At 42.7% G+C, this 72,089-nt stretch overlaps 1 protein-coding gene and 1 long non-coding RNA gene across 2 annotated transcripts; both read left to right on the forward strand.

Moving 5' to 3' along the window:
* The first annotated feature begins 2,397 nt into the window (after nt 1-2,397).
* On the forward strand, nt 2,398-43,375 carry HTRA3 (HtrA serine peptidase 3). Its single transcript, XM_037898141.2, has 9 exons — nt 2,398-3,553; nt 20,460-20,559; nt 22,737-22,959; nt 24,495-24,689; nt 27,360-27,392; nt 28,055-28,169; nt 36,588-36,636; nt 40,485-40,580; nt 42,063-43,375. Exons 1-9 carry the CDS (start codon nt 3,130-3,132, stop codon nt 42,226-42,228), a joined length of 1,401 nt encoding a protein of 466 aa, XP_037754069.1. The 5' UTR covers nt 2,398-3,129; the 3' UTR covers nt 42,229-43,375.
* Nucleotides 43,376-44,591: 1,216 nt separating this feature from the next.
* LOC114018663 lies at nt 44,592-52,766 on the forward strand. The gene is made up of 3 exons (XR_005225007.2): nt 44,592-44,796; nt 48,468-48,595; nt 49,798-52,766. It is a non-coding gene; the product is annotated as an uncharacterized LOC114018663 (long non-coding RNA).
* The last annotated feature ends 19,323 nt before the right edge of the window (nt 52,767-72,089 follow it).

Below are 72,089 nucleotides of genomic sequence, written 5' to 3' on the forward strand. Positions count from 1 at the left end.
CGAGTCTTGGGGAAGAAGGGAAGCACCGATTCAGCTCCTGCACACAGGGATTCCTGCAGGGAAGGAGGAAGTACTGTGGTGTCTGGGCTCTGCAGCATTCACCCTTTCTGCCTGGCAGGGCAGCGTACTGAAGGACGATTAGGGAAAGGATTAGGGCTTTTCTGGGATGTCCCACTTTCCTCTCTGCGTCACCCAGGCTTTCCCTCAATGTCATGCTCTCCTACGAGGTCTACTTAGAGATCTGTGGCTGAAGAAACCATCTCACGCCCCATTCTCAGACTGGAAACAACATGCAGTGCCAACTCGAAGGTCTGCTTGCATTCAGGGGAGGAATCCCACTCTTGTGGCCCAGGGTGTGACACCACGACTGATCTCTCGACTCTCCTCTGCTACAGCAGCTCTTGCACTCCTGGACAAGAGCACTACTGGCCCTTTACCATGCACAGATGATCAGCGCTGCCAGGGAGCTAAAAAGACATTTTTATAGAGCAGAAGCATTGGTGGGAAATTCTAACACACTAAGCAAATTCAGGAGCCCATCACTTGTCCACTGGACCAGGCTCAACAGGCTACTCTCTGGTTCATCCAGAGTTGCCTCAGCTACGTGCTGCACTGGCTTTAGATTCTTCTCCATGTTGTGACTGTAGGGCAGCGGTGCAGAAAATAGCTCATGTGGTGGAAGAGTGTCCAACTGAACATCTGGAGGGCACTTTGCAATACCTAGCCTCCCTTGATACAGAGACCATGCTCTAGTTACAGAATCGGGACGTTGAGCTCTGATGTCCGCATACGAAAAGAAGGAATTTCTCCTGCCCAGAGCTTGCGTGAGATTTCAACTTGTGTGCCTGAGAGAGTTAACAAGGAGGGAAAATATACTGGCTCCACAGGATGGAGAAGGAAACAAAGTTAACAAAGATCAAAGACTATAAAAGTGACACAGGATATGTCTACACTTCAAAATGTAAATAAATAAAACCATCTGTGGCAGAGTCTCAGAGCCGAAGTCAACTCACTCGGTCTCGTGGGGCTCATACTATGGGGCAAAAATAGCCTTGTAGACTTTCCTGCTCAGGCTGGAGCCTGGGCTCTGACACCCTCCCTCCTCGCCTGGTTTCGGAGACCAGGCTCCAGCCCCCGCAGGAACATCTACACGGCTATTTTTAGCTCCATAGCAAAAGCCCCACAAGCCCATCAGCTGACGGGCTCTGAGACTATAGGTTCTGGAACTAGGGATGCTGCTGCACCTCCTGGCTTGAAGTGGTTTCCACCATATACAGGGTTTACAGTTTGGTTCAATGGCTCTCAGCACCCCCACTATACAAATTGTTCCAGCCTCTTTCTGAAACTCGCAGCCGTAGGTTTCTTTTTGCAGGGTAGACGTACCCATAGAGAGAGAAGTGCAGTCTGAACAGATGACTGGAAACTAGAAATTCCTGATGACTAATGCTGGCTGTGACAGTGTCCTCTCGTGCCCCTGGTCAAATCATTCACGACCTAAAGTCAATGGGTGCAAGCTGGACCTCAATCCATGCTGTAATTGCCCTCTCTGTAAAATGGGAATATAATATTACATCCCTACCTCACAGCACTATGAGGATTAATTAATGTGTGCAAAGTACTATGTAAGTATTACCTCCTACTGAAGTATTTTATAAGAATGAGAATGTAAAAAATAAGCTTTGAAGTCATTTTCAGCGAGTGGTGATTTGGAGGATTCCAGGCAAAGGGCCAGATCCTCAGCTGGTGCACATAGGCATGATGATTTCAGTGGATCTATGCAGATTTACATCAGTTGGGACTCTTACTCAGAGCTGGGACTCAGGAATTCCTCAGCTGTAATCTAGCTGTGCCACTGAGCCTTTCTGGGGGGTCGGGCAAATCGCCTAATCTCTCCATTCCTCAATTTGCTCATCTTCTAAAAAGAGGATCATAATACTCACTGCCCTGGTACCAGTGTTGTGGGAATTCACGGGACAGTGGGGTCCTGATCTCGGTTGCTCGCTAGGCCTCACAACAATTAACACAATTAATAATGTTTGTGAGGTGGTTTGAACATATATAATTTGCTTTATTTAAAGGCTATTTAATTAAGGGCAAAGGTGAGAGGGAAAGAGGAAGAAAATGAGCGTAGATGATGCCCTAAGCCACTTCCCTCTCCGATTTCCAGGCATGCCACGACTGACTTGTTCACAGCTATTTTGGACCATCTGCTTGTGAGTTAATCCCTCATTTTCACACAGCTCTGTAGCTCTGGCCCTCTGCCCACGGGCCCCTGGAACGCCGGGCTCGCCGCTGCTTTTCATCCTCGCTCTGTTTAACCAGCAGTTACTGCGGTGAGGCAAACATGAAAACCCGAGCCTCTGCCCCCACATAAACTCAGTCACTTCCCTTTGCACGGAGCCCAGCCAGCTTGCTGAGCCCGGACACGGTGCAGCCCTGTGCGTGTCCGCAGGGAAGGGAGGAGGCTTCCCCACGCGGGAGGTGGGGCCTGAGCGCCGGCTGAAGCGGCGGTCTCTGCAGCTGGTCCTGCCAGTGCTGCCGCTGACAGGGACGCCGGAGGGGCAGCTGCCGCCGCAGCCGCCTCCCGCATAGAACTGCCCGGCGTCACTGGCTTCTGTCTCCGCTGCCTCTTGCGACTCTTCCCGCCGCCGCGCTCCCGATAGCTCCTGCACCGCCTCGGCGGCTCTGGGCAGCTGGAGGCCGGGGGTGGAGGCTTTGTGAGGATTAAAGGAGCGCGCAGAAGCCCAGCCCGGCAAGCTAGTCCCGAAGAGCCGCTGCGCTGTTGCAAGTTTACTCCACGCGGATGGACTGACCCAGCCTTTACTTCGGGGCTTCGTGGTTTAACCTCTTCCCAGCCTCTCTTTTCTTTCTGCCTGCCGCTCCCTCCTGTATTGTGGAGAGCCCCATAACTTTAACAGGAGTGTGCCAGTCACAGGCTGGGGGGCTGTTTAAGGAAGATTAACTCTTTCCTTTTCTTGTGTGTGTGCAAAGCCTGACTTCCCCTTTTCTGTTATTCCCTCACTGCATTTTAATTGCACATTTTGCCTGTTTTTGCCCCCCCCCCCCGCCCTTCTTATTCCCCTGGATTTGCACATTTTCCTCTCCCCAATTAAAAAGGTGTCACAGGTGATGATGGTTTTTCTGTTGCGAGTTTTGCTCCTGCTGGTGCTAAGTTCTAGCCGGACCTTTGCAGAGCCCTTTGTGGCCAATGGCAAATGTCCAGCTCGTTGCGATGTCTCCAAGTGCCCGAGCCCCAGCTGCCCAAGCGGCTATGTCCCCGATCGTTGCAACTGCTGCCTTATCTGTGCTGCGGGAGAAGGTGATTCCTGTGGCCGCAAGGAAGACCCACCATGCGGGGACAGCCTGGATTGCAAGCACCCCATGGGCAAGCGCTTCGGCAAAGGGGTATGCCAGTGCAAGCTCAGCTACCAGGTGTGCGGCAGCGATGGCAGGACCTATGACAATGTGTGTCAGCTGAAGGCGGTGAGCCGTAAGGCTTTGCAACAGGGGTTGCCAGCTGTCATCCAGATCCAGAAAGGCGCCTGTGAATCGGGTAAGACCATTCAGGGCACCGCCACCCCCGTCATTACCACTGGTAACATTGAGCTGCTGCACTTTCAGCAGGGCCATCTTGGGTGCTCGGGACTGCTTAACGTGTTCCACCCAGGAGATAGGATGGAATGGGTGGGGGAAGGGAGGCGTTTTGTGGGTGAACATGAACCCCTTAGCTGTTGTGCACATCACACATCAGTTTCCAAGTTAATGAAACATTTAAATTTCAAGTGATCTTGGAGGATGGGATGGCTCAGGGGACTGGAATGAGATACAGAGCTGTTGTCAGTTAGACTCCTTACTCAATCTGGCAACCAAAGAAGATCTAAGCTGTTTGTGAAATAAGCCAGGGTGTTCAGGCCTTGTCCATATCAGATCAATCACATTCACTAATGGGCACTGTGGTCTTGTGGTTATAGCCCTGGATTCAGGAGTACTGTGTTCTAATCCTGGCTCTGCTATTGATCTGCTTTATGACCTTGGGTAACTCACTCTCTGTGCTTCAGTTTACACCAGTTTAAAATGGAATAATGAAACTTACATTCCTTTGTAAAGGTACTTTGATATCTTTGAATGAAAAGTGATATAAAGGAATGAGCATAACATTTTATTAGCAGTAAGAAAGCAGCAATAGAAAGGCCACGACTGCATGGTCAGCATTATCCTTTCACCCTTAAAAGTGGTCCTTCCAAGTCAAAATCAGGGCACTGAAATCTTACAGTCTGGGGCATTTCACAATGCCTACATTTACACAATGAAATGTTTTGACCTGCCATACATCGATAAAAAAAGCACCTGTGATATCTGATGTATAAGGCAGAGCAAGAAGAGACATAACAACAATGAGCCCAGCAGGTGCAAGCTAAAGTATCACTTATTTTTTGTTTTACTGTAACAATGTACTGTAGTCCATCATCCATACAGTACTCCCCTGCTTATCAGAGTGCTTTTGTGTATTTTGAAATGGCAAAGATACCAGGATGCTATTGTCTGTTCAACTTGTACACTAAATCATTTGAATGTTTTAGAGTGCAATTTGGTATTACCGTTTTTGTCTGACCTAGGATATTGTACTATTCCCAGCTCACGTCCAACTGGATTTACTAACTTCAAAAGATTTTGGTGATCAGTTGTTGATTTTTAGGTATTAAAATGAATGACTTTTCTGAAAGTGTCGATTTGACTTATATTTGCAAAAGTTCACAAATTTTCTAGTAAATTATTTAATGGCTGAGTTTTACATTGTTTCCATCAACATCCCTGAAAACAACAGTGGATAGGTGTTCTGGCATTTTAAGTGACACATCAATGCTTCAGTAAAGTCAGATGAAATATATTAGCAAGGGTTGTAAAAACCATTAGAACTATGGGCAAACAATTCATTGGAAGGGATGTAGGTAGGGAAAGGGGACTTGCCTCTTGTTAGACTCTTATAGCACTTTTCATCTGTAGCTCTCAAACTGCTTGAGAAAGGAGCTAAATATTGTTATCCCCATTTTATAGATGGGGAAACTGCGACAGAGAGGTGGAGTGATTTGTCCTAGGTTATCTAGCAGGCCCCAGTCCACTGTACTTTCTACTGAGCCTCTTTGCCTCCCTAAAATTTTGAAGTTGTAACGTTCTCTTATCTAGACATCTCAACATATAAAATCATTAACTCTGACACTTTCAATACTTAGTTTGAACTCATTCATTCAGAACATTTAGAATGTTTAACCATAAAAATTAGTATTTGATATTGTACCTAGGGACTTAAGGAATGTTTTGTTTTTAGTTTCAGAGTAGCAGCCGTGTTAGTCTGTATTTGCAAAAAGAAAAGGAGTACTTGTGGCACCTTAGAGACTAACAAATCTATTTGAGCATAAGCTTTCGTGAGCTACAGCTAACTTCATCGGATGTATTCAGTGGAAAATACAGTGGGGAGATTTATATACGTAGAGAACATGAAACAATGGGTGTTACCATACACACTGTAATGAGAGTGATCACTTAAGGTGAGGTATTAACAGCAGGAGAGCGGGTTGGGGGGGTGGTAGAGGGGAAAGCCTTTTGTAGTGATAATCAAGGTGGGCCATTTCCAGCAGTTGACAAGAACCTCTGAGAAACAGTGGAGGGTGGAGGGGGGGAGGAATAAACATGGGGAAATAGTTTACTTTGTGTAATGACCCATCCACTCCCAGTCTCTATTCAAGCCTAAGTTAATTGTATCCAGTTTGCATATTAATTCCAATTCATCAGTCTCTCGTTGGAGTCTGTTTTTGAAGTTTTTTTGTTGAAGAATTGCAACTTTTAGGTCTGTAATCGAGTGACCACAGAGATTGAAGTGTTCTCCAACTGGTTTTTGAATGTTATAATTCTTGATGTCTGATTTGTGTCCATTTATTCTTTTACATAGAGACTGTCCAGTTTGACCAATGTACATGGCAGAGGGGCATGGCTGGCACATGATGTCATATATCACATTGGTAGATGTGCAGGTGAACGAGCCTCTGATAGTGTGGCTGATGTGATTAGGCCCTATGGTGGTGTCCCCTGAATAGATATGTGGACGCAGTTGGCAACGGGCTTTGTTGCAAGGATAGGTTCCTGGGTTAGTGGTTCTGTTGTGTGGTGTGTGGTTGCTGGTGAGTATTTGCTTCAGGTTGTGGGGCTGTCTATAAGCAAGGACTGGCCTGTCCCCCAAGATCTGTGAGACTGATGGGTCGTCCTTCAGGATAGGTTGTAGATCCTTGATGATGCGCTGGAGAGGTTTTAGTTGGGGGCTGAAGGTGATGGCTAGTGGCATTCTGTTATTTTCTTTGTTGGGCCTTTGCTGTAGTAGGTGACTTCTGGGTACTGTCCTGGCTCTGTCAATCTGTTTCTTCACTTCAGCGGGTGGGTATTGTAGTTCGTAAGAATGCTTGATAGAGATCTTGTAGGTGTTTGTCTCTGTCTGAGGGGTTGGAGCAAATGCGGTTGTATCGTAGAGCTTGGCTGTAGACAATGGATCGATATCCCCGATAATGTCACGGCAAACCTGGTGGCTGAACTTTGTGACTTTGTCCTCACCCATAACTATTTCAGATTTGGGGACAAAAACCTACAAGATCTCTATCAAGCATTCTTACAACTACAATATCCACCCGCTGAAGTGAAGAAACAGATTGACAGAGCCAGAAGAGTACCCAGAAGTCACCTACTACAGGAAAGGCCCAACAAAGAAAATAACAGAACGCCACTAGCCGTCACCTTCAGCCCCCAACTAAAACCTCTCCAACGCATCATCAAGGATCTATAACCTATCCTGAAGGACGAACCGTCAGTCTCACAGATCTTGGGGGACAAGCCAGTCCTTGCTTACAGACAGCCCCGCAACCTGAAGCAAATACTCACCAGCAACCACACACCACACAACAGAACCACTAACCCAGGAACCTATCCTTGCAACAAAGCCCGTTGCCAACTGTGCCCACATATCTATTTAGGGGACACCACCATAGGGCCTAATCACAACAGCCACGCTATCAGAGGCTTGTTCATCTGCACATCTACCAATGTGATATATGCCATCATGTGCCAGCAATGCCCCTCTGCCATGTACATTGGTCAAACTGGACAGTCTCTACGTAAAAGAATAAATGGACACAAATCAGACATCAAGAATTATAACATTCAAAAACCAGTTGGAGAACACTTCAATCTCTGTGGTCATTCGAATACAGACCTAAAAGTTGCAATTCTTCAACAAAAAAACTTCAAAAACAGACTCCAACGAGAGACTGATGAATTGGAATTAATATGCAAACTGGATACAATTAACTTAGGCTTGAATAGAGACTGGGAGTGGATGGGTCATTACACAAAGTAGACTATTTCCCCATGTTTATTCCCCCCCCCTCCCCGCACTGTTCCTCAGATGTTCTTGTCAACTGCTGGAAATGGCCCACCTTGATTATCACTACAAAAGGTCCCCCCCCCCCCCCCCCCCGGCTCTCCTGCTGTTAATAGCTCACCCTAAGTGATCACTCTCATTGCAGTGTGTATGGTAATACCCATTGTTTCATGTTCTCTATGTATATAAATCTCCCCACTGTATTTTCCACTGAATGCATCCGATGAAGTGAGCTGTAGCTCACGAAAGGTTATGCTCAAATAAATTTGTTAGTCTCTAAGATGCGACAAGTACTTCTTTTCTTTGTGTTTCTAGTGCATGTGGCATTTCTTCCTGGCATCCTCCTGTGTTCACTGTAATAACTTAGGAATTCGGAGCAGTGGGGTAGAGGTTACATTTTTTTTCCAAGTAACTGTTTTTGTGTTCCCGTTATTTGGCAATTTGTTTCTGACCTGGGAAAACGTCAACTCCAATGTAACATCTGGTTTAGAGTGAAGTTCTGATTTTTTTTTTTTTTTTTTTAAATTCTACAGCTGTGCTAACTGAAGCTCAAAGTGACCAAGTTTCTCGCCCAAGGTCAGACAGAATCAATGGATGAGCTAGGCGTAGAACTCAGTTATGGTTCTTTTAAAAACAGTAACGTGCTGTCATAAAATATTTTAAAAGACAGTAACTGTTCAAAGTTAAAGTCGTGTTTCTACATTTTCTCTGTTTGTGCAGGGAATCTGGCTGCAGATTGCTCAGAATTTGGAGACACTGACATACTTATAAAGTTGATCCAATTTCACTCCACCAGTTGTATATAAATTAATATCCAGACTAACGATAGCTTTACCAAGTGGTTTAGGCTATACCTTACAGAGTATACCATGAGGAGTAACCTTGGAACTTCTGCTGCTTTGCTTGTCAGAAGTTTGACATATGTACGCGAAGTTAGGTAGTCACTATAGTTAGCTAAGATAGGGAGATGCAACACTGGCTGTACTTTCTAATGACATACATCTGTGATAAGTGTGGTTGGATAAAAATAGGGCTGGTGGAAGACAGAGGGAGGAAAAATACATGTCAAAAACAGAGGCCCAGAATGACTGAGTGGATGAAGAGTGCTCATTTTTCTGATCACCTCTGCTCCTTCAGAACGTTCTTTGGTTGAGAAAGGAGCATGAAGGACCGCACAGACTCCTATACCTGGGCATGCCGAATCCAAAGAACTGAGTATCATAGATCATTTGTATATACAAACACAGCTATAAGCACCAGATCATGCTGTCACTATTGTTACTGTATAATGGCTTGAGCCTCCAAACATGAACAGCCTTACTCAGGTGAGTAGCTCAAGTGACCATGGGACTACTTGCAGAACTTGGGCTCAGGCCATAGATGAGCAAGTAATTTGTTACTGATTTAATACAGTGCAAATTTATTTCTTTTCTTAGCAAATCAGCATTTTGCTACAGTTCTTAGTTTTTAAATGAATGTCTTCTATTGTGTTTTCTATCCCAAATGTAAAAAGACAAGCCATCCAAAAATTAAAGAGGCTATGACTTTTCAGCTTGGAAAAGAGAAGACTAAGGGGGTATATGATAGAGGTATATAAAATTGTGAGTGGTGTGGAGAAAGTGAATAAGGAAAAGTTATTTACTTGTTCCCATAACATAAGAACTAGGGGCCACGAAATGAAATTAATGAGCAGCAGGTTTAAAACAAATAAAAGTAAATTCTTCTTCACACAGTGCACAGTCAACCTGTGGAACTCCTTGCCTGAGGAGGTTGTGAAGGCTAGGACTATAACAGGGTTTAAAAGAGAACTAGATAAATTCATGGAGGTTAATTCATTAATGGCTATTAGCCAAGATGGGTAAGGAATGGTGTCCCTAGCCTCTATTTGTCAGAGGGTGGAGATGGATGGCAGGAGAGAGAGATCACTTGATCATTACCTGTTAGGTTCACTCCCTCTGGGGCACCTGGCATTGGCCACTGTTGGCAGACAGGATACTGGGCTGACCCAGTGTGGCCATTCTTATGTTCTTATGTTTTCCTCATTGTTTTAATAGCAGCTTAAACCTGCCTGGAAAACAAATGCTTTGCAATCAAAGATGCAAACCCTTACCTTCCATTAAAGTAAAAATAATTAAGTTGTAATTATATTACTTATGCTCCCAATAAAGTCAATCAAAGTATTCAAATGACTAAAGAATTGAAAGATCAGGCTCAAATTTTGCAGGTGTATCACATATGTTTTCTATTTCTCTTGCTGATTTCTTAACTATTAAAGATATTTGCATGCAACAGGTTCTTTAGAGCTCCTTAGAATTCATGTGCTGTTAATAAAGTATCCCCTGCATGAAATCATAATTCTCTGCAACATCAGAGGTGGTTTCTGTGTGAACAACCCTGATACATATGTAAATTTATATATAAATAGATTTCTATGATCTGGAGAACAGTAGAAAGGAACAGGTGAAGTCTTGGAAATCTTCTCGTCATATAAATACATTTAGCAATAAAAATCCAGGTACAAAAATCAGAAAAAATAACTAATACACTGTGCAAGTGGAATTACTATTCCTAAATCTGTTATATTTCAGAATAGTGTATGTGCTCAGTGTACTGCATATCCATGCACACACACATTTATCATATATATTTAATTATAATATGTAATATTTCAAAAGTTACTTATGGGGGTAAGTAGCTCTTCAGGGGCTTGATCTAAAGACTATTGAAGTTGATGGAAAGAGTCCCTTTGACTTCAGTCAGCTATGGATCAGGCTCTATGGCATTAATCCTGCAAAGATTTATGCACAGAGGAACTTTATGCCATGAATAGTCCTGCTGAAGTCAAAGACTACACATGGCATGAAGTTAACCGTGTGATTCAGTCTTTGCAGGATCAGACCCTAAAAGATGAGTTGACCACAATGTTTAAATTCTTGAAAAGAGAATCAGAAAATATGTGACTACAAATCTGTCCAGCACAGCTCTGCCTGCGACATTGAGGTTTACCAACTGTTTGTACATGTGAGAAATCTTGAGGCTACAACTTGGTATATAATTACTTTAAATTTTTGAGGAATAAGGCTAAGTGAGAGAAATACTGGAGTCTTTTATTTGTATTGCTGTCATAAGAGCCCCTAAGCAGCCTATGACTGTATATTTTAGTTAGGGCAGCCCATTGCAAGGTATCAACTGGAAACACAAACTCTAAGTCTAGGACACATTTTTTTTTTTCGGACTGGTTTTGTTTAGTCTGGGACTGTTTTAAAACATTTTCTTTGAGCTCTTGTGGGTGAGAAGGGAAAATATTATTTAGTGACCAAAAGGACATTTAGAATTTGATACTTTCTTGTTCTGGTACAGAACATCTAAGAGGAAAGGGACATTTTGATGATTTCTTATTGCTTTTATTGCTTGCGAAAAAAGATCAGGCAGAAAGGCAAAGTGAAGCTCTCTCCTTCTGAATCTAGCTAGGCAGCAAACTGTCCTCAACTGGAAGGTATCTTTCAATCCATCTCCATCCTGCCTTTGTTACCTCAGCTAAAGACTGAGAAAGTCCATTTCAGTGTTTGTTATAAGAACATAAGAATGGCCATATTGGGTCAGACTAATGGTTCACATAGCCCAGTAGTCTTTTGACACTGGCTGGTGCCAGATGTTTCAGAGGGAATGAACAGAACAGGGAAACTACTGAGTGATCGATCCCCTGTTTTCCAATCCCAGCTTTTGGCAGTCAGAGGTTTAGGGACACCCAGAACATGGGGTTGTGTCCCTGACATCTCAGCTAATAGCCATTGCTGGACCTATCCTCCATGAACGTATTTAACTCTTTTTTGAACCTACTTATACTCCTGGCCTTCACAACATGCTCTGGCAAGGAGTTCCACAGGTTGGCTGTGTATTGTGTGTAGAAGTACTTCCTTGTGTTTGTTTTAAACCTGCTCCCTATTTATTTCATTGGGTGACTCCTGGTTCTTGTGTTATGTGAAGCGGTAAATTACACTTCCTTATTCACTTTTCTCCACACCACTCATCATTTTAAAGACTTCTATCGTATCGCCCCTTAGTCATCTCTTTTCTAAGATGAACAATCCAAGTGTTTTTAATCTCTTCTCATATGGATGCTGTTCCATACCCCAAATCATTTTTGTTGCCCTCCTCTGTACTTTTTCCAATTCTTTTCTAATATATCTTTTTTGAGATGGGTCGACCAGAACTGCATGCAGTATTCAAGATGTGGGTGTACCATGGCTTTATTTAGTGGCATTATGATAGTTGCTGTTCATCAGGCCGTTTTCATCTGTGCCTGTTAGACATCCATTATAATAATATGTTGCCTGAAACATGACATAGTCTTCTGTTGACCAAGACGTTATGGTCAATGCACAGCTATGCAACTTAATCTTAATTCATCAGAAAAGCTGCTGGGGATCCTATGGTTCCAGCAGATGTTTCTGTTTTTTAAGCAGACACATAATCTTTTTATTTCTTTTTCATTTCTTTCCATGAGCAAATCCAAGCACAACAGGGACAATGCTTTCCTCCAGTGATCACTTCTGTCAGTTTGCAGTCCTCCATAAGCCTTAATAATACAGCTAAACGCACAAATCTCTTCAATTTTAGACTTTAAATAAATTCTGAACCTGAATTTAAGAAAAAATTTGAAGACCACTGTAACGGGTTGGATCACAGAAACCCCCTGGGAGCTGCCACCTGATGTGCCAAGACTACTTCTGTTCCTGCTTTCCTGCCCAGTCAGCTTAGGACTTCAGTGTCTTGCCTGGTTTGAGCCAGACCTGCTAGCTTGCTGCAAACCCAGACCCAGGTCTGAACCATGTCCCCTAACAGCTGTAGGCTTAACTGAAAGCAGTTTACAGAAGTCTGCCTGTCTTTAACACTCAGATGCTCAACTCCTAATGGGTTCTACACCCTAAATAAATCCATTTTACCCTGGAAAAAGCTTATACAGGGTAAACTCATAAATTGTTCGCCTTCTATAACACTGATAGAGAGAGATGCACATCTGTCCCCCCCCCCGTATTAATACATATTCTGAATTAATTAATAAGTAAAAAGTGATTTTATTAAATAGAAAAAGTAGGATTTAAGTGGTTCTAAGTAGTAACAGACAGAACAAAGTGAATCACCAAGCAAAATAAAATAAAACACGCAAGTCTAAGTCTAGTGCAGTAATAAAAACTGAATACAGGTAAAATCTCACCCTTGCAGATGTTTCAATAAGTTTCTTTCACAGACCGAACACCTTTCTAGTCTGGGCACAATCCTTTCCCCTGGTACAGCCTTTGTTCCAGCTCAGGTTGTAGCTAGGGGATTTCGCATGATGGCTGCCCTCTTTGTTCTGTTCCACTCCCTTATATGGCTTTGACACAAGGTGGGAATCCTTTGTCTCTCTGGGCCCTCCCCTCCGCCCCAAAATGGAAAAGCACCAGATTTAAGATGGATTTAAGTACCAGGTGACATGGTCACATTTCCTGTGAGACTCCAAGCCTTCATTCCTCGCAGCCTGACCTACAGCAGCCATCCACAGTCAATTGTCCTGGCTGATGGGAGCCATCAAGGTTCCCAACCACCATTAGTGGCCCACACTTTGCATAATTACAATAGGCCCTCAGAGTTATATTTCATATTTCTAGTTTCAGATACAAGAATCATACATTTATACAAATAGGATGACCACACTCAGTAGATTTTAAGCTTTGTAATGATATCTTACAAGAGACCTTTTGAATGAAGCATATTCCAGTTACATTATATTCACACTCATTAGCATATTTTTATAAAATCATATAGAGTGCGTCACAACCACAAATTCTTACTAAGCACAAAATGGCCTATTTTAATATAACGTATTACCTCCAGAAAGGTAATGAGCCTCATTTTGCTCTCACTCTTACTAATAGGCTAGATCCTCTGCTGGTATAAATTTCCATTGACTTCTCAGGGGGTATGACCATTTACTTTAAAATGAACTAAGTCTATTTATTCTGTATCCTGTACCCTCTTTTACTCTAGATTTCGCCTTCCTCCATTTTAGACTTAATGGCTATGTCTACACTGCAATTAAACCCCCGTGGCTGGCCCGCGTCAGCCGACTTGGCTCATGGGGCTGGTGCTGCGGAACTGTAAAACTGTGGTGTAGACATTTCGGCATGGGGCTGGAGCCTGGGCTCTGGAACTCTTCCCTCTTGTGGGGTCCCAGAGCTTGGGCTCCCGTCTGAGCCCAAATGTCTACACTGCAATTTTATAGCCCCACAGTCTGAGCCCCGTGAACCCAAGTCAGCTGACACAGGCCATCCGTGGGTGTTTAATTACAGCGTAGAAATACCCAATATCTCACTCCCCATTTCCACTTATTTCTGCCACACACACTCTCTCTCTCTCCCCCACTTTATTTTACTGAAGGAAGAGAAAAAAGTATAAACTCACCATCAGTTGTTGAAGGCTCACCATCAGTTGTTTGTAACTAATGTTAATAAGTTACATTTTGGAATCTGTCATTCCAGCTGGTCCAGATCAAGCTCTCTCAGTACGTGATCCTGCGTACATGCACTATGTTCCCGGCATCCAGGGCCTGGACGCAGTCTTCTGCTGCTAATTAGTATAAAACATTTCTACAAAGTTATACATTTTGCTTCTCCAGCCAGTCACAAGGGAGTCACTAGAGTCAGGCTCTGAATCATCCTCATGGCTGAGTATACTGTCTGCAGTGCTTCTAATATCTGCTGGCCCAGGGAAAGAGGGGAAAAGTTGTTTCCAGGCTAGGTGGTGCTCATTGGTACAGGACTGGCCCACCTAATTTTGTCAGTCCCCTCTCTGTTTGTGTGACTTTCCCTTTATTACCCCCAGCTTTGTCTCCTTCCCTTCCTCTCCTACCATATGTTCCTTCCTCCTCTTCAGTTTTTCTTTCCCTCTTCCCCTAGATCAGTGGTGTACAAACTTTTCCAGTCGTGCCCCCACTTACCATGCATGGAATTTGTCATACCCCTCCCCCCCCAGTATTTTTAATCTGAAACTGTTGAGTTTTTTGCAAGTTGGCAGAAGGAATGAAAAAATAATTTTTATTACTAAATTTATAAGACCAGCTAAAAGTTATTAGGAAGTAGTAAACACAGAGGATTACAAACTGCAAATGTAGATTAAAAAAAAAAATCAAATGAAAACAAATTAACCACTTGTATGGCAATGTGAAAAGTGGTATTTGTTAATAGCACTTTTCACAGCAGACTTACTAGCACCCCATTGCCACCCTTACCTCTGCGCTGCTGCTGGCAGCACCACGGCCTTCAGAGCTGGGTGTCTCTGAAGGCCGCGCCGCCACCAGAAGCAGCACAGAAGCAAGGGTGGCAATGGGGTGCTAGTAAGTCTGCTGTGAAAAGTGAAATTAATAAAGTGTCTTCATGCCCCCAAAGTGATTAGGCCCTATGATGGTGTCTCCTGAATAGATATGTGGACACAGTTGGCAACGGGCTTTGTTGCAAGGATAGGTTCCTGGGTTAGTGGTTCTGTTGTGTGGTGTGTGGTTGCTGGTGAATATTTGCTTCAGTTTGGGGGGCTGTCTGTAAGCAAGGACTGGCCTGTCTCCCAAGATCTGTGAGAGTGATGGGTCGTCCTTCAGGATAGGTCGTAGATCCGTGATGATGCGCTGGAGAGGTTTTAGTTGGGGGCTGAAGGTGATGGCTAGTGGCATTCTGTTATTTTCTTTGTTGGGCCTGTCCTGTAGTAGGTAACTTCTGCGTACTTTTCTGGCTCTGTCAATCTGTTTCTTCACTTCAGCAGGTGGGTATTGTAGTTGTAAGAATGCTTGATAGAGATCTTGTAGGTGTTTGTCTCTGTCTGAGGGGTTGGAGCAAATGCGGTTGTATCGTAGAGCTTGGCTGTAGACAATGGATCGTGTGATGTGGTCTGGATGAAAGCTGGAGGCATGGAGGTCGGCAAAGCGATCAGTAGGTTTCGGGTATAGGGTGGTGTTTATGTGACCATCGCTTATTAGCACCATAGTGTCCAGGAAGTGGATCTCTTGTGTGGACTGGTCCAGGCTGAGGTTGATGGTGGGATGGAAATTGTTGAAATCATGGTGGAATTCCTCAAGGGCTTCTTTTCCATGGGTCCAGATGATGAAGATGTCATCAATGTAGCGCAAGTAGAGTAGGGGCATTAGGGCACGAGAGCTGAGGAAGCATTGTTCTAAGTCAGCCATAAAAATGTTGGCATGCTGTGGGGCCATGCGGGTACCGTCAACTGCTGGAAATGGCCCACCTTGATTATCACTACAAAAGGTTTTTTCCCCCCGGCTCTCCTGCTGGTAATAGCTCACCTTACCTGATCACTCTCATTACAGTGTGTATGGTAACACCCATTGTTTCATGTTCTCTGTGTATATAAATCTCCCCACTGTATTTTCCACTGAATGCATTCGATGAAGTGAGCTGTAGCTCACGAAAGCTTATGCTCAAATAAATTTGTTAGTCTCTAAGGTGCCACAAGTACTCCTTTTCTTTTTGCGGATACAGACTAACACAGCTGCTGCTCTGAAACCTCCCCAGTTTGAGCATCACTGCCGTAAATCACACCTGGAAAGCTGCTGCCACCCATAACGTTTCCTTAGTGGTCCAACAGGAGCAGCCATGTGTAACTGATCCATTGTTTGCGAGATTCACTCTGCTGCTGTGGCTGCTGATTCTGGTGGACTAGGGAAATGCTGCACACAGGATCCTATGCACAGACACAAAGGGTGAATTGGTGCAGTTCTATGGTTTTAAATGGAGCCATGCTGATTTTCATCAGTAGAGATATGGCCTACAGGGACACATTTATCATTAGATTACTATAGTTTTGTGGCATTTTACACCAGCTGAGGATCTGGCCCTCAGCCTTTCAAAGAACCTATAGGAAGATGTGATAATAGTATTATGTCATGTCAGGGCATGTATTCATAGATTCATAGATACTAAGGTCAGAAGGGACCATTATGATCATCTAGTCTGACCTCCTGCACAACGCAGGCCACAGAATTTCACCCACCCACTCCTGCGAAAAACCTCTTAGCTATGTCTGAGCTACTGAAGTCCTCAAATCGTGGTTTAAAGACTTCAAGGAGCAGAGAATCCTCCAGCAAGTGACCCGTGCCTCATGCTACAGAGGAGGGCGAAAAACCTCCAGGGCCTCTTCCAATCTGCCCTGGAGGAAAATTCCTTCCCAACCCCAAATATTGAACTTGCATGTAAGTATTTAAACTCTTATAAGGAGATTTCATTAGAACAAAATGAAATGTACTACAGAGTCAAGCAAATTGCCTGCGATTTGAAAGTCAAATGAATCCCATGTAGCAGTACATAAAATAAACAGCAGTATACACTGCTTATAGCTGACTGACCTATTTGATCCCTGTTTGCAGTATCCCCTTCAAACAAGGTACTGGAGCAAGTGTATACGGTCAGTTAGAGAGATTGTTCAGAGTGCGTGAGAATGAACATAAAAATAAAAGGCTGCATCTAACTCTGCCAAGTCATTCCATCTATTTACACAATCATATAAATTTAGCTTGCTGAATGTAAGTGTGGTTTCCACTAAAAAGCAAATCCTGCTCGAACAAAAGAAAAACCACAGCTGATTGTTACTACTATGGGAGTTCTATGGAGAAATGCCCAATTGTCTTTCAGTTGGCTGATATCTGTGAGAGGTTTCTTTCCTTGGAACACTTCGCTGGTATTCGTGTTACGGGGGGGTTGTATCCACTCCATACAAAACTCACCCTTGCACTAAAAATCCAAGTCATTTTACCCAAGCCATCAGGAGTGAGCTGAGTTGGAGTATGTAGCCTAATGAGGGCTCCTTGTTCTTGTGTCACAAGACAAAAAGAACAGAAGCTCCTGATCTACCAGCTCTCTACCATTAATTATTTTATCATGTTATCTCTTCTTTGTCTCCTTTCTAAGGTAAACAGTCTCAGCCCACTTAGTCTCTCTTCAAATTAAAGCTTTTCCATGTCCCTCATCTTTTCCGTCACTCTTTTCTGAACCCCCTTTAATTCTGCCCTAGACTTTTTGAGGAGGGGTGACCAGCCCTGCACACAGACATTCAGGCGCGAATGCCACCAATTTATATAATGGCACTATAACAGCTTCCATTTTATTTTCCATCCCCTTCCCTATATATCCTGTTTGTTTTTTTGGCTGCAGGCTGCACAGTGAGTCAAGGCCTTCATTGAGCTGGCAACAGGAACTCCCCTTCCTGAGTTGTTACAGTTAATTTAAAACCCTGTGAGGTGTATGAATGGTTTCATTTTTTCCTCCAGTGGTGCATTATTTTGCATTTGTCAACAATGAACTTCATTAGCCATTGTGTTGCCCATTCACCTACCTTGTTTAGATCCCCACGATGCCGCCTAGTCTTCTCTTTGGACTTCAGTAAATAACTTGGTGTCATCTGCAAATTTTGCTACTTCACTAATCAGCTGCCTTTCCAGTTCATTAACACAAATATTAAACAGCACTAGACCTGATAACTGAGGTACCCCATTGTTCACATTTTGCCAGGATGAAAATTGACCCTTGAGTCCTCTCTTTGTTTCCGGTCTCTTAGACATTTTTTGATCTACAACAATACTTCGACTCTCACCCCATGACTACTTAGCTTCTTTAGTTCCTTCTAGTGAGAGACCTTGTCAAAGGCCTTTTGGAAGTCTAAATAAATTATGTCAACTGGTTCTCCTTTATCTACTAGTTTATTGACACGTTCAAAGACTTCTAATAGATTAGTGAGACATGATGTCCTTTTGCAAAATCCTTACTGGTTAGACCATATCATACCGTGATCTTCCAGTTGTCTTATTATTCTGTTTCTAAAGATTATTTCAATCAATTTATCAGGCACAGATATAAGGCTAACTGGGCTGTAATTCTCTGGATCACCTCTAGAGCTCACCATTAAACTTTGGTGCCCACGATAATCTTTGAACTAATAACCAGATAGAATATCAAAATATAGGAAAATGTTTTAAATTATTACTGATTCCTTCTCCTATCCCTCTTCCCCCAGCCCCGTGTCTCTCCTTCTTCTTCCTCCTCTGTGTCAGCCTCTCTCTCTATTTTTCCTTTGTTTCTGACTCCCTTCCCCCCCAACCTCTTAGTCTCTCTACTCTGATTCTTACTCTCCTTCTGGGTCTGTCTCTCTCTCCTTCTTTAAAAGTTAGGTAAGCAGCTGCAGAAGGAAAACAATGTAGAATATGCAGAGAAGTGCTTTATCTGTGCCTCTTGCTTGTTACATTGGCTAGGCTAAGAAAAGTCTAATACATTTCAGTAGTCTCTTCCATTCATATAGCATTTTTTCCCTGAAGCATTACATAAACTGAACATATTATGGAGCCAATTCAACCTTGAGCCTGAGCTGAGCTCAGTGCAGGGACTGAGGAGGAGGCATAAAAGATCAGACCTAAACCGAATGGGCCTTACTTCGGTTCTAACAGTGAGAGAATAGGCTGTGTTCCATTCTCATTCAATCCACATCCTGCAAGAGTCCCTTAGGTACCAGCTGTGATGGAGTAAGTTTTATGATGTGTACTGAGCCCACCAGCTCCTTTCCATAAGGCATGGAACTGCAGCCATTGCACCAGATCTGAACTAACCTAGAGATGAAAAGAGCTGTGTCTCATTACAAATCCTCTGAGCAATCCGGTACTCTCAGAGTTTATTTTAAATCACTACACTGTGTACATATGACTACAATTGGGGTAGCTGAAGATGTAAAAGAAAGCTGCGTTTGATTTTCTGACAGTGTTACAAACAAGATTAACTCTTTATCGGTTTAAGTACAAAGTTTACATTTACCCTGAAATGACTATACTGTGTTCCAGTGGGGAATGCCTTATTGTATTGATTTCTATTACCTGTTTAGACTCCACCATGGTTTTGCTGGGTGGGAAACTAGTCACAATTTTGGTTACAGGTGTGACGTGTGATCTCCTCCTGCTGTTCTGTGAAGAAAATCAGCTCAAACTTTATTCCTATTCTTGTGCATATTCCTGCTGACTTAGATCCTGAACCTCCAATGAGATTCATTCGCGTGGAATGCCATTGAAGTCATTGGTACTCCCCGCCAGCATAAGGCTCTGCATAAACACTTCCCTTTGCAGGACTGGAGTCTTAGTCGTTATGGGAGTGTACAATTAAAGTTGTTTACAAACAGCTTCTACTATGCTAGGAAATTTGAGAAATGTACTATTTGCCATTGCAAAACATTTGCAACAGAGTTTATTATAAAAGTGCTGAGAAACAATTGTCCATGTCTTTTAAGCTTCCTGTAATTTCTTTGGGGCAAGACTATCTTCTACTATTATGTTTGTACAGTGCTTAGCACAATGGAGCCCCGTTCTCCCTAGACACTCATAATAAACATGATTAATTAAACTGTAGCAGTACAGATGTTCCCAAACTTCAGTGTCAGTAATAACACTGAAAGCCTGGTGGCTGTTGTGTTTATCTCAGAGCTATTCTTCCTTTTACAGAATTTCATATTTTATTCATGTTTCTTTTCATAATACTGTCAAACTTATTACTGAATTATAATAACAGATCATAAGGATTCTGGTAGATCTGCTTTCAGTTGATATTTTCACAGTGAGTTCACACACAAGCTTTTGGGGCAAGGACTGTCATTTGCGGTACTTTAGTATAGTGCCTAGCATAGTGGGGTCCTGACTTGGTTAAGATCTCTAGGTGCTACTGCAGTAGAAATTTTAAATAACAATTATGACTAGTTCTGAAAAAAAAACAGCCAGACAAGGCCATCACTACATCTTCTGAGTTCCAATTAATCTAGGAAGTTCTTTGCCAAATGGCCTTGCCGTTTTCTCAGGACAAAACAAAACACAAGCAATTTTTAAAAGTCTCTTAATGGCTTATATGTCTTTCCCCTGTCTGGCTGGAAAATGTCCCCATGTGAACTATAGACAAATTTAACTCATGTGATTGGTACAAAGGGTATTTTCTTATTAACATACCCAATTTTTCTGCTAGTATAGGTCACCAACAGCCCAACAGCCCAAGATACAAGTTTAACTTCATTGCAGATGTGGTGGAAAAGATTGCACCTGCAGTTGTTCATATTGAACTTTTCCTGAGGTAACTTTTTTTGACTGTCTGTGTGTGTGTGTGTGTGTGTGTGTGTGTTCTAACTGCATTGTTTAGAAGCATGCCAACACATGATTGTGCTGCCAGTAGTGACTAGTGCTCTAGCAGAAGCCTGTAACTGGTAAAGTTTTCTTAGAAACCAGCAATTTCCCATGGCCAGACAAAGATAAACAAATCCAAAGTCTTGCAGGCGTGTTTTTTCAAATGATATCTCAACCACCCTGGAGCAGGATCTGTCCAGTGTTAATTCAGCTACGCTTGCATGTAGGAAGGAATCCTGGTTTTAAGTGGTACTGCAAGTGGATAATAAATGATAGTATTAATAGTACCTAGCTACTTATACTTCTTAATATCTTCACAGTACTGTACAAACATTAACTATCCTCACAACCTTTGGATTATATGGAATAAGATGAAGCTATCATATTTGTTTTTGAGATTCATTCAATCTTGATTTGGACAGAACGTAAAATATGAACCATTCCAGTGAAAAAAAACGTACACAAAAAGCTAAGCTGGAAAAAGGCTGCTTACAGTGAGAGCCTAAAGAACCTCACTATATTTACTTTATCCAAGAGAAGGTTAAGAGGCAAGTTGATCAGGCACTATAAGTACCTAAGTGGGGAAAAGATATCTGATAGGAGAGGACTCTTGAATCTATTTGACAAAGGCATGATAAGAGCCAATGGATGGAAGCTGAAGCTTGATAAATGCAGATGAGAAGCAACGTGCATTTTTAACAGGTAAGGTAATGAACCATTGGAACAATTTACCTAAGGGTCTGGGGGTTTCTCCATCACTTGAAGACTTAAATTAAGTTTGGATGTCTTTCCACAAGATCTGCTGCAGCTCAAAGAGAAGTTACAGGCTTGATGCAGGAATCACTTGGTGAACTTCTATGATCTGTGGTATGCAGGAGGTCTGACTAAATTATGCTGCCTGTAAAATCTATGAATCCATTAATAGTTTACAGTGTTCGGTCATTTGAAAAACTCTAAAACCCAAGACCTGTTTGCTCTCTCTGTGTATATATTATAAATCCTTTCACCTTTCCAGAAAAGAAAACATTTGCCCCCCGAGTCCTTGTAAAAACTCAAATCTGATTAACTCCTCATCCCTCAGTGATGTGCGATGTATTAGGCACTGATTGAGCCCAGGGCTGGCTGCACTTCAGTGTTGCTGTATGTACCATGGGCTTCAAATAATTTCACAGTCTGGACTGCATCTTATCAGAGAGACAGATTCCTGGACCAGCTCCCCTCCCATTTGCTATCACTGGAACCATCTCCATTCCTATTTGCATAAAACACCTGAAGCAATGGCAGCAATTGCTTACCAGGAAGAGTCATACTTAGAAAAATCTTTAATGTATCTGTAACTGTCTTCAGTGCAGTAAGTGTTTCTTCAGTTTTCTAAATCACACCATTTGCTTGTTCTCTTAATTTTGTCTCCCTTTTCTATCTCTTTTTTCCCCTTCTCAATCCCTGCCTTCCCCCGAACAGGCTTTCGTGCCCCCTGCTCCAGTCTCCTATCCATGAGTACCTGCTGCCATTTCCTCCTCTTTTTTGCACAAGCTGCCTTGCTGCCTGGGCCTTTCCCCCTTGTTCCCTGGTTCCCCACTCCTACCAGAAGTGCCAGTCCCACTCTTAGCTCCCTCTGGTGGTGGAAGCTCTTGTTTCCTGCCTTCATTTTCCTCTCACATAGCAGCAGTGATGAGTGGAGTCAGATGGGCTGATTCCTTTCCCTGTATTCCAGCTACTTTTACTGGCATCCAGGCGCCTTCTTTGCAATGAAAACTCAGATACCTGTAAAAGTAGCTGAAAACAAAGATGCAAAAGGACCATGTGACCTTCCAGCTCTTTGCAAACCGCTAGGAAAGTACTCCACAATCCCACATTTGAGAATCCCTGGCATGACATTCATTCGAGCTGGTCTAACAATGGATCCATGTTTTTGTGCAAATTTTGTCTTTTTTTGTCAACGTTTTAAAATTCAGTATTTTTTTTACCAGATCTAACATGAGTGATAAAGTGCTTTGGGATTCTTCAGAGTGAAAGGTGATCTATATGTATGAGCTGCTACAAACTGTAATAAGCCTTGTTAAATAATATTATTATTCCCCACAAGCTGTTTAATGTATGAGATATTGTTGTTTGTTTCTGATACAGACATCCACTCTTTGGCCGAAATGTCCCCTTGTCCAGTGGATCTGGGTTTATAATGTCAGACTCGGGTTTAATTGTAACCAATGCCCACGTGGTGTCAAGCAGCAATTCTATATCAGGGCGACAACAGTTAAAAGTGCAGCTGCAGACTGGAAATACCTATGAAGCAACAATCAAAGACATTGACAAGAAGTCTGATATAGCAACAATAAAGATTCATCCTAAAGTAAGTAATCTAAGAGGTTAAACGAATCAGACTGGTAGCCTCAGCTCAGTTGTGTTTTAGGCACAGCCTTGTTTGCTGGAACATGTTCTTAAGAATCTCTTTCGAAACATGTGTGGAATTGTTCATTATTAATGTAATGCAAATTTCACAGTGCAAATGAACCTAATATATTTTTAAGAGCAAGTCATCGTGTTCACATTTCTTTGCTCCAATCAGGAATTAACAGCCAGAGAGACTGCAAAATAAGCAAACAGCTTTCCAAGGAATTGTTTATTAGCAGATCTTGTTAATATGATACAGGTCAGATAAAAAAGGGAAAAAAAGAAGGTTCCCATTTCAATGACTAAATATATAGTCTAATCAAAGGCCCAGAACCAGTGATTTCAACGCAGTGCTCTGAGTTATATCACTGAAGATCTGGCTCAAAATGTGGAATATTACTATTAGTGGAGCATCACAGTTTCATTAACAAAAGTATGGTTCTTCCAGTATTTAGACCAGAAATGGTTCTATCGTTGGGCAGAAATTGACCAAATTGCCTCATGGAAACTTATTTTGATTGTTGCCTGGGAATACTATATATCTCATTCACTAGTATTTGCTAGTCAATGTGAAGCCTAATATAAATTGTAGATGAAATGTAAGGAATGGACTGCAGCTGTAGGCCTGGGAAATTTCACGTCTTGTTCATAAATTATTTCACTGTTTCTGGTATGGAAGCACTGATTAAAAGAAAGATGCAGATTCTGCATATTGGAAAACATAACTGAAGACGTGAGTGTGACTGTGTTTGAAGAAAAAAGTCCTTTTGATGTTGGGAGAGTATGGGGATATCTGAAGTGAACATCCTCTCTCTCAAAAATCATCTGCTTTATTGGGACAATTTAATACTTGTAGTTAAAGGCTCCATCCTGCATGAGGGTGGGGTGTACAAGAGGGGAACATTGGTCAAAGGGGAAGAGCCAGCCTGCTGAGAGCAGACTATATGATGTGGTTGTACAGAGGGGAACCTGCCATAGTACACAAGAGTCCCCCAGTAGTTACTCATCGCTTACATGCAGCCAGGCTCTCCCACCTTTACTCACACTAGGTGATACCGTACTCCGCAAATAATCCCGTTGATTTCAGTGGTGCTACGTAGGCAGTAAGATACTGCACAATGTAAGTAAGGATGGCAGAATCCGGCTTGTGGTGGGTTGCACATCATGACAAGGGTCATCCCGTGGAAAATGCATGAGTTTGTCCCAGAATCCTGTTGGGGCTGATTCTGCCATCTACAATGATTGCAAGGCAGCTCCATGAGGACTGAGCCCTTTTCTTCTGAAGACAGTAGCAGGAAGCAGCGACCTGCAGCGCATTGAGCTGGCCTGAGCTGTGATATCCTGACTTCCGATGGCAGAATTGCTCTTCTGCTGGACATAGGTGGCAGCATATCCTTCTGGTCTGTAGCTAGGGTTTGGGCCTTACATTTCATTTTGAGTAACCAGCCATAAACTGACAGTAATTCTGTTTTCTTCCTGTTTTTATTTTAAAAGAAAAAACTACCCGTATTATTACTGGGCCACTCGGCCGATCTGCGTCCTGGGGAGTTCGTTGTGGCTATTGGGAGCCCTTTTGCCTTGCAGAACACTGTGACAACAGGTATTGTCAGCACTGCTCAGCGAGATGGAAAGGAGCTAGGCCTGAGGGACTCGGATATGGATTACATTCAGACAGATGCCATTATCAACGTAAGTATTGGGTAGGTGAGGAGTTCAGAAACTCACCAGATTTATAGTCCTGGAACCTTGAAATTCCACTGGTGCTGCAGGGAATAACTGCCCTGTTAGATGAATTCCACTGAATAAAAGGGACTTCCTATAAAATAAATTATGCCCTCTTCATGCATGATTATTCTGTGTCTGTGGGTTAGACTCTGACCTGAGGAAGAGAAGGTGCATAAGATGCCCCACCCTAGCAATAGTCCTGGGAGGTATTATGAATGAGAAGCACCCCTTGAGGTTGCAATCCCCCCCCCCCCCCGCCAATTTCTGCCTTATTCCAGGGAGCATATGTGCAATGACATACGTCTGGTATAGATCAGCAGTGAATTATCATGCTCCTGTCTGCACTGGCTTGGCTACTACTGTGCCAAAGCTCCATTTTTTTCTCTACCCAGGGAAAGAATAAATGGGTGAGTAGATCTACTTACCTGTATGTGCCCAGTTTTAAGGTTCAGGGATCCCACAGGGACTTCAGGAGAAGTTCTTACTCTCTTGGTCTGCCATATAGTCCGAATGAGAATCTAATCCTAAATCACTGTAACAGCCTGAGACTCCAATCAGGATTGAGGCCCCATTGTGTTACGTGCTGTCCAGACATAGGAGGGGCTACAAGGGATGACGGAAAAAGACTAAATTATGCCCTGAGATACTTGCATGCAACTTCTAGTGAATTTAAGGGGAGATGACAGCTAAAGTCTGCCAAAACTTTAAAACAAAAATATTCTCAGAAATATGTATTCACTACATTCAGACAATGTACTCAGCAGAGTAAATTAATAGTATTTAGCTGTTTACATGTGCAAAGCCCTTTGTAAATATTCATTATTTCTCACAACAACCTTTTGAGGTGGTTGTATCAAAGAATCTGGTTTATACACTGGGAAGAGGGTTCAGGGTGAAATTTAGCAGCCTAAGTCCCATTAACTTCTAAATCACTGAGGCACTTTAAAGATTTTATTTGAAGGGGCAAACAGCAAGTTGGTGGCAGAGCCACGATTAGAACAGGATTTTCTTGACTTCATCTCTGCCCCCAAAAGCTTCTGATCCAGTTCCGACACAGGTAGCTTCTGATCCAGTTCAACACATAATACAAGGGCAAAGGTGATATTATAGTAGGCAGGGCTTAAATTCTCATAGAATATTTCCCAGAGCCCCCCACTGCCACCCCCCCCCCAAGCATGCTATGAAAACTCCAGGGGGTTTTAAATATTTACTGGAGCTCTGCTCTCGACAGCTGTGGCTGAATTTAAGCCCGAGAGTAGGGAAGGAAGGAAAAGACAGGAAAAAGCGACATTTTGAGTTGTTCTTCCAACAGACAACATGGGGTATGAAGATGATCTCTGGCCTGGGGAAGCAGTAAGCTTAGTTAACTCACTCATTCCTCCTGAGCATAGGCAGAGTCTGATAGTTGCTCTATTCAAAAGCATTCCTGTTGCTCAGCCAAGACACTTCAGCAAGAATGCGTAGCTGCCTTGTGAGAGGAGAGACAAAAGAGGGAATGGGAAATACTGTAATAAACTGAACTATATTGTATATGTATATACGGGTTTTTTACCATTAAATTATTCTAGCATAGGACAGCAAGTGAAAGGTGTCTCTGGTTCTCTGTTATTGTGAAAGCTTTTGCATGATTCAGGGTATTGTATCTGAAAAAGCTGCTTTCATGGCTCAGTTTTCCACAGTCAGAAATAATTCAGATCTGTTACAAATGATTACTTGAAAAAGAGATACCATGAAATTAATAAAAATCAAAGTAGATTTTATGTTTTATTTTTCTGAGAATAAACAGCGCTTTGCCCAGTGCAATCAACAGGTAAACTCTTAGATGGCTCGTATTGCTATTATTCATCCATTGCTTGTTTATTTTGACTGGTAGCTTGCTGCTCTTGGCTCTTTGATAAACTGGCCCAAAAACTTGGCCCAACTCAAAAACAAATTTGTGCAGCCAACAAGTAGATAGGCAAGTGACCTCTACACCTCCCACTTCCTGCAGCTCTCTGCTTTTGGGGTTTTTTCCTTGAAAGTCTTCAGATGCTGGGAAAACTCAAAACTGCTTAGTTAAACAGTTGCCACATTTCCCCCCAGAGCTAGCTGCATATCTATGATTAGTAAAGCAACCCCTGTGTCTCCTTACCTACCTCACAAGGAGATGCAGTGAGGTTTGTTTAATGTTGGCCACGTTCTTTTTGCTCCTTGGGGAAAGTAGCTGACAGTATCACAACCAATCTGCTGATCGACAGGTCTAGGTTTTATTAAAAAATATTGGTTTATTAACATTGTACTGAGATGTAATTGGCTAAACATGGATTAAATGTTTTCCAACTCTTTTGTAACAATACCTGGGAGAATAAAAATATGGTTTTACACTTTAGAGACTTTCTTTAACATTTCCCCTAATATTAACCCCAGTTTAGAACCTGATCCTGCAAAGAAGCAAATATAATCCTAAGGATTCATCACTTGGATTCCTTTGCAGGATCAGGCCCTTTGATTCTCAGTTCTTTATGGTAGGGATTGTGTCCTTCAGTGCAGTGCCTAGCTCACTCTCAGGTGCTAATAAATAACACGATCTGAAGCGCGATTTTCCTTTCCTGCCGTAAAATAACAATTTAACATATTCTGCCATTATATTTACAGTATGGAAACTCAGGAGGACCTCTGGTTAATTTGGTAAGAACGGATTGATTTTTTTTTTTCCTTTACAGAACTGGCGTACTTATCTCTTATGTTCTCAGTGAAGATGGAATGTCCAATATATTATACACATACACAAATCTTACATCATTAAAGTGACAGGTCTTCAAGAAAAAATCACTAATGGCTAAATTGTCAGATAATGGCATATAAGTTATGACTGTGAAAAACATCTATATGTGTCCAATGTGGCTGCAAACTCTCCCTTTGCTAATGCAAATCTGGAAATTGCACGCCTAACTCTATGTGCAGAAAGACATGTATCTGACGAGCGTACAAATGCCCATTTTCTGCTTGGAAAATGGGCAAGTGCACATTTTTTGCACATAGAACTTACATGTGAAGGTCTGAAAATGTGTCCCTAGAAGACAAGTAAAGAAAAACAATTTGATTCAAAGTGAAGAATAATTTTATCATTATTTATTGTATCACCACTACCATCTTTTGGGTACCTTTCTCAAAACCCATGAAAACAATGATAATAGGAAAGAATAGCTTCCCCAGTAAATCATTGCTCTACTTCTCCAGATTGTGAGTAACTGACCTCAATTTACTTTTTTGAAAAGTAAGGCCTTAGGCAGTGGGATTAACCTTGTAGTCTTTTACAGACAATTTCATTGGCTGTCTTCTTTCCACAGGATGGTGAAGTGATTGGAATAAACACTTTAAAGGTTACTGCTGGAATTTCCTTTGCTATTCCTTCTGATCGCATCTCTCAGTTCCTCACAGAGTCACATGACAAACAAAATAAAGGTAAATTCTTCGAGCAAAGCTGGCTAGAAAAAATACCGTTCTAAATGATACTGCGAACTCGTATTTCAGTATTTTGGTCTGTGTTAACCAAAAAAGAAATACAGTGACTGACTGCAATATGTAGCATATCTATTGTATTTTTGTGGCTCCATTTCTATAATACCTCACAATATCTAATGCATTCATCCTCACTAGTCCCCTGTGGGGTAGATATTATCCCCTTTTTATGTATGGTGAACTGAGCAAAGAGAAACTAAGCAACTTGCAAAAGGTCATTCAGGCCACATGTGGTAGAGCAGAGAACTGAACCTGCATCTCCTGGGTCCCACGCAAGTGCCTACTCATTGCATCATTCTTCCTTTCTGTTAGGCTACTCTACTGTACTCTGTATTATAGAATAGCACCATGCCAGCAGTAATGTTGAACGACAATAAAATTAGCTCATAGAAAACCTTTCATCCTGAAGGGATAAATTATATCCCTATGGAAACACATAATAACGTTATAATAACTAAAAGAATTAAACATTATTTTACATTTTCCTTAATTAGTACCCAGTTCTAAGAGGCAACTAACAAGCCTCACAACAGTAGGAAGAGAAATTTTGACTAAGAAACGCTGCTATATTCCCATTAAAAGTGCCATAACATCTATAATAGCCACATAGGGTTGACAGGACAAAAGTGTGTCTCAGATCGCTATATAAATAACTTACAAAACACATTTAATTAATAGGGAGGTGCTCTGCAATGCATTTATTTTAAGAGACCATCCTGTTTTTATAAATACGTTATTCAAAAATACTGTCTGGATTTTAGTTGTAAATTATCTGTTCAAGAACTGCGTAATTTGCACAGATTCAGCTGGCAGTGTGACAGAATGGACAGCTACAGCTCTGGGACACTCTCAGGTATGGACTTGGGAGGTGGGGGCTGTCAGTGAAAGGCCACCAGGATGCAAGTCTTGGTTTCTGTTGGTGTTTAAACTGATAAGGACAAATGCCACCTACCTGCCCCAATGGGTGGGGGAACTTGATACGGACGGCAGTGAAGGGGAACGGGCCCAGCAGCGAGGGAGGGAGACACTCATTTAGGGACAGTAGGTAGCTCCTCCTCCTGGGCGTCTCTGACACCCGTTGGCCAGCTGGTAGGGAGGGCTGCTGATTGGCTAGCATTCACCAGCATTCAACCTGGAGTGGGGGCATGTGGAGCCTCTTTTTGCTCCTGGAACCAATTAAATGCCTGGTACAGGAGAGTATGGGTGATGGGCAGGTAGCACCTCTCCCTTGTGTTAAAGTTTAATAAAAGTTGGGGCCTCCTGCTTAATTCCATGCATGTGCCTGTCCTCATTTTGCTGCTGTGTCCACATAAAATCAGAGGAAGGCTGCACACAGCTGAGGGAAGGAGTGTTGGCTTACAGCCTGAGAGAGGTTGTGGCGTCATTGTATGTGGAGATTTGGGATTTGAAGACAGCTTCTTGGAAGAAAAAGTGATATTTCGTTATTCCTAAACCTAGAGACCCAAAGAATAGACAGTATCTCATATATAAGACTCAGAGGGAAAGTCGTCAGAAAGGGTGAGAGTTGTAGATGAACCAGCTTAACTTGAGGTACACTTAGGAACAGCTTGTAACTTGACTTTAATCAAGGAGGATTTCCCTCCTCTTCTGTGTCTTTTGCAAGGGACAGGGACAACCCCCACCCCCGCAGATTATCCTAAGGAGGCAGGGAGCAGGCAGGGTGGGGAATAAGATCCAAACACCGAGGACTTACTGGGTAGCTTTGGGAGGGATAATGCCGCTATACTTTATTCATAAATGACTTCTATTTGCATGGTCTCCACTACTGCAGTGATGATGATCATGGTGATGACGATTATTATTATTGGTATGGGGTAGCAGGCAGGCACCCCAGTCATGGGCCACAAACCCATTGCGCTTGGTGCTGTACAAACACAGAACAAAAAGATTATCCCTGCCCCCAAAAGCTTACAGTGTAAGTACACCAATTACTGTCAAATGTACTTCCCCACTCTGGACTTATCTGCTGGTCTTCAGGCTCCTATCTCTAACTGTGTGTCTGACACCTCACGCTGAATGAGTTGTTGCCATTTCAGACTCAACATGGCCAAAACTGACCTACTAATATTTCAGCCCAAACCTTCCTCCCTACCTCAGTCCTCCAGTGCAATTCATAACTTTACCATCCTCCCTTTCTCCCAAACCCATAACTGGTGGCCAAGTGGGGTCACTTCTCTAAAACCTGCCCCTTCCTTTCTGTCCTGACTGCCAAATTGTTTGTCCACACCCATATCATCTCCCACCATGATTGCTGCAATCTTCTTTTCTTGGGTCTCTTCCCTAGTACCCTGCCCCACCTTCTCATGCCTGTCCATCCAAAATGCTGCTGCTGAAATCAGTTTTCCTATGCCATCCCCTCAGCCATGTTGAGTCATTGTAGTAGCTTCCCATTGCCTGAGCCTCACATTCCCAGTCTTTGTGTTCAAGGCCAGACTTAGCCTACATCTCTGACTTGGTCTCCTTTTGTGCCCTACCTCCCACTCCTCTACACTCACCAATGATTCTGGCCTCGCTATCCCCTTTATCTGCTTCTCTCACAGGCATGCCTGTGTCTCTTTCCATGCTGGAATGTCCATCCTGAATCTGTACAACAGGTTACCTCCCTCCTCTTCCACCATATCCACTCCCTACTACGCAGAGCAGACAAGAAGTGAAAGGGACGAGCCAGACCATTGTGATGTGTATGTACCATACGGAGTGGCCACCAGATCTTGTTATTTTCATCCTTGTTCCTTCTGTGTATGGCACACTTGGTTCCTAACCCTCACTTGCAATGTCATACTGAATCAAGACACTCATCTGGTCAGGCACCACTTGTATACTTGTAGGAAGCACCTGGCCCATTTGCCCTGAACCACTGCCAAAGCAGGGCTATTTTTTAAAGTCATTTACTAGCCCATGCTATGGTGGAAATGTGGAAGGAATGAGTTTATTTCAGCAGTTGTTTGCATGGTGTTAAGGATTAAGTTTGCATTTTTGGATACTTAGTAATAGCTTTCAAATTTCCATACTTACGTTGTTCCTTTTTATGACTGTAAATAGAATTTCTAGTTTTTCATCATCCTTTTCCTTTGGGCCAGTTACATTTCATCATATGAAAATATAAAAAGGGAATTGGTCATTTAACTTTGATCCACCCTCAGAATCATGCTATGATTAAATCATAAGGAATAAGGATAAGGGTGTTTCCATTCTGCATTGAATATCATCTAACTGAAAAGATTGGGTTGTGGAAGCATAAACTATTACAGTACCCTTCTTAGGAAATGCCTCTTTACAACTTGATTCTGGTGTAGAGGAGACCGCCATGACATTGTAAAATTAGTATGACTGTGGCTTTTAAAATCTCAGTTGAGCAGATAACTTTATCAGTGTTGTATAATGTGCATAGTCATGAAATCCATACTGTGTGTTTATTGCACACAAATATGTAATCCTACTTACAAAGCTGAAGAATCAAAAATATACACTCTATTAGGAATTATGAGGAATATTTAAATGTAAAGTCATTTAGCACTATTTCAAATGGGATGGTCATAATAATAATACCTTATTTATTATTACCATAATAATAATGCTTTTATTATATAGATCTTTAGCCATTCAAAACTCTGTAACAGCATTAACTAACCCTGAGTACCTCAGGGAGGTAGGTAAATCATCCCCATTATATACATGGGAAAATTGACCATGCAAAGGCTGGATTTTTCAAACTGGGGTACCTAAAATTAGGCACTTAAATAAGTGGTCTGATTTTCAAAGGTTCTGAGAATCCCCACCTTCCAGTGACTTCAACAGCTCAGCACCTCTGAAAAATCAGGCCACTTATTTCGGTGCCTAACTTCAGAGATCCAGATATGAAAAAATCGATCTTAGCAATCTGCTGAAGCCCAAAGTGGGAATCACTGGCAGGGCTGAAATCAGAACTCAGGACTTCCTAGAAGGATATTAACAGGGAGTGCTGGGGTGAAAGACAGTAAACTAACAATTAGACTAAATATCAGCAAAATATTCTTGCTTTTGGAGACAACTAAACCAAAGCATCTCACTGGATTGGCTCCATCCAGAGCTAAGCAAGCTGTTGGGTTTAGCAAATAGTAATAATTATTAAAGATAATAATAGAGATAAATAGCTGCATACAGGTAAAGATATTGAAAACTGTCATTTGGGCTGTTCTTCATCTTAGAGTTGCATTCAGATAATTGATTCATTCTATAGCTCAGTTAGTTATACAGCTTGAGAAAATACACAGCCCACCAGTAAACAGGATAGGCTGGAGCAGTTTCATTGTATCTGTTTGACAGTGGAATATTTTTCTTAAATAATTTCAGGCCCGCTGATGCAGTCTAAATGCAATGGGTGTGTACTGAGTAGTAGGAAGTTTCCCTGCATACCAAGCAGAATGCAAGATTAGTTCCTTCCTTAGAAGGTCTTGGTGAAATCCTCACCCCATTGAAGTCAACAACAAAACTCCCATTGACTTCAGTGGCACCAGGATTGCACTCTTACTGACTGGACAGTGGCAATACTCACATGATAAAGTTATTCATGTACATGAGCGTTTGCAGGTTCAGGCCTGTAATTTGGCTCTAACAATAATACTTTTTCTGTAGCTTTGTCTGTGGTTATGAATATTCATGCCTTTAGCCCCTTATTGACCTGTCTCGTTTTGTATATTATCATAATCATCAATCAAAAAGTTTAATTTTGAGAAGAAGAAGCTGATAGTATCTAGTGTCTTTCTTATGCATGAAAATATCTCATAGAATAGAAAGCTTCTTAAGTAGTTAGGTACTTCCAGCCTTTGGGGCCAGATTCACAAGCAACCTCCTGGTGCTTTGCACTACTCCAGTTTAACCGATCTGTTAAGCCAGGTTTGCAGCTGTTTTGCATCACTGGAGTGGCACAAATTATCTAGATCGCACTGGTGAATCCGGCACCTTCTGTTTCAGAGAACTTTAAAAGATCTTCTTCTCCATGGGTCATACTGGCTTCAGACTGAAGTTGTTCCACATATGTATAGCTTGATTATTCCAGCAGATGAACATTTTAAAATAATAATAATAAGAAAGCCTTAGTTACTGTGATTTCACTCTGGTGAGAGGCTCATTATTTTCAGGACCTCTTTCCATTCTGTGCTTGCTGTCTTAATGATTTTTTCTTCTGCCTCCTGATCCCTACAGCAATTTTAAGTGCTCATGAAAACTGCCATCTTGACAGCTCTGGAGACCGTGGCATGGCACACTGTAACTCCAGCTTCCCCGCACTGCTCTGCCAATGTAACTCAACTCTGCCCTCAAAAGGGTCATCCCTTTGCGGTAACAATGCACTATAATTGAGTCTCAATGCCCATTCATTCCTTGGCTTCTCTGCTAAGATTGCCAGCAGGGCTGCCAATTTATACTCCCTCAAGCTGGTTTTGTTGTAGAAAACTTAACTTTTGCATATGACATTCAACTTGGAGAAATGTAAAGTGATGTACTTTTTGCAAAGAGAGTCTTAGGTTCTCATACGTTCTGATGAGAATGCTCCAAGAAAAGAAGATGCAGGAGTTCTTGCAGAAGGCTTCTACCCACGCCGCCGCAGCAGATAAAATAATCTCACAAAGTAGATCCTCGTGTGCATTTTACTATAATTACAAAACACTTATTTTAAATGAGGTTTGTCAAACTCATTCTGGAGAGAGAGCCAAATTCCATTTTTACTTATGGTCCATAAATCTTCGGTCCACGGCAGATCTCCCACTGGTCTGTATGGGCAATTTGTACAAAGATCTAGGGTGGAATAAGGCTTTACGTAGTAACTAAGCCATTATCATTATTTCTTATTTGTTCAGTGCCTCATTGTCACATTTAGCATTACCCACAGGGATAATAGTGCCCTTTAAGATCAGCACTCAGTCTTCCCTTGGTTTCTCATCCATCCCTGTTCTTGTACCTGTTCCATGTCTGTGCCTCTTATCCTTTCATTCATCTGCATTTTCTTCTTTGCAGCAATTCCCGATTCAGCCTCCCCCTCTCCATTTTGTGCACCATTGTACTGCTTCCCCCTTCGCTATCCCAAGTGTTAAAATGACCAGCAATAAAATAGTTATTGGTGACATTTAAAGGATCCTCCAACTTGTACACACTCTCAGAAACATCTTTTCAGACTGATTGCAGACTCAGGAAGACAACACACTGCATCATTTCACACTCAGGTCCCACTCAAGTTTGAGAGGTTGCCTTTGCAAACATGAGCGCTAGGAACTGTGCAGGTATTTTTTTTTTTTTAAATGGAAGCTTCAGTTCTGAAGAAGCTCTCTCTCTCTCTCTATATATATAATGCTATACAGGTCACCTAAATGGATCTGACCCAGGGCCATGGTGGTTGACAGCCCTGTTCTGAACAGTAGAACTCTATCTGGAGTTTACTGTAGCCAGTTTTGCTCAATTCATCTTAACAATTTCAGGAGAGACTAAGCATTCCAGGGAAGGCAACACAGATAGCTGGAGGTATACTGTAAGATTGCCAAGGGTCCAGTAAATCCCACATCTCTGGGGTGTGTTCCATTGACTTTAATGGGGATATAGGGTGTGCGAGGAATGCAGGAGCAGCTCCCCAGCCTGGGATTATTTATATCCTGGGAAGAACAAGTATTAGAGGCAACTGTTTAGTCTCTCCTCTTCATCCTCTCTCGTAACGTGAGAGCAGCGGGATGCTCAAAGAAGTTCCAAGACAGTTATTCTGGACCAAGTGAGAGGAAATTCTCTTTTATACAGGATAAAATCAACTGCTGAAGCACTCACCGCAGGGCTTCATCAAATCAAATTAGTACATACAGCAGCTTTTTGGCATCACTGCCACTCAGAACGGTTGTAGCTTCAGAACCAGTGGAGCTGTGCCAGCTTATAGGAGGGCTGAATTTGCCCCATTTAAACTCACTTGCACCACAAGTTCAAATGTGTAAGGATCACTTCACCGTGTTTTCATTCTTTGGAAAGCAGATACATCGAGGCCATGTCTACACTTGCAATGCTCCAGTGGCACCACTGTAGTGCTTCAATATAGATACTAGCTTTGCTGACAGGAGAGGTAATCCACCTCTCTGAGAGGCAGTTGTTATGGCATCTGAAGAAAGAATTATTCCATCAGCCTAGTGCTCCCTACATAGGGTCTTAGGTCGGCTAACTGCGTCACTCGGGGGCGTGGATTTTTCACACTCTGAGTGACATTTTCTAGTGTAGGCTGGCCCTAAGTGTCATGTAATTTACTTGTGTGGGGCTTTCAGAGGTGTCCTTAGAAGGTTCTGTCTCTATAAACGTGAAAGAGCCCATGGCACTTTTGTCTCATTGTTCAGGCACAGGCCTGGGAGGCAGGAGACTGGCTCTGTGAGAGATTGTCATGTAACCTCTCAGTAAAATGAGGCTGATCATACTTATCTGCCTCATGTGTGGTGAATCTAAACTAATTGCTGTTTAGTAGCTATGTATATAGTATTGTAAAGCACTTGGGAGTGCTATGGGACCTATTCGCTACGTGTGTTGTGCGACTAGTCGCCTAAGGTATTGTTTCTGCTCCCTTCTTGGAAACTTTTAAAACAAGAGAATAGGCCCTGATCCTGCGAGCAGTTCTGTATGGGGATTTCACAGTATGACCTGATAGTTAGCAAATGTGGGCTTTGACAAACCAACAAGGGAAGCAATTTCCAGGGTTGAGGACCTTTTACTGAGAATTCTTTGCCTTTAGCATACTTCTGATTAAACCAGGAACTCTGAACTTGAGCACCACACGTGAGCTCAACTCCTGCAGTATCAAGCAAGGAAAGAATTGTTTTATTTATTTATTTAGCATTATATGTATTTAGCTTTTTTTGTGAAATTTCCATTCCCCAACCCCGAATTTTTTTTTTCAAAATCTCCTTTTGACGAAATCGACTTAACCATCTTTAGATCAAACATAGTTACAAAAATTTGCATTCTCTTAGGTGTAATAAGTTCTAAAGATTTTTGTGCTACTAAATCTTTTAGAAATCTTGGATGTTTTCTGAACTTTCCTTAAGTAAAACTTTTATAGTACTGAAACTGATCTTTTGTGACTCCCTTTATAGCGGCCATTATCTCAGCAATGGGACTAGAGGGGAGAAATCCTAATTCTAATCATCCACGGCTTCATGAGGGAAGGCACAAGACCTTAGAAGTCATTCTAATCACTATGCATGCTTTGCATTCTCTGTGGTATTAATCTTGGTAAAGGCTGATTCCTCTTGCTTGTATTGGCTCTTACCATTTCAATGGAAAAGGTGTTCTTGTGATTGTTTGCCTAAAATCTTTATATATAGCTGCTGTTTTTTTTTCCAGATGGGAAAAAACGCTTCATTGGCATAAGGATGCTGACAATAACATCCATGTAAGTATCTTTTAAATATGTTTTATATAAACTGCACTGGTACACATAAAATGCATTATAAAGGTTCAGCAGTGGTTCAGAGCAACAAAGTTCAGATCTGTATGTAAACTTCCACAAGGTTTGTGGAAATTTTTAGTTTTCAGCAGTGAAAATTACATTCTGGGATCAGGAAATTAATCGTAGAATCATAGAATATCAGGGTTGGAAGGGACCTCAGGAGGTCATCTAGTCCAACCCCCTGCTCAAAGCAGGACCGATCCCAGACTAAATCATCCCAGCCAGGGCTTTGTCAAGCCTGACCTTAAAAACTTCTAGGGAAGGAGATTCCACCACCTCCCTAGGTAACCCACTCCAGTGCTTCACCATGCTCCTAGTGAAAAAGTTTTTCCTAATATCCAACCTAAACCTCCCCCACTGCAACTTGAGACCATTACTCCTTGTTCTGTCATCTGCTACCACTGAGAACAGTCTAGAGCCATCCCCTTTGGAACCCCCTTTCAGGTAGTTGAAAGCAGCTATCAAATCCCCCCTCATTCTTCTCTTCTGAAGACTAAACATCCCCAGTTCCCTCAGCTTCTCCTCATAAGTCATGTGTTCCAGTCCCCTAATCATTTTTGTTGTCCTCTGCTGGACTCTTTCCAATTTTTCCACATCCTTCTTGTCGTGTGGGGCCCAAAACTGGACACAGTACTCCAGATGAGGCCTCACCAATGTTGAATAGAGGGGAACGATCACGTCCCTCGATCTGCTGGCAATGCCCCTACTTATACATCCCAAAATGCCATTGGCCTTCTTGGCAACAAGGGCACACTGTTGACTCATATCCAACTTCTCGTCCACTGTAACCCCTCGGTCCTTTTCTGCCGAACTGCTGCCTACCCATTCGGTCCCTAGTCTGTAGCGGTGCATTGGATTCTTCTGTCCTAAGTGCAGGACTCTGCACTTGTCCTTGTTGAACCTCATCAGATTTCTTTTGGCCCAATCCTCCAATTTGTCTAGGTCCCTCTGTATCCTATGATAATCATCTTACAGTTCTCCCACTCCTGCCACTGGTAACAATATACGTTAATGTGTGCTTTGCAAAATTTCTCGCTCTGCTTTTCCCAGTCAGCTGACGTTCTGAATCCAATTCCTTTTCCACAACCAAAATGAAAGTCACACTACGCATTATTTTGATACAAGGGCAGTACTTTTCCTTTAGTCCAGATACAGTGTAGGACTAAAAACTCCATTCATTTGTCCCATCTCACAGCTTACTTTGAGAAACCAACAAAACATTCCCTTGCCAGCTGAATGTATGCAAAAGAACTGGCAGAATAAGAACAATTTCTTCCAATTCTATCTCTTCATCGTATTTAACATAAAATCTGTAATTGTCTAGTGTCTGAAATATCACTGGAGAGCAAATGAATGAACGTAAGAATGGCCATACTGGCCATTGGTCTGTCTAGCCTAGTATTCTGTCTTCCAGTGGTGATCAGTGCCAGTTGCTCCAGAGGGAATGAACAGAACAGGGCAATTTTTCTTGAGTGATCCTTCCCCTGTCGTCCACTCCCAGCTTCTGGCAATCAGAAGTCTAGGGACACCCATAACACGGGGTTGTGTCCCTGACGATCTTCGCTAATAGCTACTGCTGGACCTTCCTCCATGAGCTTATCTAATTCTTTTTTGAACCCATTTATGCTTTTGGCCTTCACAATATCCCCTGGCAATGAGTTCAACAGGTTGATTGTGTTATGTGAAGAAGTATTTCCTTATGTTTGTTTTAAACCTGCCACCTATTAATTTTCTTGTGTTATGTGAAGGAATAAATAACACTTCCTTATTCACGTTCTACACACCATTCATGATTGTATAGACTTCTATCATATCCTGCCTTGTCTCTTTTCTAAAATGAACAGTCCCTTCCCCATACTTTGCCAATTCAAATATACCTTTTTTAAGATGGGATGAACAGAACAGCATGTAGTATTCAATTTGTGAGTGTACCATGGATTTATATACTGGCATTATGATATTTTCTGTCTCATTATCTATCTCTTTCCTAATGGTTCCGAACATTTAGCTTTTTTGACTGCTGCTATACATTCAGCAGATGTTTTCAGGGAAGTATCCACAATGACCATCGCCATATTTGGGGTTCGGAAGGAATTTCCCCCGGATTGGCAGAGACCCTGGTGGTTTTTCACCTTCCTCTACAGCATGGGGCATGGGTCACTTGCAGGTTTAGACTAGTGTAAATGGTGAATTCTCTGTAACTTGAAGTCTTTAAACCATGATTTGAGGACTCCAGTAACTCAGCCAGAGGTTAGGAGTGAGTGGTGAGGTTCTGTGGCCTGCAGTGTGCAGGAAGTCAGACTAGATGATCACAATGGTCCCTTATGACCTTAAAGGCTATGGGCCTATGACTGCATGATCTTGCTTGAGTGGTAACACCTAATTTAGACCCCATCATCTGTATTATATTGGGATTATATTTTCCAGTGTGCATTACTTTCCATTTATCAGCATTGAATTTCATCTGCCATTTTGCTGCCCAGTCACCTAGTTTTGTGAGATCTCTTTTTAACCCTTTGTACTCTTCTGTTTACACTAATACAGTTCCTCTTTTACACCAGTAGCTCTGTCTCCAGTGTGGCAGAAGGCTGTGTGACTAAACACCTGTTTGCAGCATATCCAGCTGATGTTTTTGACTAAACAGTTTTTATTTTATTGAGTTATATTTTTGCTGTCTCCCGCATAAGGGTCAAATCCTCAGCATGAATAAATTAGTGTGTCTTCATTAACTTCAGCAGAAGCTGACAGACACCAGCTGAGGGTTTATCTTTAAATATCATGACATATGCAGTCAGTGTGAGGCATTGCTGCATTTGCAGTATCTAAAGAAATACAGCAAGAAGTTGCCCTTTTTTGGTAAATAACAGTGTCTCTCTGTGTGTGTTTGTTTTTAACTCTATTAACTTCATTGGGGCCGGGGGGAGAAAATTAAGCGGTTTGTGAAGAGTGCAGGTTTCCTTCCTGTCTGACTGCATAGCTCACAAACTCTCCGCTTAGAAGACTGAAGCACAGCTATCCATGCGACTGAGGTTGAAAGTCTTTACACCCACGCTTGAAGGCTTGAAGCAGCTCTGTACCCTAAGCCTGGGAGTCAGTCATCCTCCCACATTACTGGAGCCAAGGTGTTTTACAATCTGTATTTTACACTGGCTCCTTACTCTAAAACAAGCCAAATGCAGAACACTTGAAAGCAGAGTAAAATTTCCCAAACAAGATTTTTCTTGAAAAACTCGGGAGTCTGGTCTTGCTGTGGACCAGACACAGATCTCCTGTTTACGACTGGAGTTTTCAAAACTGTTGTATTTTTAACTGAGGACACAATGAGAATGAAATGCCAGAATAAACAAACTAGACGATTAGCAAATGTTTGCCTTATCACCACTGTGAATGTTACTCAACTTATAAACTCTCTCGGCCATCTTTCCATTCTGTGTTAGTACAGCACCTAGCACAATGAGGTCAATGACTGGAGCTCTTAGGTGCTTCCACAATACAAAGCACAACAATAACAGAACAAGCTATTTCTGCATGAGGTACAATAGAATAATTATGGCATGTGCAATTGAGGATGCATGATAGTAAATCTGATTCCTTTAAAAAAACTGCTGATATAGAGAGTGTTTTTCATTCAGGCAATTTTAATGCAAGATGATTTGTGGATACATACTTAGGTTAAGTAATGTATTTTATTACACTTATTTTATTCAAGAGAAAACTCAAGAATAATGTACTTTTGAAAATTATTTCTCTTTGAAACAATTACTGATTTCAATATTTTCATCTTCTCTTAGCCTTGTGGAAGAACTAAAACTCAATAATCCTGATTTTCCTGATGTGAGCAGTGGAATTTATGTACATGAAGTTGTTCCAAATTCACCTTCTCAGAGGTAGGTGAAATCCAAAGCAAACATAATTTTTCTTCATGTTGAAGATACTTATCCAACAGAAACTGGCAGGCAGTGTTGTTGTTTATATTCAAGGTCTTGCATGTTCTTGCTTTATATTATTTTTGCTTTTCAAAGAGAATTTGGGCCTTTTAGTAAAATACCTGTTAAAATATTTTGATGAATTTCTATTAACATTTAAAATGGTCAAATATTTATAATATCATTGCTAAAGGCAACATCTTAAAGTATTAGCTAGTTTGAATTTTTAAATAAATAAACATGCTTGAACAACGATGTAACCATATTTGTATTTGAAAGGGAAAATTAAGTGTGAATAAATTTAATATAAATGAGGATGCTGCTTGCCAATCTTTGTTAAATAAATGTCTTCATATGTTCCCTATTATTATGATATAGTAGCCGTTGGCTTGAATTTTCTACAGACTAGGCTCAGTTTTCAACAATATTGTTAAGCCCCAACACTTCATCTTGGAGGAATGAATGATTGTTTTTTCAGGCTTTCTACATATCAGATTTTAAGACTTTTTCTAGGAATTAATAAGAAAATTGGAGGATGAACTAAAAGTCATTCAGATAAATATTTGAAGGCAAAGGTCAGTACATTCCGTCCACTTTAGAATTTTTAGAAGTAGAATTTGTTTCTTCTCAGGGCACTCGTATATTACGGGGACAATCCAATCTTGGATGAACTAGAAAGATTCACTGGTGAAAGGTATCTTTCATGTCTATGTTGTTATAGGTACTGAAGTTTTGAGAAAACAATACCTTGTGAAAACTAGATTTGTGTTCTATCTGTCCTCACTGTTTTAGAAGACAGATCTTCAATTCAATGCTCCATGGGCACCATTTTTCATATAACATTTTTTTTTCAAAGATTGCAGATTCAGCAATGCCAGAACGTTTTGCAAATTTGTGTAGATTTTGCCAAATGACTCAGTTTGGAAAAAAATTCAAATAAGTCAAAACATCTCATTTCAATTTTTCAGTTTTGAAATGACTTTTTTGTTTCAAAATTTTCTTTGTTATTTTTAAAAATTGAAATACATTTAAAAATTGTCAGAATCAAAAAGAAACATTTTGATTTTGTCAAAATGAAGTATTAAATCTGAGCAAAAGCAATTTTGTTCAACTGTGTAATTCACTAAAAATTCAAAATTTTAATTTTTTATCCATTCTGAAATGATTTTTCAACTTTTTGAAATTGCTAACAAACCAAAAAATCCATTATTTGCCTAGCTCTAATGCTTAGTGTTTGATTCTAGAAAATTGCCGAGATTACAGTTTACTGTAGTTAGTAACACCCTGAGTGAAAATCAACCCTAAGGAAAGGCTGAGAGCAAAACTTATGTGCCACTTACGTTAAATAAGTGCTGCATAGACCTTGTGCTGGTCCTCTATACAGGGTGAATTTAATGCCCTTGACTACACAGCTTAATCCTTGCCTTTATCTTGCCTATGCAGAGGTGGCATCAAAGATGGAGACATCATTGTCAAAGTAAATGGACGTCCTTTGATGACCTCCAGTGACCTGCAAGAGGCTGTGATGAATGAGTCACCTCTACTACTTGAAGTTCGAAGGGGAAATGATGACTTGCTGTTTAACATAGAACCTGAAGTTGTCATGTAAATCAAACTGAGGAAGCTCACACCATAACTAAACTCACTTATTCTGAAACATCAGATACCTCCTTTACAGCTGCAGTAATTATACTTCCTGTTGACTAATGACAAGGTGGACTAACTTGATTGCCTGAGCCATGTCTGTACATAGTAGCTAAATTTAATTAGGTTACAAAATGAAAACAAACGTGATTTTACTTTCAAAGTAATTTTGTTAAAATATATTTTGAGGATAACAATAAACAACCCCACAATGTGTGTAAATTGGGCACATTAATCATATCTCTGCCCTTGCAGGGGCCTCGGGCACTGGTGCACTTTGGCCCTTCTATTCTTTGCCTATGGCACATAATAGTCTAATCTCCTGTGACGGTAATGCTTCGGTCTAATTTTGGTTGTGGCTTTAGTGTGTGGGTACTGGGTGGTACTGATGGCCTGTGATGTACAGGTCTTCAGACTGGAACTGGTGGTCCCTCTTAATGGTGATGGCCTTAAACTCTATGACTCTTTCTGGGGTGTCACTATAGAAACTGGCTCCAATCCCAGTCCCTTTAAATCTAATAGAAGTTTTGCCATTGATGGCAGGGTCAGTCCTGTAATTTGAAAGTCCATAACTCCATCAACAGTGAGAAAACATGGTTAAAAAGGAGAAGTTGCCATTGGATGATTATAAGCAGGATTTTGACACAGCAGAACTAAGCTACTTTGACCAAAAGCTGAGCTTTTTTTTGTTTGTTTTTGCATTTCTTTGCCTCTTTGAATGTGAAATTAGCATTGGCAAAGCCTTTATTTGTTCTTGGAGCTTGTACATTATATGTGAATGCAGGTGGGGAAAATCTGTAAATATAAAAATGGTATGAAAGTGGTACCAGGCTATAGAGTGTTACACCTAGGTCATGCAATTCTGGAATATAGTAAATGATTCTTATAGAATTAATGCTTTAGTTAAATATATAAAAGTCAAAACAGTGTGCAGAAAAAGAAGTTTGAAAGTTCACAGTATTTTTACAGAGTTTTTTAAAGTCATGGTACAAATTAGTTTTTCATTATACCGGTACACTTTGCTGAAAAATTGATATACTACTTATGCTTGTACTGTATATGTTTCTACTGTAAGGAAATTGAAGTTTACACAAATAAAATTTTGCTTTGCACCGCTGTTAATTATTTTTGCGAATAGCCTCTTGTGCTGGAACAGACTCTCCCAAGAGATGATTTAGCTAAAGAAAGTTAGGCTAATTGATATGAAAGCCTTTTAAAGGCTACAGAAGCCTTGATTTCGTAGCTTTGGAACGTAATTTTTTTGCTGAGATTCTGCCCTTACTTAGCCTATGTTTAGTAATGCCTTATGCACATTATAATTCACATTTTATAATGTGATTTTCATATTTTTATTATTATTATTTGTACTATGATGGCAACTAGAGAACCCTGCTAAGATACAGTTGGGGAACTGAGGCACGGAAAGAGTAGGTAACTTGCCCCAGGTCAAACAGGGTATGTCTACAATGCAATTAAAAACCCACTGCTGGCCTGTGCTGGTTGAGTTGGGCTGAGGGGCTGTTTTGGAGCCTGGGGTCTAGGACCCTGCGAGGTGGGAGGGTCCCAGAGCTTGGGCTGCAGCCCACGCCCAAACATCTACACCGCAATTAAACACCCCTTAGCCCAAGACCTGCAAGCCTGAGTCAGCTGGCACAGCTGCAGGTGACAATCTGCAGTGTAGACATACCCACAGTAAGCCTGGGGCACAGCCAGGAACTGAACCTAGCTCTTCTGAGCCCCAGTGTCTAAAACATAAGAGCCACCCTTCTCAGTGAAGTTCACCATCGTTCCTAACTCATGTGCAGGAATTTTCTAAGGCCACTGTCTTTGTTCTGTCTTGTCAGGGACTCTCTTTAAAACTAGCCAAACATTTTAGTCTTGGGTATTGATTCTGCAAGCCTTGTGCATGTGGAACTCCCACGGAAAGCTATAAGAGTTCTGTATGTGGATCAGATCAAGCCCTTTGCAGTAAAATACACACACAGGCCCCAAACCTGCAAATACCTATGCAAGTGCTTAACTATTAACGTAAGTAGTCTCACGTTTTCTGTATAGGTTTCAGAGTAACAGCCGTGTTAGTCTGTATTTGCAAAAAGAAAAGGAGTACTTGTGGCACCTTAGAGACTAACCAATTTATTTGAGCATAAGCTTTTGAGCTACAGCTCTGTATACAAAGCTCAAGCTTTTTGGCACCTGTGTGGGGTTCAAGCGCCCTGTCACGAGCCTGAAAAGGGTAAAGGAGCTGCTCTGTGCTGGAGTAGCCCTGCCCCACCACATCAGTAAGTCATGCCAAAAGTGGAGGAGGAGTTTAAAAGGAGGAAACTCATTTCAGTAATGGGCAGCTCTGGGGAAGGGGACAGAGTGTTGAGCAAAGGAAGTGGCTTGGTAGCTAGCAGAGCTCATGCCCTTGCCTAAAAGGAATACAGGTCCTTTCTGTTGAAGGGGGAAGACTGTATCCTACAGCTCTTACTAGAGAAACAGCGGACTTTGAGTTGGACTTCAGCCCATGCAGGGCCCCTCTGAAGAAAAAGAGGTTCGTGTCTTAGCTAGGACTACCTGTTTATTTTCTCTTTATGTATTTTCTTTTGCTGCTCCTGAGTGGTTGGTCTGTTCTCTGGCATACTGAAAGGGGGAGAAGTATGCAGAAGGGCTTGGCTGGATGAGAACCCATCACTGCCAGAGTTCTACAGAGGGCTCCTACTGTAGCAGCTGGACCTAAGTGAATGCACATTCCCTGCAACACCCCAAAGGGCTGCAGTGTTAGCATCAGGTTCTTGACAGGACCATGTAAGTTATTGCTGCATTTAAAAGAAATCACAAAGGTTTCTTTATATTGAGATAATATGGAGTCCTAATGTGATTTTTTTAGCCAAAGCTAAAAGCTTATAGCTTATAAATAAGACCCTGTATAATGATTGTTTGCAGTGTTGTTGTAGCTGTGTTGGTCCCAGGCTATTAGAGACCAGATGGGTGAGGTAATGTTTTATTGGACCAACTTTGGTTGGTGAAAGAGACAAGCTTTCAGGCTACACAGAGCTCTTCTTCAGGTCTGGGAAAGGTAACCAAAGTGACTCAGAGACCTTTAGTTGCTAAGCATCCCTGTGTAGTTTATTTACACTTGCTCTTTCCACCACTTTACTGATTCATACACCATAATTATTATTCAGTTTCTCCTCACTTCTCTCAGAGGAGATAGAAGAGATCCTTCCCAGTTCTGCAAGCCTGCCTTTTCTCCCTTGTACTCCCTTGCTGTGCCTTATTATACCTCCTGTGTTAATGGGCCAATTTTCTCATTAGTCCTCCGCCAGCCCATTCTAATCCACTAAATTCAGCTGTTGGTTCCCAGTACTCTGTCACAATGTCACAGCTAAATACAAGGTGGAACAAATTGTTTAGTTTAAGTAGTTAACACATTTCAAAGGACCATTCAAGGTGAATGTGGACCATTAACAACTCTGCAGTCATAGGATGAAAAAGGGGGCTTGGGGGTTACAGATTGTTCTTGTAAACCATACATCCAGTGTTTTTATTAAGACTGGTTTCAGAGTAGCAGCCCTGTTAGTCTGTATTCACAAAAAGAAAAGGAGTACTCAAAAGGAAAAGGAGCTGTAGCTCACGAAAGCTTATACTCAAATAAATTTGTTAGTCTCTAAGGTGCCACAAGTACTCCTTTTATTAAGACTGTGATTTTTAGTGTCTAACAAAATTATGAATTTAATCTCCAAGGCTCATCTTTTGAAGGTGTTGTGAAGGTTTCCTTTGAGGATTAGGGATGGAGAGGTCAGATGTGAAGTGGTGGTTTTGTGAAAAGTGTTTGCACATGGGTGATATGGTGTTTTTGTCTTTTATGATTTTTCTCTGTGCGTTCATTCAAGCATATAGTGATTGTCTGTTTTCACCCATTTAGTTGTTGTTGGGGCATTTAGTGCACTGGATGAGGTACATCACATATTGTGATAGGCATGCATAGGTCCCGTGGATCTTGAGAGGTATGTTATAAGTGGATCAAAACTTCTCACTAATGGAGATGTGTCTGCAGGCTTTGCATCTGTTAAGAACATAAGAATGGCCATACTGGGTCAGACCAAAGGTCCTTCTAGCCCAATATCCTGTCTTCCGACAGTGGCCAATGTCAGGAGCCCCCAGAGAGAATGAACAGAACAGGTAATCATCAAGTGATCCATCCCCTGTTGCCCATTCCCAGTTTCTGGCAAACAGAGGCTAGGGACACCATCCCTGCCCATCCCGGCTAATAGCTGTTGATGAACCTATCCTCCATTAATTTATCTAGTTCCTTTTTGAACCCTGTTATAGTCTTGTCCTTCATAACATCCTCTGGCAAGGAGTTCCACAGGTTGACTGTGCATTGTGTGAAGAAATACTTCCTTTTATTTGTTTCAAACCTGCTGGCTATTAATTTCATTTGGTGACCCCTAGTTCTTGTGTTATGAGAAGGAGTAAATAACACTTCCTTCTTTACTTTCTCTACACCGGTCATGATTTTATAGACCTCTATCATATCCCCCCTTAATTGTCTCTTTTCCAAGCTGAAAAGTTCCAGTCTTATTAATCTCTCCTCATATGGCAGCTGTTCCACACCCCTAATCAATTTTGTTGCCCTTTTCTGAATCTTTTCCAATTCCATTATACATCTTTTTTGAGATAGGGTCACCACATCTGCACATAGTATTCAAGATGTGGGCATACCATGGATTTATATAGAGGCAGGGTCTGGTGCTGCTTTGAATTGGTGGGTCCAGCTCTGTGGGGACCTTGCTTCTAATGATGAGTTTGGTGAGTTTGGGCAGCTGTTTGAAGATCAGAAGATGAGGTTCAAAAATATTTCTTTCTGGATGGAGTCTCCATTGACTCCATGGAGTATGGATTTTAGTTGTTTGACACCCCATATGGGTTCCAGTATAAGGTGGTAGGGGACAACTTAAGGGTGTGCAATCAGAGGGTCTTTTATTTTTCTTTATCGAAGCAGGTTCTCTTGGGGTATTTGGGTGGCCTGTTTGATGATGCGATCTGCTTTTCTGGTGGAGTGCCCTTGTTTGTGAAGGCAGTTTTGAGTATGTATCCTGGAGTTTCTTCTCTGATTATGTTCTGTGGGATCTGAGAGCCTGGCTATAGAAAACAGATTTCTTAGTGTGTTTGGGGTGGTTACTGGCTCTGTGGAGGTAAGCATAGTGAGCTGGTGATCTTGTATGCTATATAGTTGTCTGTAGGATTTTATTGTTGTTGCTGGTGTGGGAGTGTTCTAGAGAGTTTCATGGGTGGTGGTTGTTTGAAGTTATGGTTAAAATCTGAGGAATTTTAGGTCTTCTGCTGAGAAGATGAAAATATCACTGATGTATAACATTGGTTTTGTGGTGCGTTGTCTAGAAATTCTTCTTCAAGGTGGCCCATAAAGAGGTTGGCATATTGGGGAGCCATCCTAGTACTCATGGTTGTTCCCATGGTTTGGATAAAGTGTTTGTGGTTGAATGGGTGAAGATGAAATAGACAAATTTACCTATGTTTGCAGTGGTTATCTGAGAGTTGACCATTGTCTTGCAGATATTTGAGGGAGGTCGTGATGCTGTCATGGGGAGCGATATTGGTGTATAAGGAAGTGACATCAGTGGTGGCAAGGATGGTGTTCTGAGGGTTGCTAATGTTATGGAGTTTCTGGAGGAAGTTGGTTGTGTCCTGGAGGAAACTGATATTTTGTGTGGTGAGTGGTTTGAGATGATTTTTATAAGTCCTGATAATTCTCCAATAAGAGTGCTGTGGGTCTGCCAGAGTTCACTTGTTTGTGTATCTTGAGAAGCCTGTAGAAGATCCTTGGGGTGGGTTTATGGGGGATGAGGTTGTGGAGGTTTTTTTGGAGTGTTTTGGGGAAGGATTTGATGATATCGTTAAATTCCTGGGTGAATTGTAGTGTTGGGTCTCCTTCGAGTTTTTTCTTTACAAAAGTTTCAGCATTATTCCTGAAGCAATCAGTATACTGATCAAGTGTGTAGTTTTTGTTTACTGAGAGGTCTCAGTCCTTGCTCTTCAAAAGACGAACCTGGGAGCTTAAATTCATAACTTTGCTAGAGATAAAATTCATGGCCTTAATAAAGACACTGGCTCCAGAATCTAGCATGGGGACTGATAGGAACCAGCAGCAGGCACTGACTGGGGACAATGAACTCACTCTGTTGCTGAAACCCATTCCAGAGCAGGCTTTGGAGCAGGAGCAGCACATTCTCGGTCCATTCTTGGAGGAGCTGATGGTCTCCTCAAGGAACAGCCCACTGCGGAATCTGCGGCAGACGCAGATGGGACAGAAGTTGACCCTAAGCTCAGTAAGTTTCTGGCTCTATTTTAATGTTTTATTAATACAGTAATAGGAGCAGATTCTGCTCTATGAACCAAGGCAAAAGTTATGAGAAGCCCTGGCTAGCAGCATGTATCTGCTATTGGTGGTTTGTATGCCAGTGGTGTGGCTTTTCCCCTCCTTCCTCCTCCACTCAACCATAGGGGTTCAGAAAGGTGGCCAGGACCAGGTGATTCAAACAGTACAGAACACCTTTAAAATGTATTTTGACTGGAAAGGCACAGACATTTGCCATTCCTGTTTCTTAAAAATAATAACCTTACCTTGCCGTACCTGTAAGTATGCTCCTCTGTAACCATTCTACAGTCTTTCGAGCCACCTGGAAACAGTGAGGGGTGTGTGTGTGTGTGTGTGTGTTTTCCATTCACAAATCTAGTCCATTTCAATTACAGGTAGTCCTTGTAGTCCATAGGTGACAAAATCATTTGCCCCAAACATGCCTGTGCTTTGACATTTTGTCCAGAAATGTGCTGGTGATTGGGGAGGAGAAAGACTGTGAATTTCTCTGTGTTTGTATGCAGTAATAACAGGCTATGCCATGTGGAAGCTAACGCAGCATTCTGTTGATTCCCTAGTGAATTCTGGCCCAATCCTGGGTGCCAATAGCTGCAAACTTTTCCTGAAGCAGGAACTCCAGATAGGTAGTCACATTTTGGGGGTGGTCGTATTTTCCAGGGCGACTTTGGTAGCTGACCAGCCCACGCCACTCATAGATGTGCTGCTTACTCACTATATGTTTGAATACGTCTGTTGCATAAAGTGTAGGTTTCCCACCAGCAGCTTGGTGTAACGTCTTCCTTTGCCAGTCAGGAACCACAAGGACTGTTATGTCCTTCAAAATGTGGAAGCCTGGAAATAATAGAAAAAGCTTTTGTAGCACAGCCACTGATGGGAGCTGTATACCCCAAACCCAAGTAGTTTTGCAATTTTCTGAAATCAAAAAAGCAGATTTGCATTTTTAACTTACCATTATGACTGCAATTTTTTTGCTGCCATTAACCGGGCTGTGTCCAGGGAGCTTCTGTGGTCAGAAGCATTCTTCTCACAATATACTGAAGTTGAGTTTATAAAAGTACCATGTTATGTCCTAGAAATTCCACAAGGACTTTTTTCTGTGTTCCTGCAGTGAGCTATTTGAGACAATAATCCTCTGAGCCTTGTCCTTTCCAGGCCCCTTGACCTCTATTGGCTGTAGTACCTCTACAGTTTGCCTGAACAGCAGTAGAAGCCTGGGACAATGTATTTTCATCGACCTTTCCAAGAGGAAGCATTTCCATGATGAACTTCAAACGTAAGTTCTGGAGAGGACTAACAAGCAGGTCCAGTACCAAAGACAGAGGCACGTGCGGCTGGAGGAAAGGCATACCACAAGACAAGAGAAAGGGTCAGCCTGGCTGCACAGCTTGAGGAGAGGTCTTCAGCCCAGGAATGGTGGCTAAGGGAGGAGGACAGAGTTCACCAGAAAGAGCTGTTTGAGTGGCTCATATCACTAGTAACTGCAAAAATAGTGGCTCCCGCTGCATCACCCCTGCCATGGCCTGAGTCCCCTGTGTGCTATCCCGAGCTGCAGTCCAGAAGCAGCTTGAAAGACTCCATCGCTGGCTGGCACCTTGCCCCATGCAATCCTCCATATTGATCCGCTCCCCTGTGGATGCCCCAACCTCCCTCCTATAGTGTTGCATGCATGGCAAATGGGGAAAGAAGAACAGGTGGCCATAGGACGTGCCTTGGTAGGGGATGTCTGTCTTGTACGTGATTTCACTGTTCATGCAGGTATTTTTTTTTCTGTAAGGTTCTGTTACTGGTGTTTTGGTGTGGTAATAGGTGCTTGCATACCTGTGAATGGGTGAATATTTTACTTTTCTAATACAGGTTTATAAAGGTTTTTTTTTATGTGAAGAATTTTTTTTTTAATTTCTATTACTGCTTCACATTGTGTAACCAAAATAATAAAGGTAAACACATGATCAGGGACAATTAGGAATTAGTATGCAAAGACTGTCCCTCAGTATAGTTATCTATAGCAATTCATACTTCAGTCACTTCCTTACATCATTCCATGCTGTGAATAATCACGCTCCCCCCCATCAATTTCATAAGTGGTCTTGTCATTCAAAAGTACATTACATGGCATTAAAATTCCAAAAAATTCCTCCCCCAAAACTCCACCCCTCTTCACAATCAGTAAGCCTCCATACCATTACTCCTCACAACCCCCCACCACAAGCTTATTCATAAAGATACTATTCCCCCTCTTCCGTTGCACCATGCAAGTCCATAATGTGGGAGCACAAAACATCCCCTGGCTTCTGGTTACTGGGTGCATCCAGCTTCCGCTGTGGTAGGTGTGCTTTCTGGCTGAGCATACTGATTCAGGGGTCCCCCGTTGTCATATGTCCATTCAGGGGGAAATGGCTCACATCTGGCTTCACAACGATTGTGAAGAGCACAGCAAGCCACAGTAATGCAGACACCACTGACGACACTGGCATCCAAATGGGTCTATAAACATCTCAAATGGGATTTCAGTCTGCCAAAAGTACCTTCAACAACCATTCTGCACCTGCTGAGAATGTAATTAGAGCATCTTTTGCCAGGGCCTCTGAAATCAGGATATAATTCCATAAACCAAGGCAGAAGGAAATATGCAGGGTCCCCCCAGAATAACAGTGGGGACAGTAACTCCATTTATGACAATGTCATTTGGTTGGAATATTGTCCCAGCCTGTCCATGAATGTAGACTCCTCTTGGTGGAAAACCCTGGCTTGATGAACTTTCCCAGTGCAACTCACATTGACATTTATAAATCACCCTCTGTGGTCCACTAGGACCTGCATAACAATAGAGTAGTACTCCTTGTGGTTTATGTGCTCCTTGAGGAGGGCAAACTATGAGCACATGAGTCCCATCAATGGCCCCAGTCACTTTGGAGTAAACCACACACCTGATTGCCTCAGAAACCTCCACAACCACTTTCCAATACCAAACTGGTTTGCAATGAACCTGTAGCAGTCTGGGGTAGCCAGTTTCCAGACGGCTATAGTTACCTGCTTCTGGACTGGCATGGGTGGCCTCATGCATGTGTCTTTATGCTGGAAGGGTCAGGACAAATTGCTCACAGAGCTCCAGAAATGTAGCTTTCTTCATGCAAAAGTGCTGGACCCCTTGCTGGTCATTCCAGGTCTGCATGATGATGTGATCCCACTTGTGCTTGTGGCCCTGCTCCCGAAGTGCCGGTGGTGGTATCGGGGCTGTACTGAGAAGCATCAGTTTGTCTGCCAGGCTTGGGTACCCCTCCTCCTGCTCCATAATAAACTGTGTCAGGTTCCTTTGGTGGGTCAGAAAACACTGCCGAAATGTCCATCAGCATCTCACGGAAGCTCTGCCTGTTTCCTGACACACAAGCAAGAGGAGTTCTTCAAAAAGAACCTCCTCCATGTAGCTGCCTCCAGTAGCTGGTAGCACACTGACCAAAATGACTATTTGGCAGGATGTGTTGGTGGATTGTTCTGACTTCTTGTAATGTGCAGCATGGAGCCAAGTTTTCCCACAGTGCACCATGATCAAAGGGCTAGAGTGGCCACATTTTGGGGGGGTGCCAGGGAGTCTGGGATAGGGTTGGTTTGACTCAGGTGCTGCAATGTGGACACTAGAGCCCCAGATTCCAGCCTGGGTTAGAAAATTCTTAACCTAGGATTAACGATCAGTGTAGATGCTCAAGCCCTGGGTTCTCTAATCCAGAATCAGTTGACTTGAGTCCCACTAACCCTCGGTTTACATTGCAGTGTAGATGTACTCTCTGAGTACTTTCCCCAGACCTGAAGAAGAGCTCTGTATAGCTCAAAAGTTTTTCTATTTCACAAGCAAAAGTTGTTTCAATAAAATATATTACCTCATCCATTTTGCCACTGTATAATGAGTGCATAATACATACATATAAAGGGAAACAGGTATTTGACTTTGCTCCTAACAGCTCAGTGAAGGTGTTCCATGACAAAACATTTTCCTAAACTTTGTCTGAGTATCCTTTGGAACTTACATATCTGGTGATCCATACAACTGCTGTACCTTTGCATTGGAATAGATTTGGTTCTAGGGAGAATAAAAGGTCAGAGGCTGCTTTGTCATTTCTCTCCAACACAATATTGTCTGTGGCTCTAGTCTAATAGTGGTGTGACACAAATGAAAGCTGGGAAGAAAGTATGAACTCTATTTCCTGGGCCCAGTCATGTGAACTGGGTCATGGTTTCAAAAGTTAATAGCCCGGTCATAAAATGAGTTTCGCGTCCACTAATGCCAGGAGCTAATGTTCCATCTAAAACACTATATTGCCATCCCTGGTTTCACAGCACCTATTTTAGCTAAGATCTTTGGACTTAAAATGCTTGGCAGTATCTCCTTAAATGTTCAGGCACTTTTCTGTAACACAGTTGGCTGGCTGTCTCTCTCTCAAGGCAAAAATACTGGCTACATATGGCAGAAGTATGATTTTGATCTCTAAGAGAAAACTGGCAGCTGCAGCTTGTCTAAGTCAAGTTCAGGTTAACAGGATGAAAGCATTTGGTGTTCATTAGCTGGACAATCCGTTATTCCCAGAAAGATGTCTAATCCTGCCTCACTGTTTACATAAAAGGCCTGATCCATGGAAGTAGAATGATAGACTCTCATTGACGTCCGTGAATGATGGATCACGTGGAGAGTCACACAGGAGTACAGGGCATTCCGCAGCCACATAAGAAAAGAAAAGGAGGACTTGTGGCACCTTAGAGACTAACAAATTTATTTGAGCATAAGCTTTTGTGAGCTACAGCTCACTTCATCAGATGCATTCAGTGGAAAATACAGTGGGGAGATTTATATACACAGAGAACATGAAACAAGGGGTGTTACCATACACACTATAATGAGAGTGATCACTTAAGGTGAGCTATTACCAGCAGGAGCGTTGCCGGTGGGGGGGGGGGGGGGCTGTGGGGAGGGGGGGCATGTGAGCTCTCTCTTGGGAGACAACTGGTTTTAAGGAAGCAGATCTTAATCTTTCATTTGTTTTACATGTTTTGTGGGTCAGATCATTGGCCAAAGTTACCATAAAGTTGGCTTACCCAGCTATATGGGGATTCCTTCTGCCCATGGGACTCCCCCATTGGCACAAAGCTGACTTAGTGGCTCCTAATCCATCCCTTCTCCCTGCCCTCAGTGCAGTGGTGTGTGGCTGGGACATCCCTACATTCCAGCAATGCCCTCCTGCCAAAGTGGGCCATGCAGGCCATTGATGGTGCAGATTAGAGCAGCCTTGAGACTGGGAGTGGTTTGCTGCTGAGCCGCGGGAGCATGCAATACCTTTCTTCACACACATATACCTGTGATGGGATAGACCAACCCCACAGGGAACCAGAAGAGATTAATGAGAGCCTGTGGGCTCCATCAGTCTTGTCCTGCTACACCTGCAGTAGATGTCAAGCCTGGAGGGAGGAGTTGAAAGGGCTGAACCCAGCTCAGCTGGGGGGCTGACTAGGAATAGGAGCAGAGCTGGAGTTAGGGAGCTGAATGAAGCTGCTGGCAAACAGAGCTCCCAGAAGATAGATAGATAGATAGATAGATAGGTGGGTGGGTGGGCTGGCTGTAGCTGGGAGCTCAAGGTGGTTGGGAAGGAAAGCGGGAGGAAGTGAATCTGCCCAGTATTCTCTGTGCTCGTGGGGGGACTTAAAGGGAGCTGGAAGATTCCTGTTGAGTCAAGGACTGCCCAGGCATGGGAATAGAGGAAACTCCCCCTGCCGCAGAAGGTGCTGAGATGCTCTGCGGTAAACCTGTGGAAGAGGCTTAGATAGAGAGGAACTTGTACATGATGAGCTTGGGAAGAAGCTGTGGCAAAGGCAAGGACAAACAGGTGGTCTAGGGAGGCAGCATGGGGCCTGGACCTGACCCCAGAGAAAAGGGACTTGGGAGGGCTCTGGTTCCCCTACTGGCCCACTGAGGATAGTGGAGTGGAAACCCCCTGACAATGTGGAGGGACTACTGAAACCCCCCTGACACTAGGGGTAAGGGCTAGTGAGTCTGAGGTCAATGGACTATTATATGGACTATTGCTTGCCCCAGAAGGGGTGGGACTACATGTGACCCAGCTAGAGAGCCTATTCACAAGAAGCAGAGCACCGCAGGGCTGGAAAAGAAGTCAGCAGGAGGCACAAAGGGAGCCTGCTATGCCAGGCCCAGCAACAAGGGGTGAGTCACACTTATGATGCCCTCTGCCACTTTCCTGGGCTGCTCTTGGCAGCATTCCTCAGCCACAGGTCAGTTTTGGGCCTATTATTTGCTGCCATTTCCCTCCCACTCCTGCGATGTGAGCATTTGCACTTGCTGAGTTCAAATAACTGCTGCTATTGTAAGGAAAGGAAACTAGTATTTAGAATCAAAGGTGCAGCACAAAGCCCTCAATGGGGCACTATATAAAGCCAAGGTGTGTTTTCCCATTTAGAGAATTACTCCGCCCCTAAACTTATAGACTGTTTGCATATACTTGGATGTGATTAGATGGGTGCATGAGCCTTAACTCACTTATATATCAGCTGGCATTCTGTAGTTGTTGTTCTTAATAGCCCTTTCTTGCGTGAGGGTTTGTTTGCTTAGGAGCAAGTCAGAGGAAAGGTGACTAGAGGAATTTTTTTTTCCTTCTTGGATTCAGCAGGAGTCTACAATACTGTTGTGTGCACTGGGTTGATCACTGTCTTGTCTGGTGGCTAGGTAAACTGGTGTGGTGTAAAGAAACTGGGTTTGATCATAAAGTTCATAGAGGCCAGGAATTGGGGCTCAGGGAGAGAGAGAACATGAAAAACAGACCAGAAAAGGTGTGCATGTGCGTGATATGGGTGCCAATGTGCACTTATGAGACTGAAATAAGAATTGTTTTGAAACTTGCCAAAGGCTGTTTTGGAAGTTTGCGTGAGTTTTTTGTTCTGTTTTTTTTTTTTTTTTTTTTTTTTTTTTTGGAGTTTCTACTGCCTTCATTTAAATGAACGCACTTGGGGAAACATCCAGGCCTGTTTTGGCTCTCATGCCATGTTCCCACAACTGAAAATTATCGTTTTGTGTTATGCAAATACCTTCAGTCTTCTATTGAGTCCTTTCCACCAACACTCATAAGAGGACGGGGTGTCTGCCTTAAAGCATTAAGAGGTGTTCATTTTTTTGGAAGTAAATTCAGGCAGAAAGGACCAGGCCCACTTGCAACTGTGCAGATGCCCCTAAAGAGGCTCTGGTGGCTGGCCCTGCTCTGATTGACAGGAGTGAAGTTCTCTGGCTCACACATTGGGGAATCTGCTATTGTGTTCCATACTGGGACGTATTCTGTGCTATAGTCTGGTGCATTAGTGTATCAACCAGGCAGAGAATGGATGGAACAGAAACTGCCTCTGGACATGGTAGTGAGGCTCTGGGCTGTCAAGCAGTAAATAAATATTACTGAATAACAGGAAAAGTATATTTACTCTTTCTCATGTGAGATTTTTTTTCCCCCCTCTGGGAGAGAAGGAAAGCCAGGAAAAGCAATTGCCTCCCCTTCAAAGGACTCCTCTGGGCACTGTGGGAGCATGTTAAAAAGCTACTCACTCTTTGTTGCTCCAACAAACACTAGCCACAGCTTTCACAAACTACTCACCCCAGTCATGATAAGAGAAAAACAAGTTCCTGCAGGAAGCAGTCGCCAAGGAAAACACTTGGGCAATTCAAAAGACTTAATCACACAGTTGCACAACTGCTAAATTCAATGACTTATAGCTGCAAGATTGTCTCTATGTGAAATTGCGTTCCACTATATCTCACCATCCTTAGATGGGAGTGGTGAGCACTTTGTGTCGCTACCTGGAAACCAGGAGCTTAGCAAAAACTAACACACAATTTTGCTTCCAACCATAAAGCCTTTTGAGGTGTCCTCATTGGGCCACATTAAGAACCCGATAGGATGCTGAGGAGAAGAGACCTCCTGGGGCTGGAGAAAACTGCGCTGGTGCTTTGGGAACTGACTCTAGCCTCTGAATTGGCAATGAAACAGTGTGCCAGCATTGGGGTTAGGAGAGAGGACACTGTTGTTAGAAGAAAGAAAAGGAGTACTTGTGGCACCTCAAGGACTCCTTTCCTTTTTTGCGAATACAGACTAACACGGCTGTTACTCTGAAATCTGTTGTTAGAGTAGCTGTCTTCCATGTCAGAGAGAAACCCCACCTGAACGTTTGTGGTCATAAAAAAATCTTAACTCTTTTCAGAAGATTACGATATTTGCCTTTGGTTGTATCTAAAAATGATGAATTTCTCTTTCTAGACCTTAAAAATTCAGGACTTTAAAGTCCAATGCCTTGGGACCTTTCCTGGCTAGAAACCAGTCCTCTGCATTCCATTGGAAAAGCTGGGCATTGCCTATGGGATTGGCTGCCATTGCTACCTCTCGAGGATCACAAGAGATTTCAAAATTTATAGCATATGTATCTAGGACTAAATATTGTCTATCCTGCCATTTGGTCTAGTGTCAGTCTGAGGAGAAAGTGCCATATTTGAGGAAAAATAGGAAATGTTTGTAGCAGATGGATGTTTGTTTTCTTACGCGCTTTATAGCTGCTCAGTAGTTCAGAATGTTGAGAAAGGGTGAGTGGGGACAGATTAGTGGCAGTTTGCAGATGGGGTGATGAAAGTGCATTGACAAATTCAGTGGTCACATGGCTCTGCAATTAATAGCTATCAGCTCCACAGAGAGGGTGTACAGATCTTGCACCCAGTTTACTGAGCTATTGGGGTATTTTTAGAGGAAAAGCTCTGAGGTCTCTTGCTAATCTCAATCATTAGTGTTGTTATCAGGATACATCCACAGGCATATTGCGTGGAAGCAGCTGTTTATGTTGAATAACAGCAGCTGCAAAGGAAAGAAAGACACATGAGTAGGACCTGGGGAAATTGCAAAAAAGACATATGAAAGAAAAGCTTGGTAGAAATCCTGTAAATCACCATGCTGACTAAACATTCCTATTAAAGCCTTGCTAACATGATTATAGCATAGTTACAATGATGATGGAATTTATTACGTGTGTTGAAAAGGAAAAAATCCTGGAGACAATGTTTGTCTTAAGTCTGCATTTTAATGGCCACCAAGGTCAATGAGCCAAAGTCTTAGTGGTATTTTGATGGCTAACTCACAGTGAAATCCATGGTAGTTAGATGGCTAAATACCCTTTAAAAACCTGGCTTAGTATTTACAATCTTTGCCTTACTTTCTGAATTCTCTCCACTGCATATAATGTGACCTGCTGCATGGGTTCACAGAATCAATATTTTCTTTATGAAGAATTGAGCCTGGGTCTAACTTTTACATCTTTTTTTGTTCTGCATACTAAAAGGAAACTTTAATCAGTTCAGTACTTACTAAGGGTCTTTCCTATTCCCATTGACTCTAATGGTGTCATATCAGGCCCTGAAATGAAAGACTAAGAGCTAACCCTTGGCCTAACGAGGCCCTTTTGGAAGAGCCTTGGGCAGATTTTGGTAACCCTGTGCTTCCAGGTCAGAAATAATTTGACAATAACTGACAATGTGTACAGTTACAGAAAGGTTTAAAAGTTCTAGAAAAATTGATATGTTACCATAGTTTCAGAAGAGCTGTATCTTGCAGGAAGTTTGCCAGGATAGGGCCTCTCTCCTGAGGCCCACCCTGACTAACAGACATAACCACCTCCTATATAAGCCCTCTGCAGTGACCCAAATTAGCAGAAATGATTATCTTAGAACAGGAATTGACACGCAACACACTGTTTTTCTCTTCAGAAGACTCAGTTTAATTTTTGACTTAAATCAGAAGTTGAATTCCATCTCCAGAGGTGAAAAGTTGGGGTACTTGTCAACGGGCACCAACAGAGATAGTCACTGGAGTTGGTGGGAGGTGACTGCAAGTAAAGGACATCAAAGATGGAGCTGAGGGAATTATAAAGTTAAAATCTGTCTGTTTTATCGTTCAACAGCTGTATTTACCACAGTAATAGTGATTAGAAACAGAGTCACTCTGTGAAATAAATAAGCTGTGGTCTGAAGCAGAGCAAAAGGGTGGAAATTGCATTGACTGCAGGTAGGAAGGCTTTGCAAAGCAGAACGGTGGCTAAGCAATACCACCCCACTCGCTACATAGTCCCCTACCACAAGAAGATGGGGAAGCCAATGGCAGCATGGAATATCCTGTAAGGAACACGAGTTATTGGGAGGGCTATATGGATATATCTATAAGTAATGGGGGCTGTATTAAAAACCATGCTATTCAAGTGGATGGTGGTTGGTTCTCTGTGTATGGCCCGTGGGCTTTTCGTTTGTGTGCCTTCAGCCTACAATTGCTTTCCCATTCTCTGGCAAATATTTTGACATTTGATTTTTGTCCTGTATTGCAACCAGAAAGTCAAACAAGTGGTGATTTTCACAGAATAAAAAGTTACAACAAATTTCAACTCAGGAATGTTAAAACAATTCTGTAACCGGATGTACTAGGCTCTTCAGGAGGCTCTGTGGTCCTATTACGCCCCACCCCAGGAAAGGAGCAGTGAAGGTGGGTCCCCCAGGCCTGCCTAGAGAGGCTTCATGGAAGTAGCCAATCAGAGTCAAGAAGGCTCAGATAAAAGGAGCTGCAGGGCCTTAGCATGTCAGTTCCTGGTTGGGATCAGAGTAAGAAAGAATGCTCCCCTCTGGAGCTCCCAAAGGAACTTAAGGAATAATAAGAGTCTGTTTCTGGCTTCATTTTGCTTAGACAGGCTTGCAGGGAGACAGAGGCCCTAAGAATCTTAACACTGAGGTAAGGGTGAAGCAAAATGGGGCCAGGTAAGAAAAGACCCAGGGAAGAAGTTCCAGCAAACTGAAATTGAGTAGTGCATAGCTGCTGTGTATAGAGTCCCTGGGCAGGAGAAATAGTGGGCAGGCCTGGGTTCCCTTCGTGGCCACAAGTAAAGTGGTGTAAACCCCATAAAGGGGGCAGGACTGAGTTGGGAGCTCAGACAAAGGGCTACATTTAAAGGGGGCCCAGTGTCAGGACTGAAGACCCTACTAAGGATAAATAGACTGCTTTTGACTGTGATCTGGCCAATGGGCTGAGCCACTGAAGACTCACCAAGCAAGGTTGACAGCTGGCAGGGTGCCAGGAGCAGGCAAAGGTGTGCAATACTAAATGCAGCAGCAAGACATAGCAGGCGGAACCCACCTCGTGAGTGGAAGTTCATTTTGACCTCTTTATTCAAAAGAGAATTTGATATTCTGATATAAAATTGATGTGAAACAAAACCTTTTTATTATATTTCATCCACCAGAGCCATTGAGGCACTGTATGGGAGTTGTGATTTGGGTGTTTCATGCCCCTATTCTCAACTATGGGATGTAGCCTAGTTGCACTTTGGCTATGGGACCCCCGTGATGCACCAAAGCAGGTTTTCCAGAGGCTAGATCAGGGGTTCTCAAACTGGGGGTCGGGACCCCCCAGAGGGTCGTGAAGTTATTACATGGGGAGTGGTGAGCACTGTTCCCTCTAAGGTGTGCACATGCACACAGATCCTAAACCCTATGCACACGGCGAAACACCGTGCACACACAAATTTGCAGAGAAGCACAACAATTTGCACAGAAGAAATTTTTTGCACACACGGCCTGTCAAAAATTAGAGGGAACATTGGTCGCGAACTGTCAGCCTCCACCCCAAACACCGCTTTGCCTCCAGCATTTATAATGGTGTTAATCATAGAATCCTAGAATATCAGGGTTGGAAGGGACCTCAGGAGGTCATCTAGTCCAACCCCCTGCTCAAAGCAGGACCGATCCCCAACTAAATCATCCCAGCCAGGGCTTTGTCAAGCCTGACCTTAAAAACTTCTAAGGAAGGAGATTCCACCACCTCCCTAGGTAACACATTCCAGTGTTTCACCACCCTCCTAGTGAAAAAGTTTTTCCTAATATCCAACCTAAACCTCCCCCACTGCAACTTGAGACCATTACTCTTTGTTCTGTCATCAGCTACCACTGAGAACAGTCTAGATCCATCCTCTTTGGAACCCCCTTTCAGGTAGTTGAAAGCAGCTATCAAATCCCCCCTCCTTCTTCTCTTCCGCAGACTAAACAATCCCAGTTCCCTCAGCGTCTCCTCATAAGTCATGTGTTCCAGTCCCCTAATCATTTTTGTTGCCCTCCGCTGGAATCTTTCCAATTTTTCCACATCCTTCTTGTCGTGTGGGGCCCAAAACTGGACACAGAACTCCAGATGAGGCCTCACCAATGTCGAATAGAGGGGAACGATCACGTCCCTCGATCTGCTGGCAATGCCCCTACATATACATCCCAAAATGCCATTGGCCTTCTTGGCAACAAGGGCACGCTGTTGACTCATATCCAGCTTCTCGTCCACTGTAACCCCTAGGTCCTTTTCTGCCGAACTGCTGCCTAGCCATTCGGTCCCTAGTCTGTAGCGGTGCATGGGATTCTTCCGTCTTAAGTGCAGGACTCTGCACTTGTTCTTGTTGAACCTCATCAGATTTCTTTTGGCCCAGTCCTCTAATTTGTCTAGGGCCCTCTGTATCCTATCCCTACCCTCCAGCGTATCTACCTCTCCTCCCAGTTTAGTGTCATCTGCAAACTTGCTGAGGGTGCAGTCCACACCATCCTCCAGATAATTTATGAAGATATTGAACAAAACCGGCCTGAGGACCGACCCTTGGGGCACTCCACTTGATACCGTCTGCCAACTAGACATGGAGCCATTGATCACTACCCATTGAGCCTGACAATCTAGCCAACTTTCTATCCACCTTATAGTCCATTCATCCAGCCCATACTTCTTTAACTTGCTAGCAAGAATACTGTGGGAGACCGTGTCAAAAGTTTTGCTAAAGTCAAGGAACAACACGTCCACCGCTTTCCACTCATCCACAGAGCCAGTTATCTCATCATAGGAGGCAATTAGATTAGTCAGGCATGACTTGCCCTTGGTGAATCCATGCTGACTGTTCCTGATCACTTTCCTCTCCTCTAAGTGCTTCAGAATTGATTCCTTGAGGACCTGCTCCATGATTTTTCCAGGGACTGAGGTGAGGCTGACTGGCCTGTAGTTCCCAGAATCCTCCTTCTTCCCTTTTTTTTAAAGATGGGCACTGCATTAGCCTTTTTCCAGTCGTCCGGGACTTCCCCCGATCGCCATGAGTTTTCAAAGATAATGGCCAATGGCTCTGCAATCACATCTGCCAACTCCATTAGCACTCTTGGATGCAGCGCATCTGGCCCCATGGACTTGTGCTCGTCCAGCTTTTCTAAATAGTCCCGAACCACTTCTTTCTCCACAGAGGGCTGGTCACCTCCTCCCCATGTTGTGCTGCCCAGTGCAATAGTCTGGGAGCTGACCTTGTTCGTGAAGACAGAGGCAAAAAAAGCATTGAGTACATTAGCTTTTTCCACATCCTCTGTCACTAGGTTGCCTCCCTCATTCAGTAAGGGGCCCACACTTTCCTTGACCACCTTCTTGTTGCTAACATACCTGAAGAAACCCTTCTTGTTACTCTTAACATCTCTTGCTAGCTGCAACTCCAGGTGTGATTTGGCCTTCCTGATTTCACTCCTGCATCCCCGAGCAATATTTTTATACTCTTCCCTGGTCATTTGTCCAATCTTCCACTTCTTGTAAGCTTCTTTTTTGTGTTTAAGATCAGCAAGGATTTCACTGTTAAGCCAAGCTGGTCGCCTGCCATATTTACTATTCTTTCTACACATTGAGATGGTTTGTCCCTGTAACCTCAATAAGGATTCCTTAAAATACAACCAGCTCTCCTGGACTCCTTTTCCCCTCATGTTTATTCTCCCAGGGGATCCTGCCCATCAGTTCCCTGAGGGAGTCAGAGTCTACTTTTCTGAAGTCCAGGGTCCGTATTCTGCTGCTCTCCTTTCTTCCCTGTGTCAGGATCCTGAACTCGACCATCTCATGGTCACTGCCTCCCAGGTTCCCATCCACTTTAGCTTCCCCTACTAATTCTTCCCGGTTTGTGAGCAGCAGGTCAAGAAGAGCTCTGCCCCTAGTTGGTTCCTCCAGCACTTGCTCCAGGAAATTGTCCCCTACACTTTCCAAAAACTTCCTGGATTGTCTGTGCACTGCTGTATTGCTCTCCCAGCAGATGTCTGGGTGATTGAAGTCTCCCATGAGAACCAGGGCCTGCGATCTTCTGTGAGTTGCCGGAAGAAAGCCTCGTCCTCCTCATCCCCCTGGTCTGGTGGTCTATAGTAGACTCCCACCACGACATCACCCTTGTTGCTCACACTTCTAAACTTAATCCAGAGACACTCAGGTTTTTCTGCAATTTCATACTTGAGCTCTGAGCAGTCATACTGCTCCCTTACATACAGTGCAACTCCCCCACCTTTTCTGCCCTGCCTGTCCTTCCTGAACAGTTTATATCCATCCATGACAGTACTCCAGTCATGTGACTTATCCCACCAAGTCTCTGTTATTCCAATCGCATCATAATTCCTTGACCGTGCCAGGACTTCCAGTTCTCCCTGCTTGTTTCCCAGACTTCTTGCATTTGTGTATAGGCACTTGAGATAACTCGCTGATTGTCCCTTTTTCTCAGTATGAGGCAGGAGCCCTGCCCTCTCGTGCGCTCCTGCTTCCTCCCGGTATCCCACTTACCTCAGGGGTTTGGTCTCCTTCTCCCGGTGAACCTAGTTTAAAGCCCTCCTCACTAGGTTAGCCAGCCTGCTTGCGAAGATGCTTTTCCCTCTCTTCGTTAGGTGGAGCCCGTCTCTGCCAAGCACTCCTCCTTCTTGCAACACCATCCCATGGTCAAAGAATCCAAAGCCTTCTCTCTGACACCACCTGCGTAGACATTCGTTGACTTCCACAATTCGAGAGTCTCAACCCAGGCCTTTTCCTTCCACGGGGAGGATGGATGAGAAGACCACTTGCGCCTCAAACTCCTTTATCCTTCTTCCCAGAGCCACGTAGTCTGCAGTGATCCGCTCAAGGTCATTCTTGGCAGTATCATTGGTGCCCACGTGGAGAAGCAGGAAAGGGTAGCGATCTGAGGGCTTGATGAGTCTCGGCAGTCTCTCCGTCACATCGTGAATCCTAGCTCCTGGCAAGCAGCAGATTTCTCAGTTTTCCCGGTCGGGGCGGCAGATAGATGACTCAGTCCCCCTGAGGAGAGAGTCCCCGACCACCACCACCCGCCTCCTTCTCTTGGGAGCGGTGGTCGTGGAACCCCCAACCCTGGGACAGTGCATCTCATGCCTTCCAATCGGCGGAGTCTCCTTCAGTTCCCTTCCCTCAGATGTATCATCTACTCCACTCTCCGCATTAGTACCTGTGGAGAGAACATGAACACGGTTACTTAACCTGTATCTGCATTGCTGGTACATGGACGCTCCCCTTCCTTCTTCTGGAGGTCACATGCTGCCAAATGTCTTTCCCGTCCTCCTGACCCGCTGTGCAGCCTGCTCTGAATCTTGAGAATGTTTTGCCCATAGAAGCATATCTTGACATCTGTCCAGGAAATCTTCAGTTTATTTGGCTTATGCCCAAATAAATATGTTAGTCTCTAAGGTGCCACAAGTACTCCTCGTTCTTTTTGCTGATACAGACTAACATGCTACCACTCTGAGTTTTATGCTGTTACACTTGGGTGGGATTGAATGCACCTAGGTGAAAATCTGGCCTTATGCTACTAGAAATGGTTGTAACATTTGGGAAAAATTAATGTAACTAAGCAATCTAATCATATTTACAAAAAGAAAAGGAGTACTTGTGGCACCTTAGAGACTAACCAATTTATTTGAGCATAAGCTTTCGTGAGCTACAGCTCACTTCATCGGATGCATACTGTGGAAAGTGTAGAAGATCTTTTTATACACACAAAGCATGAAAAAATACCTCCTCCCACCCCACTCTCCTGCTGGTAATAGCTTATCTAAAGTGATCACTCTCCTTACAATGTGCATGATAATCAAGTTGGGCCATTTCCAGCACAAATCCACACACATTTCATGCTTTGTGTGTATAAAAAGATCTTCTACGCTTTCCACAGTATGCATCCGATGAAGTGAGCTGTAGCTCACGAAAGCTTATGCTCAAATAAATTGGTTAGTCTCTAAGGTGCCACAAGTACTCCTTTTCTTTTTGCGAATACAGACTAACACGGCTGTTACTCTGAGACCTGTCATTATTGGTAGATGTGCAGGTGAACGAGCCTCTGATAGTGTGGCTGATGTTATTAGGCCCTGTGATGGTGTCCCCTGAATAGATATGTGGGCACAGTTGGCAACGGGCTTTGTTGCAAGGATAGGTTCCCGGGTTAGTGGTTCTGTTGTGTGGTATGTGGTTGCTGGTGAGTATTTGCTTCAGGTTGGGGGGCTGTCTGTAGGCAAGGACTGGCCTGTCTCCCAAGATTTGTGAGAGTGTTGGGTCATCCTTCAGGATAGGTTGTAGATCCTTAATAATGCGTTGGAGGGGTTTTAGTTGGGGGCTGAAGGTGACGGCTAGTGGCGTTCTGTTATTTTCTTTGTTAGGCCTGTCCTGTAGTAGGAGACTTCTGGGAACTCTTCTGGCTCTATCAATCTGTTTCTTCACTTCCGCAGGTGGGTATTGTAGTTGTAAGAATGCTTGATAGAGCTCTTGTAGGTGTTTGTCTCTGTCTGAGGGGTTGGAGCAAATGCGGTTGTATCGCAGAGCTTGGCTGTAGACGATGGATCGTGTGGTGTGGTGTGGTCAGGGTGAAAGCTGGAGGCATGTAGGTAGGAATAGCGGTCAGTAGGTTTCCGGTATAGGGTGGTGTTTATGTGACCATCGTTTATTAGCACTGTAGTGTCCAGGAAGTGGATCTCTTGTGTGGACTGGACCAGGCTGAGGTTGATGGTGGGATGGAAATTGTTGAAATCATGGTGGAACAGAGTGGGTTTGTTTTAGCTTAAACTTCCCTCCAAATGTGGTATTTAATTTTCCTTATTCTATATAGATTGGAGAAAAGAAATCAACAAATGGATCTTAACTACATGAGGTACAAAAAAAACCCAGACTGTCCTGGGTTGTACCCAAGAACTAATGCTATGGCCGTATCAAGTTATAAATACTAATTTTTCAGTTTTGGTTGTAAATGTTTCTAAAAATAGAGGGACTGAGGGAACAGTTACAATTTATTACAATGATGAATCACTGTTACTTTTCCACGTTAAACCTTGTAGGGCCTTTGTAAATGTGTGTGTGACTTAGTAAGAACTAGATCAACAACATAATATAATGAAGTAGAAAGTCAAAGAACTGTGTGGAGTAAATCCAGTGGATGTCTTACCTTAGCTGTCAACCTTCCAAGATCCAAATGTGTCATAACAATCTAATGTATAAGATCAAAAATAAGACCCTCATTAAAAACTAGGGCCCTGATGCAACAAGGAACTAATGTGTGTAGCAACTTTAAGCATGTGAGCAATCCCAGTGAAGTCAATGAGACCAAACATGTTTCAAGTTAATCATGCGCGTGTGTATTTGGTTGAATTGGGGCCTAGGGATAGTGTGGGGTTAATTTCTTTTTATTAATGTTTGTTCTTTGTTCTGGTAGCATGCACATTGTGTTAAGCCATCCACATACCAAAAAAAATCATGGTCCTACCCTCATCTAACATAAATGAATAAAGATGAGCTATCCCCAAATGCCCCTCTAACTAGTTGCTGTTACTAAATGGCTAATTTCTGTTAAGCATCACAGTAGAAATAGGTCTTGAGCAGGATCTGAAGTAGAAGAAGGTAATAGATATGACAGCACGTGTACCAAACAGGGGTCTGCAGCAGGGCAAAGTAATAGGAGGGCAAATGCAATGAGAATGTGATTAACTATCAAAGGGCAGTTTGTGAAGGGACTCCAAGGTCAGGGCAAGAAGCTTCTACTTGATGGAATGAGGGGGGACGCAGAGGAAGGATTCAGAGTATAATGTGAGGGTCAGAGCAGAAGGCAAGAAAGATTATCTCAACAGTTGTATTTTGTATGCACTAGAGAGGTTTCATGTGGGTATGAAGGAGGCCAGAAAGGAGGGAGCTACTAGTAATCAACACTAGATCTGAATGTTTCCTACAACCTCACTTTCAATATTTGGGAGGCAGGGGACTGGGAGTGTGGTTCGATTCCAAACTGCAATTGACTCACTGCTACTGTCTCTTTTTATTTGTTTTGTGGGGTTTTGTGGTTCACAGGTCTAACCATTTTTTTAACCCAAAGTCACAAATGGTTTTGTTTTTGGAATTTGGACAAACTTTTTAATGTTTTTCTTAAATAAAGCAAAGGGAAATTATGAAATGGAACATCTTTCTGAAACAAAAATACTTTGTTCAGAAATGCCAAAATGAACTGTTTTGACATTTTCAACATTTAGAAAAAAATCTTCTGACTAAACCAACTTGCTGAAATTGACCCAAATCACAAATTGTTTTAGTCATCCCAAAATCTGCATGTTCACTGAGAAAAGGTTTTGTGCTCAAAATTTTGCCCACCTCCAGTAAAAGACCTTAGACAAATCACTTAGTATCTTTGTGCCTCAGTTTCCTCATAAAACGGGTTTGAGAATCATCCTTACCCACCTTTATAAAGCATTTTGAAAGCTCGGGCAAATAATGTTGCATTATAATATACAGCAAGGCTTTATTTATTTATACATCTGATTAATGTGTATAAAAAGTGAGACAGCGGGTTTATGTGGGCTGGACCAGGCGGATGTCTAAAATAAGTGATGCCTCTGCTGGCATCTGTAAACCGAGCATTTCAGAAGAATGTTTAGGGATGCAGTTTTATAGGTGCTACTGTTTCAGTGCTTTAGCAGTAGATTGGCAACATGCCCAATTGCTGTCCATCAACACCCAAATGTTTAATCTGGAATGCCTTCAAGACGACAGTTTAAAGTAAGCACAGATTAAAATCAGTACATCCGTTTGTTAAACAAATAGTTAGTGCTGAATTTTTTTTTAGGTGGATTATCTTTGTAAAAGTAAAGCTGAATACTTCCACTGCTACATAGTTTATCAAATATCCTACATGAAATAATTGATATACATCATAGTAAAAACTCCACATTATTATTTCAAATTGGAGATAGGGGACGAATTTAGCCTTGGTAGAAACAGCTGCAACTTGACTCCACTTACACCACATCTGATCCTATATGTTTAGGGTCTGAATCAAACCCTGCCGAAGTCAATGGAAACAATCCCATTGACTCTGATCAGACCTGATCCAAAATCTTAATCTGGTTCAAATGCAGTAGAAAGTCTAGTTTGTAAAATTTGACCTGTTACTACACCATTGAATATTGCATAGTATTATAAATAAGGCTACATTTTAGTCACCGGTATTTTTAGTAAAAGTCATGGACAAGTCACGGGCAGTAAACAGAAATTCACGGCCCGTGACCTGTCCATGACTTATTATATACCCCCTACTAAAGCCATGGGGGAGGGGGGTTGGTGGGGCTGGGGCAGGCTCCCTACCCAGCTCCTGGGAAGCGGCGAGTCCAGTTCCTAGCTCCACGTGCTGCCTCCACTCTGTCCCAAGCCCCGATTCTGTAGCTCCCATTGGCTGGGAACCGCAGCCAGTGGAAGCTGCGGGGGTGGTGCCTGTGGGCAGAGGCAGCATGTGGAACCAGGAGCTGACGGAGGGGAGTTGCTGTCACTCTTCTGGGGAGCCCCCCAGGTAAGCACTGCACCCCCAGCCCTGAGCCCCCCACACCTAAACTCCTGCTGCTAGGGGGCGGGGGGCCCGAGCCTGCCCCAGCAGCAGGGCTGCCTGAGCTGCTCAGGTGGCTCCTGGGCCAGCTGCATAGGCCACTGCAGAAATCACGGAAGTCACAGAAAGTCACAGAATCTGTGACCTCCGTGACAAACACAGAGCCTTAATTTTAAGTAACTTATCCACTAAGTCCAAATTACTGTTTAGACACATAGTCATTAATTGAACTGGAGGGTCATGCAAAAATCCAGGCAGCAAGTCAACCTATGTAAGAGCCTATTCCTGAAGTCCAGAGGACTACTCATGGCCCAGCAACTCAAATTCTGAACAGGGAACAGGAAAATGCCCCTTAAATATTTGTACCTGTTAAGGGTATAGTTGGTTCTTCAAGGTCTGAATCTCTGGGAGCTGTTTGGAAAGCTCACCAGTGGGAAGATTACCAGCTATTGTTCCCAAAACAAAGTTTTAAGGAGCACTAAAAGTGGTTAGCTAAGAGTCATCTGTCAGGCACCTCATCAGTCCTTTAGAAAGATGATAGGCATTAGCTGACTTTTATTCTTTCTATTTATAGTATTGGCAGAATGGGTTTAAAGAATCAGTGAGCTTAATACTTAGCAAGTAATGTGTGCATTATACAACACTAACTCATCAGGTAACCATTTGAGTACTGGCAGGGCTTTCTAGCAAATTGGCATCAGAAGGAGACAAAGGAGAATGGTTTTTATTGTACTTATTCCCCAAGATGCAAAAAAGCTTCCAAATTCTGTTACTAGAGGTTTCAGAAGAACAGTTACAGCAGAGGAATATTTTATTTGTGCCAACATTTAGGATAGACCATCCAATTAAACAGCTCTTTCTAGCTGCATGACTGAGATCTTTCCATTCTCATACTTTTTTTTTTTTTTTTGCCAAATCTATCCCACCAAATAGCTCCAACAGACAATCTCAGGGAGATACGATTCAAGGAAAATGAATAGATATGTTCAGAAAGGAGAAGTCTAAGGCCTGGTCTACACTAGACATCAATCCAGGGTGTGAAAATCCCCACAGCGGCGTAGTTAAGCCGACTTAAATACTGGTGTAGACAGTGCTAGGTCAATGGAAGAGTTTGTCAGCCTAGCTACCGCCTCTCGGGGAGGTAGATTACATATACCAATGGGAGAACCCCTCCTGTCAGTGTAGATGGTGTTTACACTGAAGCCCTGCAGGGGCACAGTTGTGCCCCTGCAGCATTTTTAGTGTAGACAAGCCCTAAGAAATTCTGTCTATGGGCTTGTCTACAAAGTGCTGGCAAAGCACATTAGAGCGTGCGCTTTGTAAAGTGCTTTAACAATCTGCAAAATAACCACCCCATGTAGATCCTGTTGGTGTGATCTAAAAGGATCAAGTTTGCATTAAGATGTATGATAGTCTGTCCTGCCTCTCTCCCCCAACAGTTCATACTACAGCTGGCTGAGATTTTTCCATCAAAAATGTTTTTTGATGGAAAATAGTTTCCACAAAATTGAAACTTTCCATAGAAAAAGTTTGACTTTTGCCAAACTCTTCAAGTTTACATCAGGAAAATCATAACAAAATACTTCATTTGGGGTTGGGTTGACCTGAATCAAAATATTTCAGTTTGTTGAACTGAACTGAAACATTTCCATTTAGGGCAGTTCAACATTAAACTGTCCAGCTGAGCTGGCATAGTATGTAATAATAGTTGAGGTTCTGTTACTCTATATAGTTTTTTAATCTTAAGTATAGAAAAGAGAAGTGTCAAATTTTGGGGGGGAGGGGGAGTCACAACACTTCAGTGTCAAAAAGTGTTTGGAAAAAACATTACATCAAAAAATTGCCTTTTGTTTTAAAAGACTTTTTGTTTGAAAAAATTCAGCTCTAACTTGAACATCAACAAAATTCTAACCAAAGCTCCTAAAATCATTTCTCATCACCCTTTTGGATCAGTAAAAAGCCTAAGATGGGTTCTCTGGAGTTTGTCACTTATTTGGTTAAACTGCAAATATCCCTTTGAGTGTTGTATCCTACTAGTTTTATAAGGTAGGTCTCTAAGTAGGTAACCAAAATACTTTCTAATATATTAACAGGAAATAGCCCCTCCATCCCCCACTTACTTTTTAAATGTTTGCATGTCTTGGTAGCCTTGTAGACTGAAATCCTCTACTGAATAGCCATATCAGGATGGCATAGGCCATAGTCCTGCAACTTTCCCCATATGAATGGATTTTGTTAGAGCTGGTTGAAAAATCCAATTTTATTTTGGCCAAAAAAAAGTGAGTGAAAGACTTTCGTTAGAAATTTTTCATGGAGAATTTTTATTCCATTTTGTATTTTAAAAAATTGAAACAAAAGGAAATTTTCACTTTGATTAATTTCAAATGGACATTTTCATGATTTTTTTTTAAACCAAATTGATAATCATAGAACTGGAAGGGCTCTCAAGAAGTCATCTAGTCCAGTCCCCTGCACTCATGGCAGGACTAAGTATTATCTAGACCATCTCTGACAGGTGTCTGTCCAACCTGCTCTTAAAAAAATCTCCAATGATGGAGATTCCGGAACCTCCCTGGGCAATTTATTCCAGTGCTTAACTAGTATGACAGTTACAAAGTTTTTCCTAATGTCCAACCTAAACTTCCCTTGCTGCAAGTTAAGCCAATTGCTGCTTGTTCTATCCTCAGAGGTTAAGAAGAACAATTCTTCTCCCTCCTCCTTGTAACAACATCCATTATGAAGATGCTCTTTTTTAAAAATGAAATCAAAGGAACACTTTTCAGTTTCATTATTAAAAGTTTGATAAAACAGTGAAAACTTTGATGAAACTGCAGTTTTGATGTAAAAAATCCTGACCTGGAAAGACCACCTGTAGCGGTATCAGAGTAATTCAGTTCCATCATATCATGGGCTGACTGGCCTCTTGAAGAGAAGTCAGGGCCCAGTCTATCCATCATGGGCTTCTTTAAGGAGAACAAGCCCATTTTAGCCCACCTAGAAGTAATCAACTGCTGAGGTGGTTGGTTATCCGCTAATGAGCACCTGTACCTGATGGGCTCTGGTAGGCTTTTCATTGGAGGGTGGTGATGCTAGGGATGGGATGGACCCTAAGAAGTGGAGCTTCCTAGGGAATAGAGTAGGAGTTCTCCCAGGGAAAGGAACTTTAGGAGGGAGCTCCCACACAGCTGTTGGAGGCTCAGCCTGTGCTAGTGGGAGAAAAGCTGCAATTGGCAGGAAGGCCCTGCAGAGGCACTAGCTCCAGGAAAGCAATGAAGGTCGAGAGTGCCATGCAGGTAAAGGGTCTGGACCTGGGACCCATGAGTGGTTGAAATTCATCTGGAGTCTACCTCTCTGCTAAGAATCCTAGGTAAAAGGCTTTCTGGTGAACTTTCAATTAATAAACGGGACCCTGGAAATTGTGGGGAGGAGGTGCTGCTTGATATGACAGCTTTGAACTTACTGACAGCCCAGCTGGGGAAATGAAGGTAGGATGTAGTGCCACACCTGGTTATCAGGGGGCACATCAACCCTTAGTGTCTTTTGAGACTACCAAGAAGGTGCCAGCCTTGGTTTGGATATCTGACCACTGAGAACTGGACTGAGTACAGCAAACTCATTTGACATAGGAAAACAAACAATTATCAAATGGCAACAATTTTTGAACCGGGAACCCTGAGGTAAAAAGCTGAATAACACATTACTAATCCTATATGTCA

This window comes from Chelonia mydas, chromosome 4, assembly GCF_015237465.2.
Source record: "Chelonia mydas isolate rCheMyd1 chromosome 4, rCheMyd1.pri.v2, whole genome shotgun sequence".
Classification (NCBI taxonomy): Eukaryota; Metazoa; Chordata; order Testudines; family Cheloniidae; genus Chelonia; species Chelonia mydas.

Bases quoted from the DNA above. Each gene is read 5' to 3' on its own strand.
- HTRA3 (XM_037898141.2), top strand. From the start codon at position 3,130: ATGATGGTTTTTCTGTTGCGAGTTTTGCTCCTGCTGGTGCTAAGTTCT. The intron at 22,960-24,494 runs GTAAGTAATCTA...TTATTTTAAAAG, and splicing joins CAATAAAGATTCATCCTAAA to AAAAAACTACCCGTATTATT. The intron at 27,393-28,054 runs GTAAGAACGGAT...TTCTTTCCACAG, and splicing joins GAGGACCTCTGGTTAATTTG to GATGGTGAAGTGATTGGAAT.